Genomic DNA, 64104 nt, shown 5'->3' on the forward strand with positions numbered 1-64104 from the left:
CTTGCTTTTTATATATGACAAAAAAAAGACTTTTTTTTCTTGATCCTGCCAATAGGACTTCATGTCTTTGTTTTCATAATTTCTTTTTTCAATTTCACCTTACACTCTTCATACGCAAGGTTTTCTGCAATATTGAGCCCTTCGCATTTATCATAAACACTTCCCATTTTTATTCTCTGCTTTAAAATACTTGATATCCAAGTGGTTCTGGACTTAATCCCATGCTTTTTCAGGAAATGTACCTGTGTTGAACTCTCACTATCCCCTCTTTGAATGTCTCACACTAATTTACCAGTTCCAGTTTGCTTTAATTAAACCACATCTCAAGTTTGTGAAATTTCTCAATTTCAGAAAATCTAATTTATTTCTAATCTAACTTGCTTTTCCATAGCTGCCTTAAAACTAATGATATTATAATCATTTCTATCAAATTGTTTTCTAATGGATTGTTCGAAAATTAAGTCCTCCTCCTCTCTTGGGCTTTTTACCTACAAGCTAAAAATGTTCACATGAATGCATTTTAAAAATTCTGTTTCCTGCTTTCTGCATTTTCATTACTTACGACTCTTTAGTTTGCTGGTTTTATTTTCTTCTATCTTCTCCTGTCTCTAATTCTCTATATGTTTGGATTCCTGACTTTGAGTGACAGCATGCATATCATTTCTATGCACAGATATTTTTAAAACTACCATTAGACAATAGCTAAGGGGTGTAAAGAGGGTTTTACTTTGTCAAAATCCTCATGCAGTTATTCATCTCAGTAAATTTACCAAAAGATTTTTGACCACAAGAAACCCAACCTTTGGAAAGTACAATAATATTTGCAATGTTAAATGGTCAGATAGACACAACCTGACTGAATGTTTAGGAACGCCTCCAACTCAGAGTTGGCAACACAAATACAACCTCAAAATAGCAAGAGATAATCAGAGAATTTACACATTGAGTGGACTGGACTCAATCTCTCAGCGTGAAGGAGATGGAGCAGAAACAAAGGGGTCCATTTGCTCCTGTACTGACAGTCTCTATTCATTCAATCAGGTATTGGTGATGGCCAATTACTGGCTGCCCAGCAAGGAGAAGGTAAATTATAGGAGCAAAGGAAATTGCTTCCCAACACAAACCTCACCCTGTATCCCTTCCATCTTTGAGTTATCAACAAGGCCACTTTCTCCCGCTTGCTTTCAGATGTGACAAAATAATCAGTTTATAATTTAGAGTAAATATGAAGCAAAAGTGGTGAGTTGCCAAGATAACTACATTCTGAGGATTATGAATAAAAAAAACTAATCTTGGTAATATTCAATGAATTAGACATTTCTTCTTACCTCCATTCTAAATAAGGAGAAACTGCTTCAGCCAGAGAGTGCTGAATCTATGGATTCTGCCATAAAAGGCTGAGGAGGCCAGATCATTGAATTTAAGACAGGCAGGTACGTGATTGTCAAGGGGATCAAAGGTTATAGGGAGAAAGTGGGAGAATGGGATTGAGAAAGTTATCAGCCAGGATTGAATGTTGGTGCAAATTCTATGGGCTGAATGGCCTAATTTCTGCTCCCAAGTCTTATGGTCTTATTTGAAAGAAAGAGAGGGATGGGACCAAGGATAGATTTGCAAACAAGGCTGAGAATCTTAAAACTAATTTGTTGCTTCACTGAGTTCAATGTGGATTGGCAAGCAGTGACTGGCTGTAAGAATGAAGGAACAGGATAGTTCAACTTGCGACGCAGCTGTAAAATCTGCCCAGTCCAGCAAACTTCAGGTCTATCAGCAGTTGTCTGATTCTGGCTTTTTAAAAAAAAATTAGCTTATTTTTCTAATCAGAAATGTTATTGCACACCTCTGGAGCAGGTGGGATTCAAAACCAGGTCTCCTAGTCCCAGTTCATCTGAACCACGAGAGGGCACCTAATTCTGGCTTCTTGATTTCAGATTTTAATCACTTCACCAGGGTGGTCATACTTAGCCTCCAACCTCTCGAATTCCCTCCTACACCTCTCCATATTCTCTGGTTGTATTCATTAGTCTATTGCGGAGGAAAGGAATAGTCAAAAACATTTTAAAAGTACTGGGAAATTACACCTACTGTATTGCAATTGACTATGCTTAAAAATATTTGAAGGTGAGTATATATTATGTCTACTTATTATCAATATTTTCCCGATTTGGAGGTGCCGGTGTTGGACTGGAATGTACAAAGTTAAAAATCACACAACACCAGGTTATAGTCCAACAGGTTTGATTGGAAGCACTAGCTTTCGGAGCGCCGCTCCTTCATCAGGTGGTTCATCACCTGATGAAGGAGCGGTGCTCCAAAAGCTAGTGGGCTTCTAATATTTTCCCAGTAGCTAAATATCTTATTTCTCTGATTTATCTTACAGCAATGTAGAATGATTCCAGTTCTAAATCCAAACAGTTTATTTACAGAACTTTAACATATCTTTGAATTGATAGGTTTCAGCATACAGAAAACCTTCAGTGTAAGCCCCAGGACTTCGCCAGAATCATTTTTTATGTGTGGAATCAATCACAGGCTTAAACAATCAAGCACAATTACATAGATTGGGGAACTGGCTAGAATAGTCAAATACAGATCAATTACCATTAAATACTACATTGAATCAAAGACAAGGGAGATTGATTTGTAATATACAGTAGGGAAACAGTACATTCAGAGGTAGTTGAAAGCAGTCTTATGCTTATTTAACTAGAAGAGATAATGGTTCACACTTGGTATGATGGCAATCAGCAAGTGGATGGCATAGCAATGGTCTTGGAAAGTGAAGGTTTAGAAATTGGTATGTAACAGAGTACACATGAAAGCTAAATCTGTGCTACTGCAAGATGTCAACCAAAGGACTGCATGAGAAAAATGGAACCAAAATCAATGTATGTGTGGAGAAACCATTGGCATAAAAGTAAAAGACGTTCACTTCAAAATAATCTCTCCTTAATACATTTACGTGATACATCGTATTTAATTATCCACAATGTCTGCACCTTCAGCTCTATAATGACAATTAGTATGCAAAGATTTTGCTTTTGAGATATGGTGATACTGCACTGCAAGTGGTCATATATCCCATCAGGTATAATAGAATGCACAGTTCCTAAATGGATTCTATTCACTGACTACAAGCAGTTTGACAAAAAGAGTATTGTTTTAAATATAGATTTAAGATTTATTTTGTAGATTTTGGCTTTTCTCTGAACTTCCAAGATGCTTTTGAGTTAACCTTATCAAGTGATTTATCCTAAGGATGTTTGTAAGAAAATCTGTGACTAGTATATTGAGTACATTTACTTTTTCAAAGTCTAAAAAGATGCAAACATAAAATCATCAGAAAGCCTAAATTGCTTCTTCAATTACACAAACACCCTCTTGGATTGCCCAATTAGTCTAATTTGTCAATGGTTGTTCTCAAAACCCAGCATGCTAGGAAACATCTATCTCCATATCAAGTTAATTACTTCTTATAACAGCATAAATGTTTGGGTTGAGCCAGCATTCATGCTACAAAAGAACTCCATTCCAATTTGTTACTAATGCAGGGCAGTTAACATTCACAATGTATAAAAGCAGCAAACAGTTTAGAACAAACATCAGTTTATTCTCTTTTCATTGGCTTTAGCTCTTTAAGCCAGGAGTTGGTGGAAAAAACCTCAATGTAAATAACATTGAGTGTGAACTAAGCCTGGGTGTTGATGCTTATGTGAAAATAAATAGGTTCACGTTTTTTTTTGCTATTGCAAATTAGTAAGTCAAATGTTTTGGATGTTCAAACACTTACCTTTCATTCATCACAAATCCTAATATTCCTTCCAAAGCAAAGCTCTGCTTCTGAAAGGCCACTTCCTTTCAGAAGCCAAGTAATGCTTTTAAAATTAATTTGATGGCTTTTGATTAATTAGGTAATATGATTAATAGAACACATTACTGAAGTGTTTTCAGATTTTCTGTATTTAAAACATTTGAAGTCGATTTAGTAATTCAGTGAATGGATAGATGTAAGAAGTAAACCAATAAGACAGTTAAAAAGATCATCTTAAATCGCATCACAAATAAGAAGGGATTAAATATTATTTGATAATAGAAATTTATCTTTTTGTGATTTGAGGCCCCTTATTATTTAATATAGCTAGAGCCAATAAAGAAATACGAAGTGAGATATTAAATAACACATTTTATAAGGACATCTGTTTAAGTTTGAAATATTGTTAGAAATATACTGACTGAAAGAAGTTTTCTTTGCATGCAGAAGGAAATTAGATAGCTTTTGTTCCTGAAATTAAATTTGTTTCTGATACTGTATTCATGGTCAGTGCCTATTTTAAATAATAATCATTGTGTCTGCCTTCTAACAGTAGAATTGAACATTCACATTGCATAATTATTCTATTAAAATAAAAGCGAGGATAGGGTAACAGTAATACTTATTGTGAAATCCCTAATTGGAAATGTTTTGTGTGTGATTAATTAACATGGCTTTCACCCTTCCATTTGTTTCCTCTCCATGCAGTTCTAGACCAGCAGTTGTCTGAGTAGTTTCAGATGGACCAACCTTCCACATGAATTCTCTCCCTGAATCCAATGAATAGGAGAGATCAAACATAGGTTCACCAACACTGTGCGTGTACACTCCATAAGTGGTATGCATAGATTTTCTTTATTGATCTTTCCAGTTTGTATTTCTGCTCTTGTTTCAAAAATTATACTGTTACAATGATTTTTTTAAGAGACCACCGTTAATATCATATTTCATGTTTGAGTAGAATTATTCCCAAAACCTTATTTTTTCAGACTTTCTCAAGACAAGAGGAAATACTTCTTACTAAATCTTACTTTTTCCAATGCAGTGACAGCAGAAATTAGACAGTTACGATTATCTGCGCAAAGAAACATATAGTAATTTAAATTCCATGTTTAAGAACAATTGCATTTAATTAGACTGAAGTGATAGGTTCATGAAGTTCAAAATCTACCAAACACTGAAAGAACCATGAAGAAAAGTCAACAAGCTATTTGAAGCAAACAAAGAAACATTACTGATAGTTTATTTGGAATTCTTAATTGTTGCTATAACAAAGGAAATGATAGACAAAAGAAGACACAAGTTATATTCTAAGGAACAGTATCACATACTACATTTACAATATTACAAAATAGATGAGTGCAAGTAGATTTCATAGGAACATTCACAGTGGCATCTTCCATTTAACTGGGAAATTCTAAAATTTTTAGTGCTACAAAACCTTTGCACAATTAGTAACGGAGAGAACTGCAACCTCTGTTAACGCCTATGTGGAAAATAATTTGGTGCGCTTTATTGAGCAAGGTTTATTAGAACCCCAGTTGTAGCAAAATAGCCCTGCGCTTAATCAAAAAGATGATCCACTTTCACCCTCTCTATAATTCAGTTCGAAAATAGAAGTATAACAAAGACTAGCAATTACTTAGTTGCAGACTCAAGTACATCCAAAACAATCAGGCAATATGATCAAACGCTTACAGCCAAAGTATGATGGATCTTGCAGCTTTTCCAATTATAGAGCTTCACTTCCCAATTTTGGTCTGTAACAATTGTTACTCGGGTTGTCTTTGTTTTACTGGGGGAAAAAAAACACTCTCTTAACTCTCCTGAGATGCTGTTAAAGCATAAGCAATCAGGCCACGTCAGTATTCTGGGGAGGTTTCCGGAGGAGGGGTGTGAGCACTGAATATTAATGCTGTACAGTCAGGGCTACATCAAGCCCAAAAACATTTCAGTAGGCATTCAAGGTAGGTGATGTTTCTTGGGAAAATAAAGAACATTTATAAATCATATCCAGCATCTAACTACAAATGAAAAGCCAGACCCAGTCAAACATAACTGTTGCTTATGAGATGTAACAAAGTCATAGTTATGGGCAATCTGAAGCAAATGAATTGCTCATAATTTTTCAGAAAAACAGCTACAGCCAATAAAACATTGCATGGAAACTGTTTTTTGCACTGCCAGACCATTATCATGCCAGGAAAACAGCAACACAAAAAAGAAAGCCATTGGCGATGAACCTTTATCAATTAATAACTTCCTCACATGTGAGTGCATGATCTGAAGCACCTAGCCAGAAAGTAATGGCAGCCCTGGGTACCTTAACAGTCTATCTTTCTGAATAGAATTGAAAAGAAAAAAAAGATTGCATCCATGTATCATTATTAAATTGGCCAATATAATCATCAAATTCACGCACTTCCATACAGGATTCACTTTTTTTTTAAAAGAGATTTATGTTTTGAACGTGCCACATCAAACAGTATTTCAGGCACTCACATGTGATTTTTATTTGAGTGGGATATTGGCTGTATTATTCTTGATTATATGTTAAAACACTTGCAATTTAAACAATATGACAATGAAAGTCAGAAATACCACAGTATTCTTTGTTTATAGACTATATCACACAGTGATAACAAAGAAATATCCTACAGCAACAGCACTGAAGCCCCGTGCAATCCAATTTACAGCAATACCTCACAAGATGCAGACACAAATACAAAAATATAAAATTTGAACCATAATGCACTTTCCTTTACTGCATCAGTGGAAACTATTTTATCCAAAATTAGAGGATTCAACTGTGGGAATTTAAAAGATTTAGACATTGCATGTTTTTCATTAGACCATTGAAAATTAATTTATCATCTGACTATAATATGTTGAATGGTATAAAACTAGAAGGTTAAAAGCAAATACCTCTTATGTGAAATATTTTTAAAAAGACATGTCGTCTGTTTTTAAGAACATTCCAGCAGCTGCTTAATCTTGTACGAAGATTATAATTTGGCCATTTTAGCACAAGACATAGCCATGCCATTGTGACTGGAGAATGCTTTCCAGCATGAAAAATAACAGAGCAAGTAATTTAAAGATCAGTATGAAAGATTCTCAAAGCTTGAGCTACATACCGTGCTAAGAACATTTCAGCAAACAGTTCCTTTCGGCACTTCATAGCATGCAAACCTGTGAAGTGCTTGAACCTTTGCATCAAACCTCAGGCAATTATTTGTGCAAAGGTTATTTTTACAGTCTTTTACAAAATACAGACCGATTGTTTGGACGCCTCAAGACCAGTATCAAAGGGAGAAACACATGCCAGGGTCACAAAGAATTCATTGATCTTCTGCATCATCCTCATCCAGAGATACTACACCTGAGGAAGCAACGTCTGATACTTTTCTACGTCCCTCATACTCGCCGTCCTCCTTCTTACAGATGGTTTTGTAATCTTGACATGACAAGTCATCTTCCTCCGGAGTAAAACAAGATTCAGCATAAGACACAGAATAAGAGGAGTCCTCACAGATAAGGTTCCTAAAGGCACATTCAGTGTTGCTGTTTGGTTGCAGCTGAGAGATCATGTCCCTATGACCAGTCTTTGCACTGATCTGACCAAACAGTTTTGTGGCTAATTCGGTGGGGGACCCCAGCTCCATTTTAAGCAAAGGGTGATCTTCCAGACTGCACAGACTTGAACAAAGGGTCTCTGGGGAGACAGTTTGGGAGGAATCACTTTCCTGCTCACATGATGCCTGTCTCACTGTGAGTTTGCACAAATGGCCATGCAGCATATCTCTCGAGTAATTCACTTGTGGGTACTGTCCAGCTGCATCTGAAACAATAAGATAATTGCAGTTCAAAAATACAGTGATATGATTGGATATTATAGTCCTACAGTGTCTTGATTTGTTGGGCAAAAGTCATTCACAGTAGGTAGAGATTTATTGCATTCACATACAGTATTTCATCGCATGTTCTAAAGATAAAATCTGAATGGGACAGACAATACATTCTAAAAAAGGTAATAAATTATTTAAAATATATTTTTTCCTTTTCCTATCAAAACAGTTCCCTAAGAAGTTCTCCAAAGTTTTTGCCTTCTTAGAACTGAATATTTGGTACCATGATTTCTTGTTTTACTGTTTGAGGCCACACTTTTCTAAGGTGTACCAGCCAAATTATAAATTTCTTTTCAGTTTCACAGGGTATCAATAGAGACATTCCAGGTGGATTTCACAGACTGAGGGCTAAAGACTGGTGAAGATTATGTCACAAACAACTTGTAAGCCTTTTCAGCAATCACAGAATAAAAACACCAGAATTGGATTAGACCATCTTGCCATCAAGACTGCTCCATTACTCAATCTAATCATGGATGATCCTAGACTTCTAGAAGAAAGTGAGGACTGCAGATGCTGGAGATCAGAGCTGAAGGGCTCATGCCCAAATCATCGATTCTCCTGCTCCTTGGATGCTGCCTGACCTGCTGCGTTTTTCCAGCAACACATTTTCAGCTCTGATCCTAGACTTCAACTCCATACCTCAACCTGTTTCCCATACTCCTTGATTCCCTAAGAGACCAGAATAGAGTTTAAAAACCTATGACAGAGATGATGCATCTGACTTCAAATGCCCATATTAAAGTCAAGAAAACTGGTCAGGCTCTTTCTCCTTATATTATAAAATGACCTTCTACTGGAAGTGCTTGTATCTAGATGCTAAGCAAGGAGACGAATGATCCAGAATGATCCACCATGATAGCCTACCTACAGTCGTTGTCAAGGGTCACACATGAAATGTGGGGCAGCACAGTGGTGTAGTGGTTAACACTACTGCCTTATAGCACCAGAGTCCCAGGTTTGATTCCAGCCTTGGGCAACTGTGTGAGATCTGCACATTCTCCCTGTGTCTGTGTGGGTTTCCTCCGGGTGCTCCAGCTTCCTCCCACAGTCTAAAGATGTGCAGGTTAGGTGAATTGGCCATGCTTAATTGCCCATAGTGTTAGGTGCATTAGTCAGAGGAGAAATGTATCTGGGTGGGTTACACTTCGGAGGGTCGGTGTGGACTTGTCAGGCTGAAGCACCTGTTTCCACTCTGTAGGGAACCTAATTATGCTTCTACATCTTGCTGTGACAAGCAGCCATGTAACAGTACATGTTCTGAAGAGGTCATATCGAACTCAAAACCTTGACACTGCCAGACCTGTTGAGCTTTTCCAGCACTTCATGTTTTTATATCCGATTTCTTGCATCTATAGTATTTTGGTTTTACATAAAATGAGCCCTTTGAGATAGGACGAGGAAGGAGATGTTGGAGGAAGATATAAACTGTGAGATGACATGTGAAGTTACAAAAATTGCAGGAACAGTAATTGATCCTTGAAAAGTTTCAGAACTGCAATCAAATGGTGGAAATATAGACCAAGAAAAACAGAGACAGAACACAAAATATTATTCATGCAAGTACAGATGCTGTTATTCACAAACATATTTTGAATTATGATAATAGTTTAATTGGCTCCATACTGCTAATGCTTCATTTATACTTGAATGGACACAAGGTAATATATGTAAGGAGAATCATGAAAACTTAGGACAATAACAAAGAACAGTGCACTTCTATCGCAGAACCACTATCATATAATTCAGTATAGATGCATAATAGTGACAAAGAATATAATGATAACAGAACAAAAGTGGTTTGAAAGGGACCATTACCAGCTGGCAGGGTGCTGTCACTAGTTGGTACAAAATCTTCATCATATGAGTCATCATTTGAATCATCGCCGTCGACAGATGACCACGCTTTGAGCTTAGCCTCTGCAATCTCAAATTGTTCTGCCACACCTGAAATGCAAATACTCTATTTAAAAACATGGAGTGAACAGAAATTAGTAAATACCTGTGTGTGCTACCAAATTAAAGCTTTCCCGAGATCTGTAAAACTGTACGATATTCATCCTTGAACTCCAACCCATTCCCTAATATTACAAAACATTTTTGAGAGGACGTTATCTGTTTTTAAGAACATATGTAAAGAAGACTAATTGAAATGGTGATGTTTCTGTTAGTAGCTCAGTGACAATGTGATATTACCAATTGTAATTGCTCAAATGCATTATTAATAAATGGATTGTCAATTTAAAATGTGCACCAAGTGCCATGGATGGAAATAAATTAGCAGCAATGTGAAAAGTCAACTATCTTCATTCACAATAGTAATCTATTTTCTTTATGTATTCAAACAAATTTCTATATTCTTGTATATAAATATATACAGTGTGAATCTCATGTTTCACAACACAAACTCTGCATTGGTCCTAGATTATTTGAATGTATTTATAGTGTTATAAAATGGAAAGCATGTTAAAATTATCTTTTAAAATCTTCTTAAAAATTAAGCAGATATTTAAAAATCTGGCATACCAAATTAATATTTACAAAAAAAAAGGAAAAACCATTCTTATGATGAGATTATATCTACTGGGGCCAAAAAGGCTAAAAGGAAATCTAACAGAGGTTTACCCTCACCTCACAATTGATGCCCTTGTCCCAAGAAAAACCCTCACTCCCTCCCATTCTGGTTATCTCCCCTGGTGTGTCCCCCATTTTTGCTCCCTCAATTCTGAAGGGTGCATATTTGGTTTAGCCATCCATCACCCGATCAGGCTAGAACATATCTAAAGAAGGAAGAAGTGAGTTCCATGGGGCTTCACATCATAAGGGATTTGATCAAATCCAAAATGTGTTCAAATAGAAAATTTAAATTATAGGCATTAATTACAGTACGTTCAAAAACCTACAGGCATTTTGTATATGATACTCAATCACTGTCAAACGAAAAATAATTGGTATTTAGGTATTCCTCTGAAACGTTACAAGACACTAACCCTCAGCTTTAATGATTAATAATTGTTTAACACAAATCTTCCCAATAAACTGGTTTTCTGAATTGACACCACTATATAGAGTTTGTAAGAGAACCTAACTGATGTTCAGACTGTCTTTAATATACAAGAGAACAACCAGTTAATCAGGTGAGTAAATTTATATCAATTCTATTCATTTGTAATGAGGCAATAAAACAAATCACAGCCCAATATACAGCAGAAAAATACTTGTTGCAAAATAGAATATGCCAATCCTATATTCTTCCTTATGATGGTAATGGTTTTGTATCCAAGCACTCTCAAAATCTATTTTATGTGTTTACCTTAACAATGTAAGGTTCAGTTCAAAGTCTAGTGACCACTTGTTATGTGTTTAAAAGCTGAACACAAATTTGAAAATTTTTTCTTTCATCCTCCTGATGTTGCTCATGTCAACAGAGGTCTGATTCCAAAGAAACCCCAAAATCTCTCACTGAACCAAGTGTTTTATGCATTAGGGAGACAACAAGAGTCAACAAGCTCCACAATAATTGAAAACAGCATATTTAGGCTTGGTCTGGTCCTCGTCTGATGTTCATATGCTTACACTTTCTACCAAGAGTTACTTGATGAAGAGAAAAGTATTGCTTGACTAATCTATCGCTATTTAAAACTGAGGTCAATCACATAATCTCCAGTAAAATAAAAAAAAAGAGCTGTGGATGCTGGAGATCTGAAACATCTCTCTGCAGATGCTGCCTGACCAGCTGAGTTTGTCCAGTAATTTCAGTTTTTGTTTCTGTAATCTGCAATTGCTGTCTGAGATGAAATTAGATTATTTAGTATGGATTACCTATTCTGTCTTTATAACTGATTACTACACTGAGCAATGCTCTCATCCAAAAGCTAAGCTATCAGGGGACGTCCACTCTCATGAAAAGTGTTATGATGATACTCAGGTTACTGGGCAAAATTTTGTGGAAGTAACCAGATCCTTGGCTGCTGTCTAAAGAACTGGCAAGAACCATGTGTCACTTCTTTTGCAGATGACTCATCACATCATATAATAATCAGGCACTTGACAAACCAGCAGTAGCCTTAGCCAGTATCAAGGACCAAAGATGGAAATCATACCCACGAGCAGCAGCTAGTCAATCAGGGCAGGGAGGAGATGGCTGCTATCTGTATGATACCCACCAGTACCTAAGATCATTGCTGGATTCCAGGCCAGCGGTAAACGATGGTGGCTGAGGTGCTGGAGGGGAGATGGTTGGGTCCCTTGATCAGACACTGAGTGCCTTTAAATGAGGGACCTCTCCAGAAACCTGCATGTAATCCACATGGGTTTGCTTATCATACTTCCTGCATTGCAAGCTCCCCTCTGGGTTAATACCAATAGTGGTAGGATGAAGGGTTTAAGGTGGCATTAATTAGCCACGTAATGTCTCAATTGGCTACAAGGTGGGAAGGCCACAGCATCATGGTGGAAGTGGAGAACGTGTCATTTTCCCTCCAGCCACCAAACTTGCCTCCAGAGATTGCACAAGCTTCCCCAGCTTAAATGATTTCTACTCGAGCAAAATGGAAAACAGGAGTTCTATAAAGGTTGACTGATTCCTCCATAATTGATACCCATAAACTCTTCGAGTGCTTCACCCGGGTTATTCTCTTTGGTACAGCTCCATCAGTCCATTCAATTTGAAGGGAGCATAATTAGTTTAACCAAATGTTCCTAGAGCTAGAACACATCAAGGAATCTTAAACTTCTACCTCCTACCATAGAACTACCCATTACTCTAAGACTATTGTGGGGAACAGAGGTATTTTAGGGGATTATTTTGCGTTGTATTCATAACTTTCCAAATAATAATTCAATTGTGCAGTGCAAATGAAAAACAAAATGCTATTGATAAAGAGCACCAGAGTTTAGACTGACACTTCATGTAGTACTGAGCAACTGCTGCATTGTTAAAAATGCATTCCTTTGAATTAAATTGAGATCCCACCTAAATGTTTAAGTCAATTCAAAAAGGTCAGCTGATGTCTTCAGGAAAATAGAAAATTTAGAAGGATGACAAATTAAAGATTGTTACTGCATGTAAAAAGAACATTTCTAAACTAGTATTAAAATGACTGAACCAATTCAGCTAAATTATTCTAGGCCTTACCACTTATAAAGTTCTCACATTGTGCATGTCACTTTGTCTCCTTATTTGTCTTTCTAACAGTATGTAGGATCTGTGCTCGATGCATGCTGACAACAGAATTGTCATTCATAGTACTTATCAAATCCATGACATTCACAACTGTACATCACGTTTTACTACAAAGGATCAAACAGATTTTTTTCAACATGTATTTTACAGATCAGGTAGCTGAATAAATAACATGTACATTTAATGGCTGAATTTAAAAGTTGATCTACCTGCTGCAAATCTTGCTTCCTGTTCACCTTCACTTAAGTCTGAGTAGGAATTGAAATCAATCTCCAGAGTCATTGGAGATTCCATGGGCTTACACCAGCCCTTCCATTCTATGAGGTGAGCAACTCGACCCTGAGCCATGGCAGTAGGTTTAGTTACATGGTCTTTTACGACTTGGGAGAAACCTGAATACAAAAAAGGAAATTGGTTCAGAAGAAGGGACATGTAGAAAATAAAATCATTTTGAACAAATCAACAATTTCACTGTAAAAATTGTTTCAGTAATACAGTCCACAACAGAACTTCCAAGGCTCCCAAGACAGCACCTTCCAAACCCATGACCACTTCCATTTGGACAGACAAAGGCAGCAGGTACGTGGGAATGTCATCTGCTGGAAGTTCTCCTCCAGGTTAGTGACCATCCAAACCTGTAAATATTTCATCAATCTTTCAGTGTTGCTGGGTCAAAATTCTGGAACTGCCTTCCTAATGGCATTGTGGGTCTACCTATACCAAATGCATAACAATGGTTCAAGAAGGCAGCTCACCACTGCCTTCTCAAGGGCAACTAGGGATGGGTAATAAATGCTGATCCAGCCAGTGACACCCACATCCCATAAATCAATTAAAAAGTCAAACCTAAATTATTAGGGTAAAGTAAAATCAAATGAATTTTAAAAGTATACACAACTTGAGTTATGTCTGAAGCTGATGTGTATAAGAATGGTGCAGTGATCAGCACAGATTCCAAAATAACTATTCAACTTTAGTAATCAATCATCTTTATTCTCTCACTCTAGTGAATGCATTCTTACAATGATTACACTGGGCGGCACAGTGGTTAGCACTGATGCCTCACAGCACCAGGGTCCCAGGTTCAATTCCAGCCTTAGGCAACTGGCTGTGTGGAGTTTGCACATTCTCCCTGTGTCTGCTCTGGTTTCCTCCCACAATCCAAAGATATGCAGGTCAGGTGAATTGGCCATGGTAAATTGCCCATGGTGTTAGGTACATTAGTCAGAGGGAAAATGGGTCTGGGTAGGTTACTCTTTGGAGGGTCGGTGTGGACAGGTCAGGCCAAAGGGCCTGCTTCCACACTGTAGGGAATCTAAACTTCAAAGGCATGTCAACAGTTGCACAGTAAAATCCTTTGGGATATTGTGTGATTGTGAAGGGCATTGTATGTCTTTCTGCTTTGAGTTGGCTTTTGCTTCCTGTTTGGAAAATTTGTTGAAAGCATACATTTCGTTGGTAATTTAAATGCTCAGCTACTATCTATCATTAGATGAACTGTACACAGAGGAGTTAGGAAGCATCATAATAAGGAAGTGAAGCCAGTTTCCAAATCAGGACTACAGTGCAACAGATGCTGTTGTAAACCATAGGGAAAGCCAATGACTCAGCTGAGCTCCCTTAATCTTGGCTTCACCATAAACGGAAGGCTATAGAACACTGTTCAATGTACCTTTTATGTCTAAAACCCATATACAAACATGGTAATACCTTATAAAGATTATAACAGAATGCTGCCTAAGCATCTCGCCCTCAACTAAATGTTTAACATTCAGAATTTTGGGGTTTTAGGAGTTATTTACATACCAGGTTAGAGTTATAATAGAACATATAAAGCAATTTCACAGCATCACAGAACTGTTATGTTGCAGAAGGAAGCTATTCAACCCCTCATGTACACCAGCTCTCTGAGCACTTTAACATAGTGTAGAGCTCCTGCTGTTCTCTGTAATGCCGCACATTGTTTTTACTGAAATAATCATCTAATACCTTCAACTGCTTCCACCACACCTCATAGTCAGTGCATTCATGACTACTCACTGTGTGAAAAGAGGTTTCTCTCACCTTTCTTTGCAAAACATTTAAAACTCTGTCCTTTGTCAATCCATTTACAAGCAAGAGGTTTCTTCCAATCTATTCTGTCCACAACCCTCATGATTTTATAAATTTCCATCACATTTCTTCTCAGCTTTCTCTCCTAGGAAACTGTACATCTCCAGTCTTTCTTCATCCCTAGAATTATTCTCATAAACCCCTCCACACTGTCTCCAATAGATTCACAATCTTCCTATAGAGTGGAGTCCAGAACTGCACACAATACCACTGCTGAGGTCTAACCAGCACTTTTTAAAAGTTCATCATAACCTCCCTATTCTTGTACTCTGTCCCTATTAATGAAGCCTGGAATACTGTATGCCTTATTAATAGCTTTCTATGATTCTACTTCCGCATTTAATGAGTTATGTACATATACATCCAGGTGTCTTGCTTCTGCACACCTTTATAATATAATTCTTTATTTTACACTGTTTCTCCATTTCCTTTGTAGCAAAGTCAATCACCCCTCACTTCTCTGCATTGAATTTGGTTTACTACCAAACTGCCCGCTCCATCAAAATGTCCTCCCCAAAGTTTACAATTCTCCCAAGTTTTGTGTTATCCACAAACTTTGAAATTGTTGCCTGACCATCAAGGTCAAGATCGTTTATATACATCAGAAAAGGCAAGGGTTTCAATATTGACCCTGGGGAACTCCACTGCAAGTCTTTCTCCAGCCTGAAAAATACCCATTAACCATCACTCTGTTTGCTATTCCGCAACTAACTGTGTATCCACATCGTGACTGTCCTTTTTAATCCCGTGACCTGTAAATTTCCTCACAAGTTTGTTGTGTGGCATTATATCGAATGCCTTTTGGAAATTCACATACACCACATTAAATTGCCTTTCCTTCTCACTGTTACTGTAAACTCTGGCAGTTTAGTTAAACATGGTTTTCCCTTAACTAATCCATGCTGACTCATCTAATCAACACATTTTTAATGTGACTATTAATTCTCTCCCAAATAATTGTTTCTAGAAATTTCCCCACCACTGAATTTAAAAGTGACTGGCTGGACTTGCTGAGAGTATCTTATAAGCTTTTTAGAACAAGGGGATATTCTTGGATGCATCTCATTCTGTCCCTGTGTCTTTACAACTTCAAGTACCAAATGCCTATCCACTACCTCCTTCTTATCATTTTAAACCTTTCTTGGGACTGGGTTTCTTTCTCAGTCACCATGGTCTGAGCAGCATCTGCCTTTTAGGTAAAGAAAGCTGCAAAATATTCATTTAACATCTCAGCCATGTCTCTTGTTTCTGTGTGTGGTTTCCATTTTTGGGGCCTAGACCATCTTATTCCTCCTTTAACCGTTCCTTTACTATCAATGTTCCTACAGAAGTCTTTGGGATTTTCTTCTATGTTAACTGGCAGTCTTTTTACTTTTTCACCTCTGTTCTGAACCTCAGTACTCACCTTGGTTCTTAACTGCATTTACTACTGGAACCTGTCATGATCACACTTTTACCTATTTTACTTAATTTTTATCTCCATTTGTCATTCAGTGAGGTCTGGATTTGTTTGCCCCACCTTTCCCTTTTCAAGGAAGATATCTTGACTGTGCCCAACCCATCTCCTCTTTGTAAGTGACCAATGTTCAGTTATTTTTCCTGCCAACCTTCGCTTTCAGGTTCTCTGGCCTAACTGTCCTTGACCAATTGAAGTCCCCTTTCCACCAGCTGATTACTTTTACTCTGGGTTGAACAATGTCATTTTCCACTACTATCCTAAACCTTAGGATACAATCGTCACTGCCCCCTTAAATGTTACTCCATTGTCAGTTCAGTTACTTGACCCACCTCATTCCCAAGGATCCGGTGCCTCCTTTCTTTTAAGACTGGATTCTAACTGCTGTCAAAAATTCTCAAGAACACATTACAGGAATGCTTGTCCTTCAATGATCCTTACATACCGCTGTCTCAGTTTATAAGTGGGTAATTAACGTCCCCCATTATAACTACACAGAGATGTTTACACCTCTCTGCAACTTCTTTGCAGATTAATTCCTCTATACCCTTCCCTGTAGCTGCTGGTCGAAATGTTACGCAATTATTCGTAATTATTCCTTACTTTGAACAAAATGAATTTTGTCCCTGAACCTTCTGAAACATCCTCTTTGTCCAATGCCTCAATACCAAAGACATCATCTCTCCTTCTCTCTATATCTTTCTGAACACCTTTTAACTAGGAATATTTAATACCCAGATCTGCCCTTCCTTAAATCAGATTTCCAGTATACCCACAATCACAATCCTGCAAGGCAATCTGTGTCTGTAATTTCCAACTTTACTTACTTTAGTTCATATTTATTAATGAACATTACATGGTTTACTGCTACTGTCTGTATATGCTGTGCCTCTTTAAGGCCACGTAATCCGGTTTTATCTGTCTATTGCTGAGGTCATTTTGAGGAGAATTGTTTTTCAGCTGATCTTTTTAGAGATCAAAACAAAATTGCCACAGTAAGTAATTTCTTTCTCTGGCTAAATACATTTTTTAAAGTTTGACTAATGGATGGATAAATGACATTGATAGCTACTTTGCATCTAAATGGAATGTGATTCAGAGGCCAAATGGTTCTTACCCACCCAAAAGCTCCAATTCTATTTTTTGTTGTTCACATTATCCCTGAAGGCAATTAGAAGCTAGTTTCTGGAACTAGGGAAAATTAACCTGTCACTTGATAGATTTACATTCTTTTAATGGCGTGTCAAAGTAGTTTACATTGCATCACAAAATGTACCTTTTTTAAAATTTCAATTCTATATGGTTTTCATGATTAGTAAATGACCTGAATATTATAATAGTTTATTAATGTAATAAGAGCTAGTTTGACATTCGAGGGCAATATCAGATATCTTTACTTGGCCAGAGTTTAGAAACGTCTAGATAGCCTGAAGATGTAGCATTGGATTTGTATTCAATTCCAAGAGTCTAATTATTGCAGTTGATGGAAGCAGCAAGCTGAAAGAGATGCATTCCTGTTTCATGCATTCACTAGAGCTCATATCTCTACTTGTTCCCTTGCTGTAGTCCCACACCATGATTTTGAGTATTTCTACAATCACTGAGAGTATATTTTACATAGGAGTAGGAGTACCGCATATACAAATTATTTAGGAAACCCACTCATATTTGTCCAAGCGTTCACACTTTCGTGAATTTAAATTTTAGATCATCCAACTCCTAAGAGTGAGTTGACACAAATGATCATCCTTACTTATTAGGAATGCACACAAACCATGCAAAGATGATCTTGCAAGTGCAGCAATCTCCTGGATTGTAAGTGCGCGTCTTGATTTCGGTAACATTTCAATAGTGTCTTCAACATTTACCTGCAAAAATAAAGGATAATCTATGACCCCTCAATACTGAATCTGCCATCTGAATAATGCTGTCAATACTTGATCAGTAAAAACTTAAGTTTATGTACCTAATATACATGAGTTTAATTTGCTTTACCTCTAAAGCAAATCACTTCATTAGACTGAGTAATTTATTTAATTTGCTTTTAATTCTTTTTGTATAATTGACGATATCAAGTTTTACTACTAATAAAAGATGTTGGCTCAACTGAAGTCATTCATATGTGATGGTCTGAGGATGCAGAGATTTCCTTTTTAAGGTGAAATATCCAAAAGTAATAGCACAAATCGGACATTTCATGAACATTCTTTCTTCAATGCTCGCTACTGAATCAATTTAAGTTGAAAATGAAAGTTTGATTTTTTACCTCTATCTAAGTTATTCACTTGACTTGTGAAGTGCGCAAGGGAGTTTTACTTTATCATTTTAGATTTTTAGCTATCCATTTATTAAGTATGTCTCAGTACTGTGTAACCTTTAACAACTTCCAGCCTTGGGCAACTGTCTGTGTGGAGTTTGCACATTCTCCCCGTGTCTGCATGGGTTTCCTCCGGGTGCTCCGGTTTCCTCCCACAGTCCAAAGATGTGCAGGTCAGGTGAATTGCCAATGCTAAATTTCCCATAGTGTAAGGTGCATTAGTCAGAGGTAAATGGGTCTGGGTGGGTTACTCTTCGTAGGGTCGGTGTGGACTGGTTGGGCAGAAGGGCCTTTTTCCACACTGTAGGGAATCTAGTCTAACCTGCAAGAGTAACTAACACTGTCAATTTCAGATTATTTTGTAAGAAACATAAATGTTTCCTCAGAACAAGAAATATATGTAGGAAATACAGATAACATACAGATCTGTGTACATGCATAGTCATTCATTTGTAACAGTGCTAGTAAGATTAGTTCGGTATAATATCATAATCAATACAGATTTATCAAAGAAACTATTATGTTTTATGACATTTTGAGTAATTATACTCAAAGCACTATTCATTAATAGAAAGAATTGAATAAAAAGTATATAGTATACAACCTTGCACATTTCTTGACACCCATCATGGGTGGCACAGTGGCACAGTGGTTGCACTGCTGCCTCACAGGGGTTCAATTCCTGCCTCAGGTGACTAACTGTGTGGAGTTTGTACATTCTCCCTGTGTTCTGCATGGGTTTCCTCCCACAGTCCAAAAATGTGCAGGTTAGGTGAATTGGCCGTGCAAAATTGCCCATAGTGTTGGGGAAATGAGTCAGTGTGGACTTGTTGGGCTGAAGGGCCTGTTTCCACACTGTAAGTAATCTAATTATATACAATTGTTTTCATCTTCATTGAAGCTACCATCTTCCCAGACCTAACCAATCATACCATTATCCTGACTAAAGCCATCATCACTGGACCATTAGACTATTGCCGCACAGAGGTAATCATATCTATCATAAAATGTTATCTACCATGTACTATAAATGAGTACTTGACTCTAACAGCAAATAATCCATTCTACTCCATTCACTTACCTCCCATTCCTGACTCTAACTATATTTATCTGTTGAACATGGTGCACAGAGCATGATAATAAGTGGCTATAGTTTACAATATAAGAACATAATAAATGAATAGGAACAAGAGTAGGCCATTTGACCCCTCAAGCTTGCTCCACCATGGCTGATCTGATTGTGGCTTTAATACATTTTCCTAATGGTCCCCCATATCTCTCACTTCATTCGGCAATCAAAAATAGGTCTAACTCAGCCTTGAACAAATTAAATGATCTAGCTTCCACTATCCTGCCCCGTTGTGGACTCTATTTCCTACCCATCTCAATTACATCAGCAAATTTGACAACACAATTGCTCCCTTCATTCAAGTCATTACTTTAGATTATAAACAGTAGCGGCCTCAGCAGTGATCCCTCTGACAACTACCATTTTCTACCACTCTACCATCCTGAACATGTGTTTATTCATTTATTCCAACTCTGTTTCCTGTTACTTGGCCTATTCTTTTTCCGTGCTAAAGTATCATCCATAACATCAGAATGGGGCTCTTAATTTAAATGTGACATTTTATTTAATATATTGGAAATCCAAATACACTGCATCTATTGGTTCTTCTTTATCCACCTTCCTTGTTATATCCTCAAATAGATCTCCTAAATTTGTCAAGTACAATTTCCCTTTCTCAAAGCCATGTTGACTTTGCCTGACTGTATTCTGATTTTCTAAAAAATATACACAACAAGCACTGCTGAGAAATTGATGAGCTTTAATTAAATCTCAAGGTTCTGTGCATGTTCAGATAACATGTTTATGCTTTTAGTTTTAATAGTTCACCTTAGCTGAAGTGCGATCATATGAATTTCTTGTATATATTAAATTATATTTGGAGTGTAAACCACCATTTTATATCTGGTCAAAACGTGATAAACCCAAGTCTTCTTCCAAGCCTACCTCCCTGCTAAAAATGAATGTGTCAAATTCATGTGAAGGTAGGAGAAGGCTGGGCACAGGTATTCACATTGCAGGAGACAATGCGCAATGCCACTCTCACACATGAATTTTAGTCACTTGAACACAGTGAGCCACCCATTCCCATGGATTGAATCCATTAAGGTTACAACACCTTCTGCTGAAGTAAGGGAATGACAAATAAAGGAAAAGATATTTAAAGGAATATAGGAGTGTTATGTCTCTGGCAGAAGGAGTGCACTGTAAATCACACCACTCATAAATGGTTTCATTTAATCACCAAAATGCCGACTGTCTCCCTGTTGTAATATTACTCAGTAAAAGAGACTGCTTCCAGGCCACTTTATCACAAATTGATTTTTTTTTGAGTTCATTAGAACAAAATTCACTTTTAAAAACAAGTAGGAAAACTGATTAACAGCCATAAAAATTAGGAATTAGAACTATATACCTTTTTGATTCTAACACACACACACACACACAAAACACAAAGGCAACAAAAGATGCTGCAGAAATTATATTTTTAAAAGGGTAAAAGAAAAGCACCGTTATTGGCCAATGGTCTGAAAAAAAAAGATAGACTTTAATGACTTGTCACAATTTTCTTATTGATGAAATTGAAATGCTAACAAAAATAGACTGATGAAAATTCTTTCAATCAAGCTTCTGTTCAGATGGAAATTAAATTGATCCCATGCTTTTTGAAAGTAGCCACAGTTCAGCTTTTCAGGATTTGCAAGGTCATTAAAATCCTGAGATTCCCAGTCTTTATCAGTTTCCTGTGTATTTCAGTCAAGAGCGGAGGAGAGAGAGGCTTGCAGCCTTACTACAGAGTTGGAGGTCTTGTTCCTTTTGACTTCCTAGGTTTGTGAAACATAAATCAAGTCCAAAAAGGATTGCTAGGCAGCCAGCAGGACAAAACCCCATGTCTTGCATAAGCCATGAATATGAATGTATTCTCAGCAGTATATTCTGATGCCATTTGTTCAATTTTTCATTTTATCCATTTTGATGCAAAAGGGAGACAAACTGAATGAATATTTTGCTTTTGATTATAACACCATACTTTTGAATTGAAATCATCTTAATGGTTGATTGAGTTAATTGGGATGGGGTACAGCTTTACATGAGGACCAAATGGGCTTGTTGGGACTCTTTTTCAGTCTAGAAATTTCGCAAATGGTTTGCAACTCTAATCATGTGCTTACACTGATGTAAAAATCGAACAGTTTGCAACTAAGAAGTCCTTACTTCCTGACTATGTTATAATATTGAGGATGTGAGGAGAGACGTGAGGATGGAGTGTGGACAATGCAACATCCATATTCAAGAAAGTGCCTGAGGACTGTCATAACAACAACAGCATAGTTAGTTAACATCAATGGTGTAAGACTTTAGAAACAATGTTCAGGAAGAAACCCAGCAAGCACTTGGAGACAGAATTCAGAATAACCAACACGAATTGTAAAAGGCAGATCATGCTTAACTAATTTCATTTGATACTTGATGAAGTAACAGAGAAGAAAGGAGAAGAAATTATGGTAGATCTTATTTATGTGGATTTTAAGAAAGCATTTGACAATTTACCCCTACATAAAAGGCTGACTAGTAAAATAGAGGGTCATGGAATTGGAAGTTAATGTCCAAATGGATTTTTAAAAACTTGTCTTAATGACAAAAAAAACATAGCAAATGGCTATTTTTGAGACTGAATCTTGATAAACCTTGGTGTTCCCCAACTGTCAATGATAGGACTATTGATCCTTTACCCTATCTAAATAAGTTACATTTTGGGAGACAGAGTCAAAAGTTTAAAATTTGCCAATGCCACTAAATAGTGAGAATGATACGAATCACCTGCAACAGGCTCACAGAATGAGAAAGAAAAGAACAGACTGAATTTAATATGGAGAAGTGTGAGTATTTTAGTAGAAGGAACATGGACAATCAATGTGAACAAATGGCACAGTTCTAAAGAGTGTGAATGAACAGAGAGTTCTGGAGTTACATGTCCATCAATCAATGAAGACGACAGAACATATTGAGAGATTGTGTAGAAAAGCATGTGGATCTTCAGGTTTAGAAATAGTAGCATTAAGTATAAAAGCAGAGAGATCTTCTGCTGAACAAGTTCAGATCAGATCACAATTAGCATATTGCTTTCAGTTCTGCTCACCACACATATCATTACATCATTAACTCCAGTATTAGGGAACGTTTCTATCCAATCAATGTCCAACTCATCTGTGATCATCACATTCATATCTTGGAAGACTGTACGAGGCACTTTTTAAGCTTTCATGATGCCTACATTGTTGGTATCTCTCAACTTCCTGCATCAGTCCAAGGGCCACATTCCTTCAGATGAATGAGCTATAATCTTACCATAACGTAAAAGATTCTTAGGGGGCTCTTGTGGTGCAGTGGTAGTGTCCTCTGAGCTCAACTCAAGTTCATCTCTACCTATTCCAGAGATGTGACATTACACTTTGGAACAGGTTGATTTAAAATACCTATAAGATTCTTAGGTGTTTGATAAAGTAGATGCTGAGAAGAAGATATATGAAGGTAGAGTGGGAGACATTAGCTACATGGACTTTAGCTACAAGGCCTTCAAGTTCTATATGGTAGACTGGTTAGATCACATGGGGTGCAGGCAAATTGGATTCAAAATTGGCTAAATAATAGAAGACAGAGATTGTGGTACAGTGTTATTATAGAGTCATAGAGATGTACAGCACGGAAACAGACCCTTCGGTCCAACTCAACCACGCCAAGCAGATATTTGAAATGAATCTAGTCCCATTTGCCAGCACTTGGCCCATGTCCCTTAAAATCCTCCCTATTCATATGCCCATCCAGATGCCTTTTAAATGTTGTAATTGTACCAACCTCCACCACTTCCTCTAGCAGATCATTCCATACATGTACCACCCTCTGCGTGAAAAAGTTGCTTCTTAGGTCCCTTTGAAATCTTTCCCCTCTCACCCTAAACCTCTAGTTCTGGACTCCCCAACCCAGGGAAAAGACCTTGTCTATTTACCCTATCCATGCCCCTCATGATGTTATAAACCTCTATAAGGTTACCCCTCAGCCTCCAATGCTCCAGGAAAAACAGCCCCAGTCTATTCAGCCTCTCCCTATAGCTCAAACACTCTAATCCTGTCAACATCCTTGTAAATCTTTTCTGGGCAGCACAGTGGCTTAGTGGTTAGCACTGCTGCCTCATAGCACCAGGGTCCCAGGTTCGATTCCAGCCTCGGGCGACTGCCTGTGTGGAGTTTACACATTCTCCCTGTGTCTGCGTGGGATTCCTCCGGGTGCTCTGGTTTCCTCCCACATCACAAAGATGTGCAGGTCAGGTGAATTGGCCATGCTAAATTGCCCATAGTGTTAGGTACATTAGTTAGAGGGAAATGGGTCTGGTTGGTTGCTCTTTGGAGGGTCGGCGTGGACTTCTTGGGCCGAAGGGCCTGTTTCCACACTGTAGGAAATCTAAATCTGAACCCTTTCAAGTTTCACAACATCCTTATTCGAAATGGAGGCCTGTGACCAGCAGTGTGCCACAAGGATCAGTTTTGGGCCCACTGTTATTTATCATTCATATCAACAACTTGGATGAGAATATAAAAGTTTTTTTTCAGTAAGTTTGTGGATGGTACCAAAATTGGTGGCATAGTGGACAGTGAAGAAGATTATCTAAGAGTAGAAGCAGGTCTTGATCAAATGGGTCAATAAGCCGAGAAGTGGCAGATTGAGTTTAATGTGAGGTGTTGCATTTTGGGAAGGCAAACCAGGGCAGGACTTACAGTTAATGGTGGGGCCCTGGGCAGTGTTCTTGAACAGAGGCACCAAGGGGTGCAAGTACATAATTTCTTGAAAGTGACACTGCATGAAGATTGGATGGTGAAGGTGGTGTTTGGCACGTTTGCCTTCATTGGTCAAAGCACTGGAGATAGGACATTATGTTGCACCTGAGGCCACTTTTGGAATACTGCATATAACTCTATGTTGTTAAACGAGTAAAGGTTCTGTGAACATTTACAAGGATGTTGCTGGGACTGAAATATTTGAGTTGGAGGAGACTGGATATGCTGGTACTTCTTTCCTGGAGCAACGAGGCCAAGAAGTGACCTTACACAGATTTATAAAACAATGACGGGCATGGATAAAGAGTATACCTAAGGTATGTTTTTCCCAAGGGTAGGAGAGTCCAAAACTAGAGGGCATAGATTTAAGGTAAGAGGGGAAAGATTTCAAAGGGACCCGAGGAGCAACTTTTTCACACAGACAGTAATGTGTATATGGAATGAGCTACTAAAGGATGTGGTAGAGACGGATACAATTACAACATTTAAAAGATATTTGGACAGTTAAATGAATAGGAAAGTTTTGGATGGATATGGACCAAACGCAGGCAAATGAGACTAGTTGCGTTTAGTATACCTAGGTAGCATGGATGACTTGGACTGAAGGATCTATGCTTATAATTCTACAAGCAGTTTCCACTTGTGGGAGACTCTAAGACTGGGGCTGTAATCTCAGGGCAAGGGGTTTCCCAGTTAGGACAGAGATGAGCAGTAATTTCTTCCTTCAGAAGATAGTGAATCTGTGGAACTCTTTACCACAGAGGATTGCAAAGGCTGTGTCATTGAGAATATTCAAGGCAAAGGTAGATAGATTTTTAATCAATAAGGGAATCAAGGGTATTGAGAAAAGGGAGAAATGTAGAGTTAAGGCCTATCAGATCAGCCATAATCTCATTGAGCAGAGCAGACTCGATGGGCCAAATGCTATACTTGTTCTCCTCCGTCTCATGATCTGATCCATTTCTATCACCAACTGTTTACCAGTGACCGACCTCTGGATCATGTTTTTCTGCTGCATCCTGCAGAAGTTAAATATCAGTGGAGGGTATTAAATGAGGCACAGAAGTTAAAATAACTTTTATTTCTGAAGCAGGAGATACACTTCTATCTCATACCTTACCTCATCAAACCCCACATTATCCAAAGCTAAAACTAGGTGTTTTTGTGTTTTGATGCAGTTTACAATTAAAAAAACTATTGATATATGTTGTATGAATTATTCCCATTCATGCCACTTCTTATTGCCACTCATTGCAGATCAGGTGTTAAACCCATCATTGGTTTTCCACTGAAGGAGAGTGCTCAAACTCAAAGTTCCGTACAGAAAATGGAAAGTGAACCGTGTTTCCTACTATTTAGCTGATTTTTTTTTATAAACCTGTCCTGTACTTCACAGCCTACAATATTATCTGATGGAATTCTTACTCTATCTTCCAAAGCGCAAGTATAATACAAGGATTCTGTTCAATCCTGAGGCAATACTACATGACTAGGAATGGTGTATATAAAATCATACACCAGTCTGCAGGGAGAAAGAGCTTGTTTATGAGCATGGTTTGTGGTGCACAGCACAAAGAAAATATCAGAATGTAACCTAATGATAATGTTACACAAGTCTCCACCACCCTTTTTGTTGCTTTGAGGTCTGCTCACTCAGATCATGAGCGTGCATGGGATACGCTCAGAAGCAATGACATGGTGCAAGTATTACTTTTTTGAGGGGGATTACATTTTAGCCTTCCTGCCTCTGTGACCCCAAACTCAAATTACAGTAGATGTGCAAGACAACAGGCAGTTGTGACCAGCAGCTAGTGCAGCAGTGGAGGTGGTGGAAACAGATATGGGACAGTCCAAAAAAAATCCTGCATAAAAATACAGAGGGTCACCACTGAAACAGGGCCACCATCTGCCTCAGCTACTCCTGTCAAGAGGCTACTTAAAAATAGCATTATGCTAATTTCTCTTTCTTATGTAAATGCAATCAGTTTAGTCCTAAAATAAAACTGGGATAATTTATGCAAGAGCATCTTTGCTTAGCCTAAACGACTGACTGTTCAGAAGCTTATTCCATATATTGATCATCGTTTCTATGAAGAACCAGTTCTTAACATCAGCCTTAAAGTTGCTTACTGGTATGAACTCCTAACCCACTTGTTTTTTTTAACATAGTCACAAATGCAGTTCTGTTCTGTACAGCAGCATATAAAGAAACAAATAAACATTGGGGTTTGATTCTATCCAACAAACAAAACCAAGGCATTCCTTACTTGTACAAGACTATATTTACATATAATTGAGGCACTTGGGCGATCCGATAACTGAATGGACCCGCAATTAACTCCAGCAGAAAGACCTTAGACAACAGTCTTTCCCCACTGTGCCTTGGCGGCAGCTGCCCCAAGCTTTAATGCATCCCTTAGCATATCATCTGGGATCTTGGTGGGCCAGTCTGCAAAACTCGGTCAAGGTCAACTCCTTGCTCTGGAAAACCAACAAGTTTCAGGCAGACCAAAGAGTATATTTCACCATATGGATGGTCCTCCAGGTGCAGTCAATGTTTATCTCTGTGTGCCTCCCAGAGAATAGACTGTACGACACAGAGTCCTGCATCACAGAGCTGCTTGAGATGAACCTCGACAACAATCACTGAATTTCTCTCCAGACTTCCTTTGCAAAGGCACATTCCTTTTTGATTTGATTCGATTTATTGTTGTCACATATACCTAAGTACTGTGAAAAGTTTTGTTTGCAAGCAGTACAGGGAGATCGTAACAAACAAGGACAATACAGATCATAGGGTGCTTTGACAGAGTGAGGCATACAAGGTTACAGTGCACAGGAGGTGCACAAGAGCAAGGTCAACATTAGATTTGAAATTCAACAGATCCATTCAGCAGTCTAAGAACAGCAGGAAAGAAGCTGTTCTTGAACTTGTTGGTGCTGTGTTCAAGCGTCTGTATCTTCTGCCTGACAGAAGAGGTTGGAAGAGACATATACAGCCTTTCCATGGCAGTGAGAAGTGTAAATGGAGTTCATGGTAGGAAGGTTGACTTCCATGGTGTCTGGGCTGTGTGCACTACTTTCTGTTGTTTCTTACTGTCCTGGGCAGAGCAGTTGTTGTGCCAAGCCATTATGCACCCAGATAGTGTGCTTTCTATGGTGCATCTGTAAAAGTTGGTGAGAGTCCTTGTGGACATGTTGAAATTCCTGAGCTGCTTGAGGAAGAAGAGATGCTGTTGTGCCTTCTTGACCATCCCATCTACATGGGAGGTGCCGGTCAGGTTGTTGGTTATCATCACTCCAAGAAACTTGATGCTTTCAACCCTTTCAACCAGAGGTCTGTTGATGTAGATGGGGGTGTGTCCTCCTCTATTCTTCCTGAAGTCAACGATCGGTTCTTTTATTTTGCCGACACTGAGAGAGATTTTTAACATTTCGCCACAACACCAAGTACTCTATTTCCTTGCTGTATTCTCATTGTTGTTAGATATTCCAGCAGGAGATGTGTGACAATTTCTACCCCCACCCTCATAGTTGCTTCGAGGGCAACATGCGGTGGTGCAGAGAGTCTGGACATAGATGAAGGATCTCACCTCCAGCCAAGTCTTTGTGCTTGTTGGAAAATTCTGATGATGAGGCATTCTGCCAAATAACTTTGACAGTCTGCTCCGGGAACAACCTGACAGGATCCACCCTCACCGTTTCCCGCAGGGTGTCAAGGATGCCATTTGCTGATCACCTTAGCAGGACTTATACACTTAATGGTAAGGTCCTGGGGAGTGTTGCTGAACAAAGAGACCTTGGAGTGCAGGTTCATACCTCCTTGAAAGTGGAGTCGCAGGTAGATAGGATAGTGAAGAAGGCTTTTGGTATGCTATCCTTTATTGATCAGAGTATTGAGTACAGGAGTTAGGAGGTCAAGTTGCAGCTGTACAGGGCATTGGTTAGGCCACTATTGGAATACTGCATGCAATTCTGGTCTCCTTCCTATCAGAAAGATGTTGTGAAACTTGAAAGGGCTCAGAAAAGATTTACAAGAATGTTGCCAGGCTTGGAGGATCTGAGCTACAAGGGGGAGGCTGAATAGGCTGGGGTTGTTTTCCCTGGAGCGTCGGAGGCTGAGGGGTGATCTTATAGAGGTTTACAAAATTATGAGGGGCATAATTATGAGGGACAAAGTCTTTTCCCTGGGGTCGGGGAGTCCAGAACTAGAGGCCATAGGTTTAGGGTGAGAGGGGAAAGATATAAAAGAGACCTAAGGGGCAACTTTTTCACGCGTATTGTACGTGTATGGAATGAGCTGCCAGAGGATGTGGTGGAGGCTGGTACAATTGCAACATTTAAGAGGCATCTGGATGGGTATATGAATAGGAAGGGTTTGGAAGAATATGGACCGGATGCTGGCAGGTGGGACTACATTGGGTTGAGATATCTGGTCGGCATGGACGGGATGGACCGAAGGGTCTGTTTCCATCCTGTACATCTCTATGACTCTATGACTCTAAGAAGCTGCCTAAACAGGTAGGTTAGCAAGTGCAATGTGCCAGTGATAGAAAGGAGATGAGGTAGCACAGCCATCTCATGAGAAAGACACCGAATAGCGAGCCACACAAGCATGTCAAGCAGCAACATCTCATTAAAATTATGGTAACAGTGCCAGCTCATGACACAAACAAATCTTTGTGTTTTTCTATGCAACCTCTGGATCCAACTTCTAAACTATGATCCAATGAAGAAGAGTCCCAGTTCTCTCCAAGCATATCTCTGAGGAGGTATAGTCACAGTCATAGAGATGTACAGCATGGAAACAGACCTTGGATCCAACTTTCCATGCTGATCAGATATCCCAATCCAATCTAGTCCCACCTACCAGCACATGGCCCATACCCGTCAAACCCTTCCTATTCATATACCCATCCAGATGCCTTTTAAATGTACTAGCCTCACCAATTCCTCTGGCAGATCATTCCATATGCGTACCACCCTCTGCATGAAGACGTTGCCCTTAGGTCTCTTTTATGGCTTTCACCTCGCATCCTAAACCTATGCCCTCTAGCTCTGGACTCCCAAACCCCAAGGAAAAGAATTTGTCGATTTATCCTATCCATATTCCTCATGATTTTATAAGGTCACCCTGCAGCTTCTGATGCTCCAGGGAAAACAACCCCAGCCTATTCAACCTCTCCCTACAACTCAAATCCTCCAACCCTGGCAACATCCTTGTAAATCTTTTCTGAACCCTTTCAAGTTTCACAACATCTTTCCAATAGGAAGGAGACCAGAATTGCATGCAATATTCCAATAGTGGCCTAACCAATGTTCTGTACAGCTGCAACTTGACCTCCCAACTCCCATACTCAATGCTCTGATCAATAAAGGATAGCATACCAAATGCCTTCTTCACTATCCTATCTACCTGCAAATCCACTTTCAAGGAGGTATGAACCTGCACTCCAAGGTTCAGCAACACTCACCAGGACCTTACCATTAAGTGTATAAGTCCAGCTGAGATTTGCTTTCCCAAAATGCAGCACCTCACATTTATCTAAATTAAACTCCATTTGTCACTTCTTAGCCCATTGGCCCATCAGATCAAGATCCCATTGTAATCTGAGGTAACCTTCTTCACTGTCCACTACACCTCCAATTTTGATGTCATCTGCAAACTTACTAACTATATCTCTTATGCTCAATGGGGGATGCATATCAAGGCCTTTGTCCACCAACACAGAGACAATCATCTCAATGTGTAACATTTCTCAAATAAGCTCAGGAATCAGATTCTGGTGAGTACCGTTAGTATCAAAATCTGTTGGTAGGTTGCTGAATACCTAAGCTTTAAAGGTGATAAGGCAAATAGATGTCATGCCTAATTAGTTAGTTATAAGCAAAGGTGTAGCTTATGGTTTAGCAGTGGTATCCCTACCTCTGGGCTAGGGGATGTAGGTTCCAGCCCCACTTCCTTCAGAGGTGTGTAATAACATCCCAAACAAATTAGAAAATATCCAATGAAAGATATAGAGGATCTTGTTGCAGAGTGGTAGTATCCCTACCTTTGGACACAGACCACCAGAATCACTCTGGGTGCATGGACATTAACCTTCTATTACACTTATAATGTGTACTTTATACAACAATCCTGTGATTTCTTTCAATCAGATAGAACTTTTGACTCTTCATATGTTCATTGCAGACTAATTACCTGAGAAGCTCACATTCTCATCATGTCTAGCAATGTGAACTGCACTAACCCTCTTATTCACTGCTGACCTCTGGGAGGAACAGAATCTCTGACAAGTGACAACTTAAGCTGGATGGTTAGGTTTGAGATGGTGCAATCAGTGTTGTTTAGCTCCTCCATGCTTTAGTGATAGATGACTGCTTCTTGCAAATGAAGTTTTGAGCACAGGCCCCGTGTAATCCTGCATAACTCCACACTGATGTTCCGTCCGGAAAACTGAACTGGAGGTTACTGGTGCCAAGGGAACAAATTAATTTACAACTTATTCCAAACAAAGCAGCTTATTGTTTTAAAGTTACAAATCAAACATTTCCTTGAGGGCAGGAATGCCTCTACACTATAACTGATTTATAGCATGTCCACATATGTTAATGTAAAGCCCTCAACTGTAGTTGCTGTAAGGTTCTCTCAGGTCTGTCTCCTTGGTTGCATTACAGTCCTAGTTTCTTCAGGATCCTCAGCATTAGCTCCCTTAGCCTCTGTCAGACACCCCTCTTCCTCATCTGAGGAGACAGAGTGCTGTTCCAAATCCCCCTCTTCCAAGTTCCCACCACATCGTAGAGCCAGGCTATGCAGGACATAGCAAACATCCTTGGAGATCCTGTCCACCAAGAACTGCAGAGCTCCTCCTGAGTGGTCCAGATATTGGATGTATTAAGTTAGAAGATCAATTGTCCGTTCAACAATGACCCCGAAATGTCAAGTTCTGCACCTTTGATGCTGCCTGCCTTGCTGTGTTCTTCCAGCCTCCTGCCTATCTATAATGGATGCATGGCAGCATTGAGGCCTTATTTGCAATCAGTCAGAGTGTTTCACACTGAGGTCATTCACCAAGTTTCCCTTATCACAGAGGAGCCTGGAGATGATGTGGGATGAGGGCTGTAAATACATGAGGAATCTGGGAATTGCAAGCAATGTGATTGCTCCCTAGTTAGCAGGGGACATATACTGTAAGAATTGTCTGTGATTCACAAATGAGTTGGATACTGAGGGAGGGAAACCCCTTTCTGTTCAGAAATCTGACTGGTTGATGCAGTTTGTGTCTCAAATCCCTCAGATGGGTGTTTACACTGTGCAGGAACATGAGCAAACAATTCTGGGACTCCTCCCATTTGCACTACACATTGTCTGAGCCACATTACTTTGAAAACAGACTTAGAATGAGAATGCAACTGTAAACATTTCCTTTGAGCCATTCAGCCTCTCCCACACCTTGTGGATTATACTTATCCTGCTACCATTCTAAATGGTCTTCTCCTTTCATTTAGTGTTCTCTCTCTCTCCTTCTTCAATCGTCCCATGATTATCAGCTTTTCTGTTATCTCCCTGGGCATTCCTGCTTTTCATTTGTCTGCTATCCACCATCATTCAGATCCCCACGCACAGCCTTACACTTATACCCCTTTTATTTAGCTCATCAGTGTTTTCCCCTCCCTAGTGTAACTGCATACCTCCTCTTCAAAATTTGGTTCCCACCCTTCCTGGATCCCTACACCCTACACTTACTTTCCCCTCTGCATCTCAAAATGTTCCCTCTATTACCCGGGATCCTTCAAGTGCTCCCAATAATCATGCATTCCACCCAGCTCACCTTCTACTCAGCTTCCTTGTGCCTGCCCCCTCAGGTTTGCTAGTGTCAGTCACTATGGCACTTTTGCTTGGACAGATTAATGGGTCCATCCAGCTTTCAGTCCTTACACTTGCAATCATTTATTGACAAGAAAAGCTGCAAAGAACCAGAGACTACTCATGAGCTGGTTGGCATGGAGAGGCTTCACCCCATATACTGTAGGCATTCAGGAACCACAAGCAAGATCGCATTCTGACGGGAACAGAAATTGCTAGAAAAGCTGGTCTGGCAGCATCTGAGGAGAGAAATCATGGTTAACGTTTCAGCTCCTTCCTCAGAATGCATGGAGGCTGTGAGCTGTTTGAGCTGGTGACATTAAACCTCTTACACAGTGAGTGTGTGAACAAAGAAATGGATTGATAAAGTAGGAGTCAAGTAATGGAAGAAATATATATTCACTGGAGCTTGGATAAAACAGTCCACCCCTCCAGATACATGCCTCTTATACATAGTCAGGTTTGTGAACAGACTGATTTCCAACTTTTGTTCAACAAGATGTGAATGTAATTCCCATGAGCTGGGCTGGTAATCAGTATTCATGGCATGCCAACAAATGCAAAACAGATTCTTGAGTCATTTAGAAAGGCTGAGAACTTAATAACCAAACAGTAACCCACTGTTGGAAAACAGAGCATTTGTCTTCTTACCAATTAGGTTCTCCTGCTAAAACTTCTGGGCTGGCCCTGAAAATGCCACCCAATATTCTATATTTGGCTGTTTTAACATGTAGTTTATTATCTTACATACTTTTATAAAATAACCTCTCATTTGTCCATCAGCAATGAACATCTAAGTGTCTCCAAACTTTCTCTGTACAGCAGAGATCAGCTTTAAGGCTCTTTTTGGAACTGCCTTCCAGAATTGAGTGCCTCTGAATACCACACAGTGATTTGAGGAGTATTCTCACCAATGTATGACTTTTAATATAGTGTAGTTTTAAGTTTTGTAAAGGAGCTCAACATGTCATTTGCTCCACTAATTGCTACTTTGCATTGGTTGAGTACATTAGAAGTTACGTTGACCAAGATTTCTTAGTCTCTTCAATTGCAGCCATCGCTACGGCCATTACCATTCTTGAGCTTGTAGGTTTTCCATTCTTTTTCTTCTGACAGGCAACATATTAGCCAGCAGCTCCACAGGGTGTAATTTCTTCCCACTAAGTGGGGAAATCTCACTTTCCATCCACTGTGAATCTCACCTGTTCTGAATCCCAACTCATGCATCAATGGCAAGAGAGATAAGCATGCGCAACCTCACCACAAACCACCATTTGCCCCTTATCAAACATCTACACCTTATCTTTACAACAGCTTTCAACAGGGAAAATGCCAAAATTAATGAAATAATGTTAAAATTGCAGCTAAATCTCTAACTGGAGAAATATATTACATTGATCAGAATTGCTTCTGTCTGTCATCAGGAAATGCATTACATCTAATTACAAGAATGACCAAGGTTTTCTATATTGATTATAGAATTATGTCGGCCATTGCATTCAAATTTTTCTTATTAAGATGACTGGCTTAGATTGAATTAATTCTGACAGGTAAAATATAAGCTGTCACAACTGAAATGATTACAGCTAGTCTGCTTCATTTTCAAATCTAACCTCTTACCAATCAAAAGTTAGCGTGGATCATAAGAATCTTTTCCCCATAACAGACAGGAGGGGAGGAGTAAGTAGTTTAGAGGGGATCAGAGGAAAAATGGTTCATCCAGAGGGTGGAAGAAATATGGAACACACTGTCTGAGACCGTTGTCCAGGCAGGTACTCTCACAATATTTTGGAAGCGCCAGGACGTGCACTTAAAATGCCAGAGAATAGTGGGCTATTGTCCATTTCAGGTAAATGAGATTAGTGTAGTTTGGTAGTCAGAACTGGGTACTGCAGATGCTGGAGATTAGAGTCAAGATTAGAGTAGTGCTGGAAAAGCACAGCAGGCAGGCAGCATTCCTGATGAAGGGCTTTTGCCCAAAACATCGATTTTCCTGCTCCTCGGATCCTGCCTGACCTGCTGTGCTTTTCCAGCACCACTCTAATCTTGATACTAGTGTAGTTGGTGTTTGATGGCTGGCATTGACATGGTTGGCTGAAGGGCCTGTTTCTATGTTGTATGCCTCCATGACTCAACAAGAGGCTTAAATTGCATGACATTATTTGGAGTAAACTTTACCCTCTGGCCATATCAAATACTTTGATAAATATGTTCCTGCTGAAATTTGCATTTAACATTGGCACTTATATGTTTTCCTTAAGACAAAGAATTACTGATTCAAATTTCATTAGTTTATTTGGTTGTATTTGTGGGACCTATTACAATGAGTTACATCTATTATGGTAGAGAGTTCCTGCATTGGGCTTAGTCAGGAAACCATACCTAAAGTATGTTTGAAATTTGGCAGCTGGGTCACACTTTAAGTTTTCACTAAAAATAACTTACATAATCACAAGCATAAAAGTATGTCTGAACAAGCACAACTAAAACAGCAAGAGAATAGAATTGTTTCTTTTTCAAGTTATTGCTCAACATATTTAAGAATAATAATGACGCAGTTTTATTAGCACAACTGAAGTGTTGTTGATCACCAAAAAGAAGTTTTCACAGAACTGGTGATTTGAATCCCACCAATTGGTTTCCACAACACCAAAACAGCTTGTATTAAAGTCACAAATGACAGTGATAGATAATTTACTTCTCCTTATCCTTGGTTGAAAAATGTGATGCTGGAAAAACACAGCAGGCCAGGCAGCATCCGAGGAGCAGGAGAATCGACGTTTCGGGCATAAGCCCTTGTGCTTATGCCCGAAACGTCGATTCTCCTGCTCCTCGGATGCTGCCTGGCCTGCTGTGTTTTTCCAGCATCACATTTTTCAACTCTAGTCTCCAGCATCTGCAGTCCTCACTTTCTCCTAGTTCTCCTTATCTTTCTCTAACTCTCTTCAGCTTTTAACATATGGATGATCACACCATCCACCCTTGCCTATCACCTTTCCAGCATCATCAAACTGGCTGGGACAACTTCCATTCCTATTTATCTAATTGCATGCAGAGGAAGGGATAGCTTCTTCTTCCATATCTTCACCATTAGTTTTGTTGTCCCTTGAGATCTATCCTTAGCACAGACTATTTCTCATCTTACCTGCTGTTTCTCTGCAATATTTTATCTGAAATCCAGCATCAGTTTTCACATTTGCAGTGATGGTCCCTATCTCACCACCTCTCTCAATTCATCCACTATCTCCAAATTATCAGGCTCCTTGTCCAACATCAGTGCTGGATGAATAGGAATTTCCTCCAATTAGATATTAGGAAGATGGAAACCATTGTCTTCACCCCTCACTAAATTCTCTGATCCCAACACTTTGCCCAGGAACTTTTGGAGCTGAATCAGACGTTTCACGATTTTGACGTCATAATTGACACCGAAATGTGTGTCCAACCAATATCCACAACATCACAAAGACATTGGCTGTAAAACTTGCAAATTAATCCAGCTAGCTAAAGTCAAAGCCAAGAAAGGTGATATGCAACAGAAACTAAACAGCAATCACAGATAGCAAATCTGCCCATATAAACATAGGCAACTGTCAATTAATATGATAGTTATGTTCAACACAAAGTCCTACGATGCTCAGGACTGATAAAGAGTTGCTGAACTCAAAACATTAACTTTGTTTTTCTCTCAACAGATGCTGCCAAAACTGCTCTGTTTTTCTAGCAGAGATTGCTGGAGAAACAGAGCAGATTTGGCAGCATCTGTTGAGCATGATGGTTATGTTCCTTAAAATCACTGCATTGAGTGAAACAGTGTTATTTGAAACCACGTATTCCCATAGAAACCCATGTAAATGTTTGGGTTACATTCTTGGAATGTCAAAGAAGTATAGAATGGAAGCACAAGGTCAATATAAACCACCAAAATAGACATGACAATATGCAAAATGAAAATTTTTAAAATGTTTCTTGTCTCATGTACAAGATTGCTTATCTGGAGGTAGAGAGCTGTGGATCATCATACAAATCATCCACAGTTCTGGAAATTAAACATTACAGGGCACCAGATTGCTCTTATGCTGCTCTGAATGTGGAGGATTGAGTGTCCTTGCTCATGAAGAATACCCAATGTTGAGTCAACTAACCTGAATACAAGCAGTACATTACTTTGATTTTCCTGTTCAAAACAGTGTCCCAAAAGTTTTTCCGAATTTTCCACTGCTTAGGATGTACACGATTTTTTGAATCACACTTAACCGAGTTACATTTCTGCTACTCACTCTAATTTCTCAGCATTACATCAAACTGTGTGTGTCCAAAGTCAGATCAGTGAGATCCAAAGCTCTTTGGATATCCATGTTCACACATCATGTTCAAGTCTAGACAGCACATCTAACCAACTGCTCTATGGTTTTATTTCCTGTTTTTCTTAGCCACATTTCTTTTCTCTTACAGCTAGAATGCTTAGGATCCCTGATACATGGAGATGTCACAGGCAGGCAACAGTCAAAATAAGCTGAACAAACAAGAACTTGTGTAGGAATGCTGAATTTACACACTAATTTATCCCTCCAAGTTGCTGGGGTGGAGAAAGAACTGCATTATTGGGAATCAGGCACACACTATTGGAATGATGGATAGTAAAGTAAAAAAACATGATAAGGTGAAACTACATTGATCCAAATTGTGTTAATCGAAGACTGCATTTATACAGAAAAAGGAAGGATACCCAATCATAATATATAGGGTGTTTGGAAGAAAACCTTGTTCTGCTGTTTATTGTGATTATTTTTTGCTGAAGTATAAATAGTTGCACAACAATACACGTTTTCAAACTCTTCTTTCATGAATAGTGCTAAGGTAAAGTACTTGGTTCTTGTTATATTTCCTAAAGGTGCCCGAAACTGTCCATTACAGAGATAATCTTCAGTATCAATGGTCATGCATGCAGTTGAATTTTCTACATGCCTTCACTGACAGTTGATACACCTCAATAGAGGCTTCCTTGTAAACTTGGGCTTCTGTCTGGATGAGATAACTGATTCTGTTTCTGCAAGACTTCTACCCAGGACAGGAACTAGTGCAGGTTATTTCTATCCAATACTCTTTGCATTCCTAGGCTGTCTGTCCTCCTCTTCTATCTCATCACTCTTTTGCAAACTAACTATCAAACCTACCACTTGTTATTTTTTCAATGCTTCAAGATCTTTCAAAACCATTATCCAAAACATACTCCCAAGCTATTTGAGAAATGAAGGACAAAATCTTTGCACTTTTTTCTTGTGGCAACAGCACAGCAAATAGCTCGAGCTAGAAAAAACAATGGGGTGGGGGGGCGTTGGCTGGGACTATGCATGGAAGAGAACTAAAAATCAATTTGTAACATTTTGACTTACAATTTTATGATTGAAAATTAGAAGTTTTATGATTAAAACCAGCACAATTTGATCAGCAAAGGGTTAATGTTCAGGGAGTCATTGCGTCCATATGCACAAAATAATTTAAGATACTTGGATTTATAAACGAGGAATATAATATAAGTATAAACATAAGGCTAGAACTTTATAAGTCACTGGTCAGGCCACTGCCAGATACTGTGGACAATGATAGAAAGGACATCACATTGCAGAAAAGTTATCATTCTAAGGGTACAGATAGCATGTTACAAGGGATGAAAAGTTTCACTCTGTGATTACAAAAGTTATGGTTATTTTGGTTGAATTAGAGGTGATATTTTTATGCTATAAACTAATATTATTATTTAAATCTGGCTTGACAGATCATATTTTGTCTTTTTTTGGCTTTTTTAACAAGGCGGCCTTTTACTGAAATATAACATGTAATGCTGCAGATTCAGGTTTAAAAATAAATAAAAGTGTTTTATGCAAAAGCAATAAAGATAAAATAGAATTAACTATTTACATATAGTGAACTGGCTCAAAGGTAAAAGACAGAGGGTGGTGGTGGGGGGTTGCTTTTCAGACTGGAGGCCTGTGACCAGTGGAGTGCCACAAGGATTGGTGCTGGGCCCTCTACTTTCTGTCATTTACATAAATGATTTGGATGCGAGCATAAAAGGTACAGTTAGTAATTTTGCAGATGACACCAAAATTGGAGGCATAGTGGACAGCGAAGAGGGTTACCTCAGATTACAACAGGATCTGGACCAGATGGGCCAATGGGCTGAGAAGTGGCAGATGGACTTTAATTCAGGTAAATGCGAGGTGCTGCATTTTGGGAAAGCAAATCTTAGCAGGACTTATACACTTAATGGTGAGGTCCTAGGGAGTGTTGCTGAACAAAGAGACCTTGGAGTGCAAGTTCATAGCTCCTTGAAAGTGCAGTCGCAGATAGATAGGATAGTGAAGAAGGCGTTTGATGAATCCATCCCTCTTCAAAGGACAATCCTTACCCTAGAATTTGTTCTCACAAACTTACATTGGACTTTCTGTCAGGAAACTATTTTATTCTTTTGGAAAGGAAACCAACACTGTAACACAATCCCTCAGTCCTCCAGGTGGGATCTCACCTGAGACAATTGTCATCCTATTTATTTTTAACTCGAACACTCCAAACCCTTTGTAATAAAAGTCAAAATGCCATTTGCTTCTCAAACTCTTGCTGTACCTTCAGTCTCACAGGAATTAAAAATTAGTTTGCTTTTTCCTATTCCTGCTACCAAAGTAGGTAACTTTATATTTCCCAACATTATAATCCATTTTCAATCAAGGATAATAGTGGGAAGTTGTGTGTGGAGATAGGGGAAGCACTAAATAAATATTTTTCGACAGTGTTCACTATAGAAAATGAAAATGTTGGCAAGGAAGATACAGAGATACTTTCATCTAGACTAGAAGAGATTGAGGTTCTCAGTGAAGAGGTATTAGATATACTGCTGAGTGTGAAAATAGACAAGTCCCCTGGGCCGGATGGGATCTATCCTAGGATCCTCTGGGAAGCAAGGGAAGAGATTGCCGAGCCTTTGGCATTGATCTTCAAATCATCATTATCTACAGGAATAGTGCCTGAGGACTGGAGGATAGCAAATGTGGTTCCCTTGTTCAAAAAGGGTAGTAGAGACAACCCTGGTAATTACAGACCAGTGGGTTTCACTTCAGTTGTTGGTAAAGTGTTGGAAAAGATTATAAGAGATAGGATTTATAACCATCTAGAAAAGAATAATCTGATCATGGACAGGTCAGCACGGTTTTGTGAAGAGTAGGTCGTGCCTAACGAATCTTATTGAGTTTTTTGACAAAGTGACCAAACAGGTAGATGAGAGTAAACCGGTTGATGTGGTGTATATGGATTTCAGCAAGGCATTCGATAAGGTTCCCCACAGTAGGCTATTATATAAAATGCGGAGGAATGGGACTATGGGAGACATAGAGATAAAAACAATGACTGCAGATGCTGGAAACCAGATTCTGGATCAGTGGTGCTGGAAGAGCACAGCAATTCAGGCAGCATCCGACGAGCAGCAAAATCGACATTTCGGGGGACATAGCAGTTTGGATCAGTAATTGGCTTCCTGAAAGAAAACAGAGGGTTGTAGTTGATGGAACATGTTCATCTTGGTGTCCAGTTACTAACGGCGTACCGCAAGGGTCGGTGATGGGTCCACTGCTGTTCGTCATTTTTATAAATGACCTGGATGAGGGCGTAGAAGGGTGGCTTAGAGAGTAGTAAGGATATGGAATGCTTTGTTTGCAACGGCAGTAGATTCGCCAAGTTTACATGCATTTAAGTCGTCATTCGATAAGCATATGGACATACATGGAATAGTGTAGGTGGGATAGACTTCAGATTAGTATGACAGGGGGCGCACATCGAGGGCCGAAGAGCCTGTACTGCGCTGTAATGTTCTATGTTTTAGTTCTATGTCTGTTTCCATGCTGTACATCTCTATGACTCTATGACTCTAAATTAATCCTTAGAACAGTATAAAAGCAGTAGGAGTATACTTAAGAGGGAAATTAGCAGGGCAAAAAGGGGACATGAGATAGCTTTGGCAAATAGAGTTAAAGAGAATCCAAAGTGTTTTTACAAATCCATTAAGGACACAAGGGTCACTAGGGAGAGAATAGGGCCCTTCAAAGATCAGCAAGGTGGCCTTTGTGTAGAGCCACAGGAGATGGGGGAGATACTAAACGAGTATTTTGCATCAGTGTTTACTGTAGAAAAGGACATGGAAGATATAGAATTTGAGGAAATAGATGGTGACATTTTGAAAAATGTTCATATTACAGAGGAGTAAGTGTTTGAAATGCATAAAAGTGGATAAATCCCCAGGACCTGATCAAGTGTACCCTAGAATTCTGTGGGAAGCTAGGGAAGTGATTGCTGGGCCCCTTGTTGAGATATTTGTATCATTGATAGTCACAGATGAGGTGCCGGAACACTGGAGGTTGGCTAACATGGTGCCACTGTTTAAGAAAGACAAGCCAGGGAACTATAGACCAGTGAGCCTGATGACAGTAGTGGGCAAGTTGTTGGAGGGAATCCTGAGGGACAGGATGCACATGTATTTGGAAAGGCAAGACCAATAAGGGAGAGTGAACATGGCTTTGTGCATGGGAAATCATGTTTCACAAACTTGATTTAGTTTTTTGAAAAAGTAACAAAGAGGATTGATGATGGCAGAACTGTGGACGTGATCTATATGGACGTTAGTAAGGCGTTTGACAAGGTTCCCTATGGGAGACTGGTAAGCAAGGTTAGATCTCATGGAATACAGTGAGAACTAGCCACTTGGATACAAAACTGGCTCAAAGGTAGAACAGAGAGGGTTTCAGACTGGAGGCCTGTGACCAGTGGGGTGCCACAAGGATCCGTGCTGAGTCCACTATTTTTCATCATTTATATAAATGCTTTGGAAGTCAGTAAGTTTCCAGGTGACACCAAAATTGGAGGTGTAGTGGACAGTAATACCTCAGATTACAATGAGATCTTGATCAGATGGACCAATGGGCTGAGAAGTAGCAGATGGAGTTTAATTTAGATAAAAGTGAGGTGCTGCATTTTGGGAAAGCAAATCATAGCAAGACTTATACACCAAGGTCCTAGGGAGTGTCGCTGAACAAAGAGACCTTGGGGTACAGGTTCATAGCTCCTTGAAAGTGGAATTGCAGATACATAGGATAGTGAAGAAGGCATTTGGTATGCTTTCCTTTATGGTCAGAGTATTGAGTACAGGAGTCGGGAGGTCATATTGTGGCTGTACAAGACATTGGTTAGGCCACTTTTGGAATACTGTGTGCAATTCTGGTCTCCTTCCTATTGGAAGGATGTTGTGAAAGTTGAAAGGGTTCAGAAAAGATTTACAAGGAGGTTGCCAGGGTTGGAGGATTTGAGCTATAGGGAGAGGTTGAATAGGGTGTGGCTGTTTTCCCTGGAGCATCGGAGGCTGAGGGGTTACCTTACAGAGGTTGATAAAAACATGAGGGGCATAGATAGAATAAATAGACAAAGTCACTTCCCGAGGGGTGGGGGAGTCCAGAACGAGAGGGTGTAGGTTTAGGGTGAGTGAGGAAAGATATAAAAGAGACCTGAGGGGAAACTATTTCACACAGAGGATGGTACATGTATGGAATGAGCTGCCAGAGGAAGTAGTGGAGGCTGGTACAATTGCAACATTTAAAAGGCATCTGGTTGGGTATATGAATAGGAAGGGTTTGGAGGGATATGGGCTGGGTGCTGGCAGGTGGGACTAGATTGGGTTGGGATATCTGGTCGGCATGGACAGGTTGGACCGAAGGGTCTGTTTCCATGCTGTACATCTCTATGTCTCTATTTGGATTTCTAGATGGCTTTTGGCAAGGTGCCACACAGGAGGCTGCTAAATAAGAAAAGGGCCCATGGTGTTAGGAGCAAGGTACTGGCATGGATAGAGGATTGGCTGCCTGGCAAAAGGCAAATAGTGGGGATAAAGGGTCTTTAGTCGAAAGTGATGACTGCAGATGCTGGAAACCAGAGTTTAGATCGGAGTGGTGCTGGAAAAGCACAGCAGGTCAGGCAGCATCTGAGGAGCAGGAGAATCGACGTTTCGGGCAAAAACCCTTCATCAGGAATAGAGGCATCCTTGCAAGAGGATTCGCAGTAAGGTTGAAATCAACGAGGCAAAGGTGAGGGCTGCAGATACTGAAAACCAGAGTTTCGATCAGTGTGGTGCTGGAAAAGCACAGTAGGTCAGGCAGCATCCGAGAAGCAGGAAAATCGACATATCGGGCAAAAGTCCTTCATCAGGAATAGAGTATTCCTAATGGAATACAGTCTATTCCTGATGAAGGGCTTTTGCCAAAAACATCCATTTTCCTGCTCCTCGGATGCTGCCTGACTTGCTGTGCTTTTCCAGCACCACTCTGATCTAAAATAAAGGGGTCTTTGTCAGGATGGCTGTTGGTGGCTCATGGAGTTCACAGTGATCAGTGTTAGGACCGTTCATGATAAAGACTAATGATCTGATCAAAGAAACTGAGAGCCTCACTGATGAGTTTGCAGATGACACAAAGATAGGGGAGGGACAGGTTGTGTTTTGGAAGTGGGGAGGCTGCAGGAGGACTTGGACAGACTTGGAGATGGCAAAGAAATGGAAGATATGGGAAAGTGTCGGGTTATGCAATTTGGTAGGAAGAATAGAGGCATAGTCTATTTTCTAACCAAGGAAAGGCTTCAGAAATCTGAAGCATTAGAAGTCCTAGTTCAAGATTGCCTTAAGATTTAGAATACGAGTTCAGGTGGCAGTTAGGAAGGCAAATGAATGTTAACATTCATTTTGTGAGGACTAGAATGCACTGCTGAGGCTGTGTAAGGCTCTAGTCAGATGACATTTAGAATACTGCGAGCAGTTTTGGGTCCTGTATCTAAGGAAGGATGAGCTGGCCTTGGAGGGAGTTCAGGAGAGGTTTACAAGAATGATCCCAGGGATGAAGAGCTTGTCATATGAGGAGCAGTTCAGGACTCTAGGACAGTACTCAATGGAGTTTAGAAGAATGAGGAAGAATCTCAGTGAAACTTATGGAACACTGAGGTCCCTGGTTAGAATGAATGTGAAGAAGGTGTTTCCAATAGTAGGAGAGACTATCACTCGAGGGCATAGCCTCAGAGTGAAGGGAGACTCTTTAGAACTGAGATGAGGAGAAACCTCTTCAGCCAGAGGGTAGCTAATCTGTGAAACTCATTGCCATAGAAAGCTGTGGAGCCCGACTCATGGAGTGTATTTAAGTCAGAGGTAGATAGGCTCTTGAATAGTAAGGGGTTTTAAGGTAGTGGGAAGGGGGAAAAGATGGGAGAATGGGATTGAGAAACATATCAGCCATGATCAAATGATGGAGCAGACTCTATGGGTCAAATGGCCTAAATCTGCTCCTATATTTTCTTGTCTTCTGGTCTTACCAGTCAGACATCTAATTGTGAATTGCATCTACTTATTAGCCCTGGCTTCTTGTTTGAAATGTAAAACTGAAAGGGAGGAGACGAACACTATTTGAAAAGCACCTTGTCTAAATCCTAATGTTATAAGACATAATCCAGCATTATTGTAAAATGTATTGCAGTTGCTATGCTCCACAAATTGTTGTTTAAGGAGCCACCCACTGGCTAAGCAATGAATAGCAGAACAGTTCTTCTACTGCATAGAAAAAATGCTACAATCTTGTCAGCTCAGTACAAAACCAATGGGTAAATGTACTATCCAGTATGAAACTGAATAATACAGATCTTAGTCTGCTAAATTAGTTGATCTTAGCTAGAGACAACTGGTGCAACCCTAAATCAGAACTTCTTGTTCCTGATTCGGACCAGAGATAAGAACGATGTGTTAAAATAAAGGTATTCGGTGACTATTTATGGAAATGGTACACTAGTATATTAGGTGGGGGGGGGATGGAACTTATCTGATTTCAACCCTAATAATCATGATCAAGCAGCCTACAAATGTCCAGTGTTTCAGTTCAACATCTGTGCAAGGGACCAGACCCGTCGAATCATAAGCATACAGTGATCAGACTTCCGAGGAGGAAATATCTTAATAGTAAATTACTGAGCTAGCTGGATGATGCATTCATCACTTTTTCCATTGCTGTTTAATTTTTATTTCTTCATTATTGTTCCCCAAGTTATCTAACAAGTAATTTCTTGACTACATATAAAAATAGATCCAATTTATAGATTTTCTAAATCAAAGCTGCACTTAGAATATTAAAAGCGATGCATTCAAAATGTATTCCTTTCTGTAGACACTCGTGATAATCGGTTCTAATATAGCTGAATTTTACAGAGATAACAAATTTATTTTTAAAAATCTAAAAGGTGCTGCAATCTAACATCTGCATGCAATCCACCAACATTTAAACACATTCTGTGCTTGTTTATTCTGCAGCTCATTTGCAAGAATCATCTTTTCAGTCCCAAAGGATCTGTTTTCCACATGAGTCCCAACTCCCCTAGGCTTTCAAGATATTTCTAAATCTCAGATAGATTTTTATAGGAACCACGTAATGCAGATATGTTAATATCACGGTCCAATACAATGAGAAAGGTTCCGTGATTTTCTTTGTTAGATTGTGTCTTTTTAATATGGCCAGCTGAAATATGAGATATTCACCCTTTCTTACAGTTCTGTCATTTCCAAGGAATTTGTATGCCTTGAGCAATTTTAAACTCATCACCTCACACTCTGCAAAGTTACACCAATGATGTTATGTATTATTGCATGAATAAAATTTTAAAATGTAAAACAATAAGTACTAAAACATTACTGCTATGTAGGTTTCCAGCTCATTGCCTTTATCATCTTTTATTTGCTGTGCCTTATTAGAAATTGTTAATTAAAAAAAGTTAAGTATTTCCACTTTCCCACCATTCCTTATTGTCTCTAATGTTAAAGTTTGCTAACTGGTCATGAAATACAATAAAGAAATTAAATATATTACTATTGTAAGAAGAAACACTTCTTCATTCAGCTCAATTGATTCTAACTAAACAAAAAAAGCTCATTAGATAGAGGAAACGACTCTAAGGGGGGGTTCATTTCTCACCATCACTTCTTGGGGAGATAAACCAATGGAACGTATTTCCAACTCATTTTATAATCACAATGGAATGACACTTAGTCTAATTCTATAATGGGAAGTCAATTCAGTCCACAAATTTATTGGCAAAGAGTGAAAAAGAACATTAACTCAAGTTATCTTTGCATAAAAATCAACAATTTTGTTGAATGCAGCCACTGAAGTTGGTGTAGGAAGTTGATAATTGTCACATTTTGACCCAGAGTTCAAGTAGCTTTATGAAGAGGGGCTAAAATACAATAAGTCAAGAATAGCAACTTTAACTGCAAAGTTATTGTGCTCTCCGTATTTGAGGTTCAAATGGCACAGCTATCCTGGCTGTGCCTTTTGTTTCACAAGAAAAATCATCACCCTGCCAAGTCTCCAATCAAATGCATTGAATATTATGGAATTCCTTTAATTTTTATGCCAAGTTTATTTCAAGTACAAGTTTAATAATGCGATGCATGTTAATTCCTGCAGATCAACTCTTCGAGTACTGAAAATGAACTATTACATATGCAGAGTCTTTTGCTTTCTGGTTTTAATTGTTGCTAAAATTTTTATTATTAATTCTTTAAAAAAAAGATTTCTGCCTCTTCTGTTCTCTTTTAATTCAATCACTTGTTTTTCTCCATGTACCTTTGAATTTACCATTCTCACACTTTCTTGTTCAGACCTTATGCTGTTAATTTCATAATCCTTCAATCTTGTTGATTATGGAAATAAATTTCCTTTCCTGGATCCCAGACACTATACTATTGCCATCCTGCACTTGCAGCAACCAGCCCTGCAAAATATTATTAAGTAGGGGTTGCAAATTTAAGATGGAAGTGAGGAGAAATTTATTCTCTCAGAGGACAGTGAATCTGTAGAATCCTTTGCCACAAAGAGCTGTCAAAGCTGGATCATAAAGAATATTCAAGACTGAGGAAAACAGATATTTCATCAGTCAAATAAAATCGGGAATATGGCGATATTACAAGAAAGTGGGTTGAAGATTATCAGATCAACCAAAATATCAATTGAAAGGCAGAACAAACTCAATGGATTGAATGGCCTGCTTTTGCTCCTATGCCTTAAGGCCTCAAGCACATTAAAACAGGTGCCATTTGTCCACTTGCCACTACAATTTCTGAGCCATTGTTATGATTGGTTCGGTGGTGCCTCGAATTGCCTTGTCTGCCAACGATGAAACCCAAAAATGAGAACGTGCTCCCTTTTCAAGGTATTCTTCAATCAACACAGACACAAAATTCTTGATTTTGTTGGGAATTTCAAGAATTGTGGAGAATGTACTCATAAAAAAAAATTCATTTTAGGCATTCTCTCTTAACTGCATTAAGAGAGAATGAAGAGTAACTTCAAATCAGTATGTTACCAAAGGAATCAAGAATCCCTGCTGAAAATTGTCTCTTCTTTATAGATATCTATTGGACTTATAAAATGGAAAGATAAATAGAAACTATATTAAGAACAGCTACCTAGAACTGAAATAATTACCGAAGTTAGCTGAGGTGCTCTCTGAAGTTCTAAGGACACAGGAAGGTTTTTCTATTCACAAAAGAAGTGTCACAGTAAATAATGGGTTACACAGAAAAACAAAAAAAATCAAAATGTTCTGGGCTTGCTCTCTTAGGATAAGATCAATTATACATTGATTCAACAAAAAACAATGCTGAGGTACAGGATGGCAACAAGAATTAGCCTTAATGGAACATATGAGTGAGATGTTGGGAGTTTGCATAATCGGTTATTATGTTGATTATTATCAGCGCATCTGTTAGATGTTAGTCACATGAATTTGCATTTTTAGATCTAAATATTGAGATCATAGAACAATTATGAAACTCAAAATTAGACACCTCTAGAACAGCAACATTCAGAATTTTTTAAAATGGATAAAACTCACAAACTATGTGTATATTAGTGTTAGAAAATTAGGTTTATTAGTAACATTGTGATAAGTATGTTCATTTATCTCCAGTTATTCAATTAGCCATAATCTGAACCAACTAGTAAAACTGTATGAGAAACCCTGCTGCCAAGCTTTTTACATATTATTGTGTTTGACACAGTGTGTAGATTTTTCACTATACAAAGTGAAAGTTTAGTCAGACTGGCTCAGTATTTCAAAATACGCTCATAATGATTGGCTGCTGATATCCAAAGAGATGCCTTTAAATTAATAAATAGAAAATTCTGAAAAGATTGTCTTCCATTCCAAAACTAGAATCCACGACCATCCATTTTGTCGTTCAACTGCCAGTCCATGCATCCTAACAGAAAAGTCAAACTAGAAAATACTTCAAAAGGAAATCTCTTTTAGTTAAAGATTGATGTCAATTATTTAGATTTTTAACATTTAAATCAAGCTTTCCAAAAACTTTTCAAATAATTTAAGCATCTGATTCCTCAGGTTCCTCCACAATAGAGACTATAGAGAAATTATGATTTGTCAGGCAAAAATGTAAAATCTGTACCGCTGTATTGCAATCATGGCTTTATTGTTACTTCTTTTGCTCTAGAACTGTACACCCCAAAAGAAAAAAAAGCAGCACCTCAGCAGTTTCCGGGCTCTCTATTGATGTCTGGTGTGCTAGCCTTCGTACTAGAGAGGTCGTAGTGTTTCCCAATGGCAAGAGAGCTGCCGCTGACTTCACTTCCTTCCACTCCACACGTAAGGTAGTATCAACTGCCACTGTGGAAGACAGAATGCAACACTACATTCATCCAGGATACTGAGAAAATCGGTGTTTAGCAAAGGTGAAATGTACAACTAGTTGTTTCGGGGTGGTGGGGGGGGTGGGGGGTCCCCGAATCTTCCGAATTTGACATAACATTAAAGCCACATGCCATAATACCAAGCAAGTTCCAAATTCGAAGTTTTAACAGATTAAATACATACGTGTTTTCAAAACAAACTTAAGAAAGGAGCACTGCCTTGTTGTTCCAGTCCCTGTATCTTGCAAATTAATTCGATGTATTTGAATCAATGTGTTTGTAAAACAGTGGTAGCTATCGCAGCATCTTCTTTTGCCTTATGTGCGCCGGTCTAAACAGCCCTGCTGACTTGCTCTCTCCAAAACACAATAGCGTGCTGAGATTCAGGGCAGATTAGCACAATACTGGAACACGGCAATGCAGGTTGCCAAGGAAACCAATCGATTTGCAATTTTATTTGCAACTGCCACACAGGCAGTGTATAAAGGAAGCAAGGTGCACAGCAAGCAATCTCAACACGCAGGCTCTGGATACTCAGAGTAACGTCTCATTGAAATTTCCATCGGGTCCACACAATGGGCTGGAAACAACACTTTGAGCACATTGACATGGCTGGAGTTACGCAGGTAATGTTTAATAATTAATCACGGGCCGTCAGCTCTCCCCCAACACACCTCTGGCCTGAGGTTTGTTTTTCCTGTTTCTAAAATAGCAAGAATAACTGCATTGCTCCTGCTCATCTAATCATGTGAGACAATTAACATGGTCGAATAAACACTGTCTTTGTTATTAGATGTATGTTTATAACTTTGCAAACCTAAACAAATCAGGCTGTCGCTAAAACGGAGCACCTCCGAAGTGTTTTTTTTTCTAACCTGTGTAAAAGTAGAAATCAGATATCGATTGTTTGTCAGCTCCCATCACCATACCCCGCCATTTCTAATTAGAAATGTGTCAGTGAAAGATGTGGAGGGAGCATTGTCCGTAATGAAGATAATTTCTGCACAGCTGCACTTTACCACCTTGCGCTTGTAAAAATCCACGCCGATCCAGATTACAGTCCGTATAGAAATAACATACTCTATAAGTCAAACACAAACAGGCCCATGTTTGTCATTGAATAGACTGACCTGAGCGATTACAATAAAAGATTATGCCAACACCATAATTACACTGGGAAAGACAAATCGATTGAAATGAATTTTCTCCGTTTTGTTACTTGTCAGTGGAAGTAACCGCCCGTTCTTTATCTGCGCGATTTACAGGCAGCACATTTTCTCAAAGTAGATCTGGAAAGTAGGGCCAACCCACACTGAAGGGATTTAGTGAAAAACAACTTTGAAACAGATGTTCTGAAGAAGCTTCTTCTGTCAGAATGGCTGATGTGTCAACAGAGACATATAATGCAACTGCTCCGATACAACTAAATGCCAAAATGGGAGAATTTCAGAATGATCCACTGCTTTATCCCATGCTTGAACTTTTCTTATTTCTGAAAGACTCCTAACTGGTTAATAGCGCAAACAGGACATCGTCCTTCTATCTGGCTACTAGTCCGAGATACGCTTTGTATCTAGTTAAAGCGTATCCCCAGAAAGTTAAACAGAAAAAGCACATTTGGGTGAAGTTCGGCATTGGATAATACCATGTTCTACCGTTCTTCCTTTTACTGATTAACAACGTGCAAATATTTCCGCGTTATTACCATCCTTTCCTTTACAATCACGTCATTTCAGCAAATCTTTCCTGTAATCTGTCACTACAACAACGCAATTATACAAGCAGACCAACAAGTATTCTTCCACTTTCCGAAGTCAGTGGCATAGTCCCTCAAAGGCCTGTATGATACAGCCTGCCTCCCCAGACCTCAAGACTACACACACTGGCTGCACGCAGATGGAAGTTCAGGTGAGAGTGGTAAGCGAGCAGGCGACTCCACAAGGCGAGCATTTCCATTTCAGCCCATGCAGCTGTAAGACCAACTGAGGTTTATTCATACACAAAAAGGAGGCGGGAAAACACAGAGAAGCTATGAATATAACCGCTATACGTGGGCATTTACCGATGCAAGAAAAATTAACCTGCACACACCCACTTCCACACACACACAGCTTTGTTCCGATCACTGAATATGAGTTGATCTGGAAAAGTCAAGCATTTGCTGTCCTTTCGGCACCGCTGGGCTGTCTGAAGGCTCTTCAATCTTATCAATGAAATGATTGCAGTTCCATAGGTGACATCTTTTCATTAAAAGTAGGAACTTTAATAACAACGTCTCCTGGCTGCAATCTTAATAAACCTGCAATTCTCAGAATTAGACAAAAGAGAAACCCCCCACACACACACACAAACACGAAGCGACGCATCTAAAGTTATTCCCTCAGGATCTTATCCATCTAACAAAGGGCGATCGAGTGCCTCCGGTGTAACTATGTGTGAGCAGTTTTCATGGCAACCGTACTCTTTATGGTTGTCAATTCTTAACGCTCCCTGGAGAGAAAATGGCCGCTTCTTACTGCCCGCAGTATTCTGAGATTAAACCGGAATTATCCGTACAGAACGTGAGGAAAATCTACAACACTTGAAGCTCAGCGATTTACTGCCTAATCTGTGCTAGTAACCCACAGCAAACATCTCACAGGCTGGGCGATGAAAAATCTAGATTGTTTTCACATAGCTGCATCAAAATTGTGCTAACTTGGTCTAAATGCGTGAGAAACATCATTTTAAGAAAACAAAATAGAAACGCCATTTATTCTAGTAATAGCAATGGAACAAGCCAGGAAGAGGAGTCTGGACAACTCGGAGCTAGTGTGAAGACATCTCCCGATGGCAGAATATATTATCATGTGTTGATCAAGGCTTCATTGATTTGGATTTGTTTGGCTCCACATCTGGGTAGCTCATGGTTAGCTAAACTGCCTCTCAGTGCTAGGCACCCAGGTTCAATCCCAGCCTTGGGTGACTGTGCGGAGTTTGCTCGGGGGAGGGGGTTTCTGGATGAGATGTTCTTCAGAGGGTCGTTCTGGACTCAATGGGCCGAAGGGCCTGCTTCCACGCCGTTGGGATTCTCCGCCTAGCCTTTGTAGGAACGTCAGCTTGGGCCAAGCTGAGAGATGCGGGCCTGTGTTGGATCATTCTCCAATCAGCGGCTCTGTGTACGGCTGTGTGTGTGTGGGAGAGGGGATGGGCACTGTGAGATGTGCCGGCCATGGAAGATGGGAAGCCGCTTCAAGATGTGCCACGCCCAAAGGAAACATGTCGCTGGCTGTAGCCGTCGCCAATTCTCTCCACGGTTGGCTGGCCTGCTATTCCTAGTTCAGTCCCGGGAACCAATGGTTCGATAAACTTCATTTGTCCGCCGCACCTAATTTCCTCAAGGCCTCTCAAATTAGCCGCAGGCGCCAGGGTTGACTTCAGATCACAATATTGCACAGCGTCGTGCACGCAGACAGACAATCTTACTACTAGCTCGCACCTTTCTTGAGAAAGCAAGTGTAAACACTGCTGGGATGTGAAGTACACTTGATCGGGTAAGATGATCTCACCCTGTAATGTGACATGCTTCTTTGAAACTGCAAGGGATATTTAAACATTTAAATGAGACGGGCTTCACTCCGTTCCGTTGGCAGAGCCTGCTCCCTTTCTCTCGTTCATTTTCACCAGCGTGTTTCCAGACTCTCAATCTCGGATTTGTGCCGAAGTATTTCAGACGATATACATCCCGCCGCTTCTTCAGCCCCAGCTTCGGTAAACAAAGTCAAAGACAGCCTTGCCCTCGCTGTCCATGTGGTCAGTCTGATGCTGAAATATGGGCGCTCACGGATTTGAACATTGCTACCGCCGACTCAGGTCAAGCAGTTGCTGAGAAATGGAAGATTGCAAACGGTTGATTTGAGACAAATTGTTTCAGAGGTGCTTATTAAAATTAAAGCAACTCTGACCCCATCGCCAGTGTTGCAGGAGAGCAAGGAATAACTCGCAGGCGCTGAGAGAATGGGGAAGGTTCCCTGCTAATGGAAATTTGGCTTGCGTGCCAATTGATTCCGTGCAAAGCCAGACTTAGAGTGTCCACTTAAAATGCGCGGGTTCATGCAGTTCACGGTGTGCGGTTGTTTAACAAGATGTACACCAAACAACATACTGCTTCTAGAAGCCAGCCTCATGTCCAATCGTGTTAGTGAACATTAACCGTGCAGAGCGATCCGCTTAACCCTAGACTGCAGCCAGGACCCAGCTCGGCTGCTCTTCCCCAACCGAGGAGCAGCTGCCTACAGCCCTTTGCTCATGATTTACTGCATCAGGGGTACACCCTGCTCTTGGCCACAATAAGAAAGCAAAGCTTACCAATAGTTGTTTTGGAGCCTATACACCCCATAATCGGCGCTTTTAGGTGAAAAATTAACCCTTGTTCCAGACTGGAAACATTTCCACAGTACCTCATGGAAATTGAAACTCGCTGGATCAGAACACAACGCTTTCCCGGCAATGAATGCGCAGCGTCGGGGTCTGAAAGCGTGGCAATGAACGGAGGGTTCAATCGCCTCCTGTTGGGTCTGTTCTGGCTCTTGTACAATCGGCCCGACACGTACCAAACGCCACTTTACGTAGCGGTGCGGCGAACTCTTGAATCAGCCGAGGCTGTCAGTGTGATCTTTCATGGGCGGTGGTGCTGGGGAGCTCTCTCCTTCTGCACAGTGCTGGGATTGGACAAAGCAGCGACTGACAGACAGTCAGCCCCTATCGGCAGCCTGCTGAAACTACACAGCGAGCCCATCGGCAAGGACTCATCCAACTCTGACATTTCAGCCTGCACGGTTTTGTTTAAGATTCGATATGCTGAGGGGCTCAGAAACCTCCCCCCCCTCCAACTATTATATAGACCTTTTCCCCGTCCGAGTGTATGTGGGAAGGGGCGCTGCACTTTAATGCAGTGTGGAGTTGAATTACTGCCATCGATTGAAAAAGCCAGATGAAGGGCTTTTGCCCGAAACGTCGATTCTCCTGCTCCTCGGAAGCTGCTTCACCTGCTGTGCTTTTCCAGCACCATTCTAATCTATACTCTGATCTGCAGTCCTCACTTTTGCCCTGGAAAAGCCAGTTGCCTTGTCTGTTGGAGACATACAGCCCCAGTGGTCACCCTGGGTCCTGTTATTTACAATGTATTTTGTAGAATTCCTATATGTGTAAGCAGGCCAGTCGGCCCAACAAGTCTACACCGACCCTCCGAAGAGCATCTCACCCAGACCCATCCCTGTCACCCTACATTTCCTATGGCTAATCTAGCTAGCCTGCACATCCCTGGACACTATGGACAATTTAACATGGCCAATCCACCTAACCTGCACATCTTTGGACTGTGGATGGAAACCTGTACAAACTCCCATACAGACAGGCAGCAGAGGTTGGAATCGAACCTGGGTCACTGTGAGGCTGCAGTGTTGCCCACTGAGCCACCGTGCTGCTATTTATCACTGCTCTCTTAGGCTTGCACCAAATCCAGCCACTGTCAGGCACAGATTCAATCAACAGAAATCTGAATGACCATGACTATCTTACACAGCACAGCTGACAAAAAAAACTATTCAACTTCATTACATTGCAGTTTCAAAATAAGCAGCGTTTTTGTGCTCGAACGCCTCCTGGTGGGATTTGTGGAATATAGAACACTTCCTTAAGGTGCGGTGGAACCTTAACCTCGATTTGAGGCTCACCGCGTGTAATAACAGCAGAAACCTTTCACCCCAGGATACTGAATCCAAGGGGTTCACTTTAGTTAGAGGAGTCTCTGATGTGAGCGCTTTAAGCCCAGCGAAAAAGTGGCATCCGAGAAGTGGCCAGGACTTCCTAGATTTTTGCAACATTACTATTCACTCTTTTGTCGTGTTAAGATGTTTCTTCTTAATATTCTAGTTTAGCAGAACCTCAAGCATGCATTCAAGCTGCGCTCTTTTATCACCGACCCTAGTTCCAGCAGTAAAATTGCCTGAAGCAGAATGTCACAAATACAGTCTGACACTACAAAAATAAACACTCTGAAGAAGTCATATTCGAAATATTAACTACTTCGCTCTCTCTTTAAAGATGCTGCCTGACCTTTTGAGTTTATCCAATACTTTTGTGGTGTTGAAAGTGAAAGCTCTTTCATCATTAATCCAGCCGTATTTAAACATAATTGTCAGCATTGAGCCGTATGATTGCATTAACAAGCTCTTACGAAGTTTCTTTGGCCACTGCGTTAATCGTGTTAATTCATAGCTTAATGCTTCTACCGTCTCAAAAAAAAAGCTTTAAAATGAATTTTAAAATAATACATTAATAGTTTGACCAATATTCACCTCCAAAAAGTCAGAGTCCCATGTTTTCATTGTCAAGAATGGAATTAGCTCTGACCTCTTGTGAAGGGATTTGCATGTGCAATGAAATACAGAATGCAATTAACATCATATTCCCCAAGATGATGGATTACAAACAAGAACTATTTTAACCTCTTGTAGAAATCGTCAATATGTCAATTTCTGTACTGCTCTATTGTGACCAGTCTAAACATCTAGAAGTCTGCTCTCACATCAAGCAGAGATGACTAATCAATGCTGGACCTGCACTGTACCTTGCAAATAGAATATAATAATTCACATTGTTTTTGATATCACAATAGCTTAGAGCTTTGCCTTTTTGCAGCCTCATATCTACTGTCATGTGGATTCCAAAAAATAAACAAGGTTAGCTTTACTCCATTGGGTTTCTGCTAGTTCCTGCACCAGCTGATGAATGTCAGGCATCCAATTTATTCTCTGCCACAACTCCTCAGTGAGAACTGACTTCTGTACACATCATATTTGAGCCTAGATTCTAGGGAAGGAGGATTTATTTATTTTGGACAGGAGCTACTGCACTGGCCTCAGGTGTGGAAACTGCACAGCACACCTCATGGCAAGGTAAGCAGGTTGACTATGTCACCAGTTTCAAAAATAAGGAAAAAAACACCTGATTTTAAACCAGAGTGATGTTTACAACAGGAAAAAGGACTTTAAATCGTAAGTGTCCCTTTCCCACAGCCATCCCTTGCACCCACCTTTACCAAGAAGCATATGGTGAGGAAATACCATATTTATTTCCTTCATTTCTAACAAATAAATACTGAGTCTCGAACACAAAGAAAATTCAGATGAACAAAAACAGGCAAGAAGCCAGAGCTGCCTCAATTACCACCCAGATTGTTTTGTTTCTGTAAGCATGTGAGAGAGGAAATCTAGGGCACTTAATTGTACTTGATGAAGAATCATCTAGACTCAAAACATTAGCTTGCGCTCTTTCCATGGATGCAGTCTGACCCGCTGTGATCTCCAGCATTTGTTGTTTTCACTTGATTGTAATATTCTTTTTAATGTGAATACCGTAACCCACACACGCACCACATATCAACAAATACAATTGATTTTCCACCACATTTCACTGCTAGATTTTTCCCTCCTCTCCTTAAGACAATAATTTCAAATACAGTTCTGCATTTATCAGTTATCATCTGGCACTTTTCCAAAATGGAAAGTTTTTGGTATTTCTCCTTCTTTACCTGGGGCACAGTCCTGGTAAGGTGAGATAATTCAGCACAGGCAAAAAAAATCTCTTGATCTTCCTAATGGATGAACATCGGAATTTAGGAAGGAGATGGTTATGCCAAAGCCCTCCCACTTAAATATCCATTGCATTTTCAGTGAATACATAATCCACCATGCAGATGGAGAAAATACATTATTTGTGTTGTACTGACACATGGCAAAAGGATGCAGAATAATCTGTAGCAAAATGGAAAACTGAATAAATTGAAGATATAGTGCTTTTTATTGATTTAAATTCCTTGAGCAGGCAGCCGCTTCATTTGCAACACTGAATAAATAATCTCTTCATCATCTGACCAGGCACATCAGTTCCTTTAGTGGCTTAAATGCCCATCTGAGAAATACCACTGCACCTTACTTTAATACTAAATAAAATGCTGTCAGAAACTGACCCGGCATGGAACGCCCACTGCTGATTGGTTGCTCATTAATGTAACCAACAGAGATAGTCGGATGTGTATTCCCTAACAATTCTTTCAAAAATTTAGAACAATTGTCCAAGTAAAAGTATAGTGGTAAACCCACTTCATACTTACAAATGATTACTCAATATCAACGCCGTTTGATTCTAATTTAAAAATCATACAACACCAGGTTATAATCAACGAGGTTTAATTGGAAGCACTAGCTTTCGGAGCACTGCTCCTTCACCAGGTGGTTGTGGAGCAGCACTCTGAAAGCTAGTACTTTCAATTAAACCTGTTGGACTATGACCTGGTGTTGTGTGATTTTTAACTTTGTGCACCCCAGTCCAACACCGGCACCTCCAAATCTTGATTCTAATTGTTGGATTTGTGTTGTGAAAATGCCTATATTTTAATGGACTGCAAAAATAAGAGAGGTGATGGCCTCGTGGTATTATCATTAGACTATTAATCCAGAAACCCACATAGTATACGTGGGACCTGCATTCAAATCCCAATCTCAGATGGTGGAATTTCAATTCACAAAAATCTGGAAGCATAGAATTTAATTATGATCATGGAACCATTGTTGGGGGAAAAAGCCTATCTGAATCACAAATGCTGTTTAGGTAAGGAAACTGCCATCCTTACCCAGTCTGGCACATGTGTGACTCCAGACCTACAGAAATGTGGCTGACTCTTAACTGCCCTCTGGGTGATTAGGGATGAGTACAACCCAGCTGGTGATACCCTCATGCCATATACAGGGGGTATAAATGTTTTTCAAAAACAGCCCATGACTAAAGTTTCCAACTGTAAACCAATAAGAAACAATTCACTAATTGAAAATTTGTTTGTTAAATTAGGGCCCATTTACAATAATTTTTGCAAACTTTCTATTAATTCTTATTTAAACAGGATTGTCAAGAGCTTTTAAACAATGCTTTCAATTAATATAGAACATAGAACAGTACAGCACAGAACAGGCCCTTCAGCCCACGATGTTGTGCCGACCATTGATCCTCATGTGAGGTAAACCTAATGTATGAACTCTCAAATTTCTGTGACCACATGCATGTCCAGCTGGCTCTTAAATATCCCCAATGATCTCACTTCCACAACTGCTGCTGGCAACACATTCCATGCTCTCACAACTCTCTGCATAAAGAACCCACCTCTGACATCCCCTCTATACTTTCCACCAAACAGCTTTAAACTGTTAACAATTTCTGCCCCGGGAAAAAGTTTCTGGCTATCAACTCTATCCATGCCTCTCATTATCTTGTACACCTCAATTAGGTCCCCTCTCTTCCTTCTTTTTTCCAATGAAAAAAGTCCAAGCTCAGTCAACCTCTCTTCGTAAGATAAGCCCTCCATTCCATGCAGCATCCTGGTAAACCTCCTCTGAACTATCTCCAAAACATCCACATCTTTCCTATAATAGGGCAACCAGAACTGGACACAGTATTTCAAGTGCGGTCTAACCAAAGTTTTATAGAGCTGCAACAAGATCTCATGGCTCTTAAACTCAATCCCCCTGTTAATGAAACTCAATCCCCCTGTTAATAAACAAAACACCATATGCTTTCTTAACAACCCTGTCCACCTGGGTGGCAATTTTAAGGGATCTATGTACCTTCACACCAAGATCCTGCTGTTCCTCCACACTGCCAAGAATCCTTTCTTTAATCCTGTACTCAAGTTTGACCTTCCAAAATGCATCACTTCGCATTTATCCAGGTTGAACTTCATCTGCCACCTCTCAGCCCATCTCTGCATCCTGTCAATGTCACGCTGCAGCCTACAACAGTCCTCAATACTGTCAACGACACCTCCAACCTTTGTGTCGTCTGCAAACTTGCTAACCCCATCCTTAAATCTCCTCATCCAAGTCATTAATAAAAATTAAAAAGAATAGAGGCCCAAGAACAGAGCCCTGTAGAACACCACTCACCACTGACTTCCAGGCAGAATATTTTCCTTCCACTATCACTCACTGTCTTCTGTCGACCAGCCAATTCTGTATCCAGACAGCTAAATTTCCCTGTATCCCATTCCTCCTGACCTCCTGAATGAGCCTACCATGGGGAACCTTATCAAATGCCTTACTGAAGTCCATATACACAACATCCACCGCTCGACCCTCATCAACCTGTCTAGTAACATCCTCAAAGAACTCAATAAGATTTGTGAGGCATGACCTGCCCCTCACAAAGCTGTGCTGACTGCTTTTAATCAAGCCATGCTCTTCCAGATGGTCATAAATCCTATCCCTCAGAATTCTTTCTAACACCTTGCAGACGACAGACGTGAGACTGACTGGTCTGTAATTGCCTGGGATTTCCCTTTTTCCTTTCTTGAAGAGAGGTATTACATTTGCCTCCCTTCAGTCCTCAGGTATGACTCTGGTGGAGGGCGAGGATGCAAAGATCTTCGCAAGTGGTGAAGCAATCACATTTCTCACTTCCCAAAGCAGCTGAGGACAAATCTGGTCTGGCCCTGGCGACTTGTCAATCTTAATGTTTGTCAAAATTTTCAACACATCAGCTTCCTCAATCTTTATCTACCTGCTCCTCAATGGTTTCATTCACTACAAGGTCCTTTTCTTCAGTAAAGACAGAAGTAAAAACTCATTTAGGGCTTCCCCTACTTCCTCAAATTCTATACACAAGTTCCCTATGCTATCCCTGATCGGCCCTACTCTTTCTTTGATCATTCTTTTATTCCTCACATACGCGTAAAATGCCTTTGGATTCTCCCTAATCCTTCCTGCCAAGCCTTTTTTGTGCCCCCTCCTGGCACTCCTCAGACCATTTTTGAGCTCCTTCCTCAGCTGCCTGTAATCCTCTAGAGCTGAGCAAGACCCTTGCTTCCTCCACCTTACGTAAGCTGCCTTCTTTCTTTTGACGAGAAGCTCCTCCGCTCTCGTCATCCAAGGTTCCTTTATCTTACCACTTCTTGCCTGTCTCAGAGGAACACATTTGTGCATCACTCGCAACAATATTGTAAACAGTAAACACATTCACCAAGTAAGTGCAGTTCACTGGTTTTGGTTTCAACTTAAGTTTAATTTCTAAAGTCTGTTCAGTTTTTGATGTTTCCTATGGCAGCATTACTTATATGAATTTAGTTGATATCATATTTAGAATTTTTAAAAACAAAATATAACATGACACAACAATAAGGAGGTTTAAAAATACATTAAATTTGTGGCGTTTGGTGCTACAATGTCAGATACTACAGCAGTGCAGACAGTGATACAATCGTAACTATGGGATGATGCAATTCCTGCTGAGTTGATCCTTTTCTATTATTGGCTCCAGTGGTTTTATTTATGCTGTCAAACAGGTTTTAAAATCATTCAATCAGATGTTGATATTGTGCAAATTTAATATGTTCACGCATTGAAATACACTTGTACCCATGCTCACCACGTATACAAATCAAATGTTTTATTGGACGAATGGCAGTAAATGGCACGCAAGAAACAATTAAATAACACATGCTTTAATGAGATAGAAATTTATACTAGGTATCAAAAGCTGACAAAAATAAACTTTTCAGTGTAACAAATTAACTGCATCGATATACATCCAGTACAGTACACCCATTTCATGCTGTTGATCATTGCTCAAAGAGTTGATTGTAACTCTGAAATTCACAGGAATGACTGCCAAGAGAGAATCAATGATCTTGAAAGAATTGTGAGGGATAGGTGGGAACAGAGATCAAACTACATCACCCGGCTACCAAAGAAATCATGGACAAGTCAAGGAAAAATCTTCCAAAACTATCATTGGTAAGGTTACTGAATCTGATAAATGATGAAATATTACATGGAAATTAATCTATATACAAATTTACTTATAAATGTTAAATAAGTATTTTTACAAACTGGAGGAAATTAATTTGAGTTGTAAGAGCTAATGTTTTAAATAAATTCACAGGGTGCGGGGCAAAGCAATCTAGAGGGCAGTTAAGAATCAACAACAATGATGATCTGTCATGAGGGGATTCAAACCCCTGAGACATTAACCTGGGGTTCTGAATTACTAACTCAAGGACATTACCACAATGCCACTGCCTCTCCTCTTCGGTAATAGAGAGATTGTGGAAACTCCATTTGACATTAAAGACTGTAACGAGGCTGAGGTATAGTGTGGCTTTTATAGAACTGGCAGGTATTGGTCATATTATGACCACATCTGCCAACTAAAGGACACCAGAAGATATCATCTCTCATCCTGATTTATTTCACATTGCGGCTGCCCCCATTAGCCCCCTTACTGTCTGTTCAAATTTATTTGTAAATTAATTCGGAGACAAATCCAGATCATTGCGACCATTTTACATACAGGTGGTACCTGAGATTTGAAGATTCAAGAAACTGTCTATGCTCTGTAAACAGAAGAATTTCTTCCTTGCTTGAAGGTGCAGTATTAGGCTTTCTGAGGATACTCAGTGCATCTACGAATTCTGTGTACGGTATACTCGAAAAACATGGAATTGCAATGACGTAAGTCTGACTTTGGTATGCTGACATAATCCAAGTGTGATTTATAACACAAATAGTGGTTTTTTTTGGAAAGTGGAGTGTTATTTGCCTTGATATATCACTAACTAATTGCATGTTGCTTGCGTAAAACATTTAAATAGATTTTAAATCTATATCAAAAGATGTCACTCGACCTTTAAATTACCTGAAAGAACATCTGAAGCTTATTGCCACTAGGTCGACATTAAACTTCTGAAACCCAGAAAAAAGCTTTCCAAGGTAATTTATAACCTTTTAAAATTAATTGATTATGGCTATTGACACTACTATTCTTACTTTAATAATTCAACAAATAATGTAATCAAATCCATCCAAGAGTTAGCTTACAATTGAGCATCATTTCAAACGTGTGTTTAAAACATTAAATACTGCACATTATGACGTAGAATTGATTTATTTTTCTTCCGTCTGTTATGCCATCTATATATTAATTGATTTACAGTGAAGCTCGCAAAACTATCACCATCAATCAATCTTTGCTGCCTAGAATTTGCAGCACCCTTTGAAGCCGATTACGTTAAATACACTGGGACTGAAGCTCTCTCGATGTTAAGTTAATCACTAAGTTCACAGGGAAAAGCTGTGCAGTTTACAAGTACATCATGTAGCAGTAGTGCCCTCTATGGAATTGAGGCCTTATTGCTGAAGACGTTTGTGAAAGGATGTACCCCTGTGCTTGGGGTTCATATTTGTTTTAAATAAAATCTTCAATGTACTCTTCTCCTAATAAGTGTGAACGTTTACATTATTTGATTTTGAAGTAAAAGCTATGGCCGGATTGTAAATTCAAATGTAAAATACAAACATTGTTGAAAGATAAAGCGGAAAACTTCATCTGCTCCTCTTAATGACTCTCCGACCACAAATTTAAAAAAAACACAAGATGTCGGTTGTTTTAAAATTAAGGCAATCAATCACTGCAGGATTTAGAAACATAGAAACATCAAAGATAGGAGTAGGAGGAGGCTATTCTGCCCTTTGAGCCTATTCCACCATTCATCACGATCATGGCCCATCCTCCAACTCGATAACCTAATCCAGTTTTTTCCCCATAACCTTTGATCCCATTCGCCCCAAGTGCTATATCTAGCCACCTCTTGATTACATTCAATGTTTTGGCATCAAATACTTCCTGTGGTGATGAATTCCACAGGCTCACCCTCTTTAGGTAAAGAAATGTCTCCTCATCTCTGCCCTAAATGGTCTACCCTGAATCCTCAGATAGTGACCCCTGGTTCTAGACACACCCACCATCTGGAACATCCTCCCTGCATCTACTCTGCCTAGTCCTGTTAGAATCCATGAGATCCCCTCTCATTTGTCTGAACTCGAGCAAAAAAAAATCCTAACCTGTCAATTTCTCCTCATACATCTGACCCGCCATCCCTGGAATCAGTCTGGTAAACCTCCACTGCACTCTCCTGAGAGCAAGACCATCCTTCATCAGAAAAGGAAAACAAAACAACAATCAATATTCTTGGTGTGGCCTCACCAATGTCACGTATAACTGCAACAACACATCCCTGCTCCTGTACTTAAAACCTCTCGCAATGAAGGCCAACATACTATTAGCCTTCTTTACCACCTGCTGTACCTGCATGCTTACCTTCAGTGACTGGTGCACAAGGACACCCAGGTCCTGCTGTACACTCCCTTCTCCCAATGTACAGCCATTCAGGTAGTAATCTGCCTTTTTGATTTTGCTTCCAAAGTGAATAACCTCGCATTGCTTTATTACATCAGTCTGGACAGAGCTGTTTTAAAAATATCATCTTTCCCGGACACGGAGGTTGCTGGTATTTATTGCCCATCCCTAGTTGTCCTGGAGAAGGCGGTGGTGAGCTGTCTTTTTTGTATAAAACACACTTTATTCATAAAATTTATAAAAGTCTATCACGTGACAATTCTTGACTTTGCATAAAGTGCAAAGGAAAACAAGTTTCTAAGTGGGACCCTGAGCTGCATCAGTACACTTACAATTACAGTTTAAATTTACAATATTAATTTCATGTCAACCATGCAGCCTGAGAGACTTTACATGGTTTCCAATTTCTCAGTGTGTAAGTTTTAGGCAGACCAAAGAGCATTTATCACTATATTGAAGGTTCTGTGGATTCCATTGATGTTTATCTTGGTGTGATCCCTGGGATAAATCAGTAGAGCACAGAACACCACAGTATTGAAGACATTCAGAATGAACCTCAATGAAAGCCACTTTCCAGATCTGTTTTGCAAAGGTATGTTCCAGAAAGAGTTGGGTGCCAGTCTGTTGTCCACTGCAGCTGTCTTGCAATCAATGTTCAGAAAGAGAGAGAGAGAGCATAAGACACCGGGCAAGCAGGAAGGACCTGACAGGAATGTTCCTTCTCACCACCAATGAAGTTACATCTCCTGTTTGTTTAAAAGTTCTGATAATGAGGCATTCTGTCAAATGACTTTGACAGTCTGCTCAGGGAATCAACTTACAAGATCTGCTATCTACTTTTCCCACAGGATATCAGTGACATTACACTGCTGCCTGATGGACTTATGGTCAAAGAAGATTTTCTGCATAAAGTTATCCATGAGGGTCAGGTGGTATTGCACAGTTCAAGTGAAGGGAGTGGTTAGTAACAACTTGCAACACCAGAACACATGGAATCTCAGCATGCATTGACGTTTGTTACTTGATTACTGAGGGTCAAGGCAGAGTATGGTGTAGCCACATACGAAGAGAAAGTGAGGTCTGCAGATGCTGGAGATCAGAGTTGGAAATGTGTTGCTGGAAAAGCGCAGCAGGTCAGGCAGCATCCAGGGAACAGGAGAATCGACGTTTCGGGCATAAGCCCTTCTTCAGGAATGGGGAAAGTTGGTCCAGCAGGCTAAGATAAAAGGTAGGGAGGAGGGACTTGGGGGAGGGGCGTCGGAAATGTGATAGGTGGAAAGAGGTCAAAGTGAGGGTGATAGGTCAGACTGGGGTGGGGGCGGAGAGGTCGGGAAGAAGATTGCAGGTTAGGAAGGCGGTGCTGAATTCGATGGATTTGACTGAGACAAGGTGGGGGGAGGGGAAATGAGGAAACTGGTGAAACCCGAGTTCATCCCTTGTGGTTGGAGAGTTCCTAGCCGGAAGATGAGGCGTTCTTCATCCAACCGTCGTTTCGCTGTGGTCTGACGATGGAGGAATCCAAAGACCTGCATATCCTTGGTGGAATGGGAG

At 39.8% G+C, this 64104-nt stretch overlaps 1 protein-coding gene across 10 annotated transcripts; it reads right to left on the reverse strand.

The window, feature by feature from the left end:
* Positions 1-5577: 5577 nt before the first annotated feature.
* LOC122555980 (protein FAM131A-like) lies at positions 5578-60740 on the reverse strand. Of its 10 annotated transcripts, none has more exons than XM_043702319.1 (6): positions 60718-60740; positions 48168-48307; positions 18247-18340; positions 13114-13296; positions 9538-9666; positions 5578-7652 (listed from the first exon to the last, which is right to left on the reverse strand). In XM_043702319.1, the coding sequence occupies exons 3-6, from the start codon at positions 18314-18316 to the stop codon at positions 7153-7155; spliced, it is 882 nt and encodes a 293-aa protein (XP_043558254.1). In that variant the 5' UTR covers positions 18317-18340; positions 48168-48307; positions 60718-60740; the 3' UTR covers positions 5578-7152. The 10 variants fall into 10 exon arrangements, with proteins under 10 accessions (XP_043558254.1, XP_043558250.1, XP_043558249.1 ...); XM_043702315.1 differs by lacking the exon at positions 60718-60740 and adding an exon at positions 52923-53597; XM_043702314.1 differs by lacking the exon at positions 60718-60740 and adding an exon at positions 52770-52858.
* Between the last annotated feature and the right edge of the window lie 3364 nt (positions 60741-64104).

This window comes from Chiloscyllium plagiosum, chromosome 13 (assembly GCF_004010195.1).
Source record: "Chiloscyllium plagiosum isolate BGI_BamShark_2017 chromosome 13, ASM401019v2, whole genome shotgun sequence".
In the NCBI taxonomy this organism is placed as follows: Eukaryota; Metazoa; Chordata; class Chondrichthyes; order Orectolobiformes; family Hemiscylliidae; genus Chiloscyllium; species Chiloscyllium plagiosum.

What these genes read in the sequence shown, in the direction of transcription:
- LOC122555980 (XM_043702312.1), bottom strand. Translation starts at nt 52,774, where the DNA reads ATGAGGTACTGTGGAAATGTTTCCAGTCTGGAACAAGGGTTAATTTTT. An exon ending in TGCAAGATCATCTTTGCATG is followed by an intron (nt 13,297 to 18,246) that starts GTTTGTGTGCAT and finishes TTTTGTATTCAG; the next exon opens with GTTTCTCCCAAGTCGTAAAA. An exon ending in TGACAGCACCCTGCCAGCTG is followed by an intron (nt 7,653 to 9,537) that starts GTAATGGTCCCT and finishes TTATTGTTTCAG; the next exon opens with ATGCAGCTGGACAGTACCCA.